Consider the following 68,144-nt stretch of genomic DNA (forward strand, 5'->3'; position numbering starts at 1 on the left):
AAAGGCCCCCCGCTGGCGTCAGCACCCCAGGTTTCCGAACCTTGAGAAGCCCGGATCGCCTCAACCGCAAGGCCATTCGCTAGCGTCAGCGCTCGAAGCCCCAGAACCTTGTGAACCCGGCCAGAGAAACGCAACGGCCACCCGCTGGCGTCAGCGCCCCATGCCCCCGAACTCTCTGAGCCCTGAGAAGCCCGGATCGTCTCAATCGCAAGGCCACCCGCTAGCGTCAGCGTTACAAGCCTGTAAACCCTGTGAGCCCCGCAGCCAACTTGCCCAGGTACCAGCACAGTGACGGACGGCCCGGTACACCAGCCCTTCAGAACGCCGCGACGGTCGGTGAGCGGCGGGCGGCACCAACACCGACTCTTATTATTGATAAACAGTAAATATCGTTTTCGCCTCATTTCTCCCCCCCCCTCCCCCCCCCCTCCCCCCCCCCCCCCCCCTCCCCATCGTGGGCCCACCACAGCGCGTCTGTGCGTCCCCTATGGGGGTCGTCACAGTCTCAAAGGTCAGGTGATCCTCTATGCGACCGCGGGCGAACGCAGAGCAAAGCGTCTGCTCCGGAATTTTCGCCAATGTAGTTTGCTACCGCATCGTGTGGACACTTGTGAAAGACAACTCCCGGGCTGGTCAACTGATAATTTGAGCAGGCCGCAACAGAACATCGTGAACCTATGGATCTTTCGAGATTCATCGCAGCTAGGCATCGGAAATGTGGCCCGCGCTCGTATCGTAAAAAAAACGTGCTTCTCAAGCTAGAGCAGCGGCGAGACGAAACAGACTGCTCCCAGCTTTCAGCGCCGGGAAGCGCGCAGGGCAGCGCAAACTAGCGCATCCTTGTTACGGTAACCACGTTAACGCCGGTGAGCCAACGCCGGGAGGAGAAACTCATGACGTCATCGTTCATTTTCGCTCTTAGAAATAAAAACAAACAAAACGTGAGAGTGACGTAGTCCTCCCTCTGACGTAGTGACTGAATGTTGGCTGCTCCAACTCCGTGTCGTTGACTGTGCTGATGAATGTGCCTCACGTCGCATGCTGGCGTTGGCAGATTTCGGCGACTTGGCTCATTTGGAAGTTTGCTGGCCAGTTTATTAAATGTACAGACGGAATTGGATCGTAATATTTGACATGTGGTCTTTTCATATGATACTGAAGAGGGCTGCATAGTTTTCTAAATATCAAAAAATGAAGCGGAGTTGCCCTTTACGTGGCGGAGGTGCGAAGCTACCGCCTCGCCTCTCTCGGAGGCAGGAAGTATGCAGCACGTTCATCGCGCGTTTCAGCCACAGGGCAGCAGAACCGCGGGTGATAGGGAACCCTAACCTAAAACCTGTCCAAATCAAGCCTTTTTTTTTTTTTTTTTGCAACGCCGTAAATGCTTTACAAGCTTAATATCTCTCTAGAATGGCTTGAGTTAGTGGTTTTCGAGCATGATCTACATTGTTGACAACACTAATCCGTGGAGAAGGGGAACAATGAGAACAAAGCAGAAACGCAAATCTCCGAACAAACTATAGGTGACTGGTGCGTGACCAAAGAAATCTGCCTGGTTCCGGTATCGAACCAGGGACCTCTTCATTTCCAGTGGAGCGCTCCACCAACTGAATTAACCAGGAGTAAGACGTCCGTAGAGCAAACGGGTTTCAACAGCTTTTACCGCAGAAAAAAAAAAGAAGAATGGCCTTGAGATATATATCACATGTTGCAAGGTCCTATACGTCAAGATACACGACGCAATAAACAGAACAATAATATGGTGGGTCTACAAGTGAGTTCCTTCTTTTTTTAGAAAACAATGCCTCTCTCGGAGAGCCTGACTGACCCCACTCGAAACCTTGGATATAAAAGTCGGTACGTTTCGTCCACGACTACGGTATACTTATCTTGTATACTTGGGAGTCGACTTGGCGCAAATACATCTCAATCAAAAGCTACCATGACCACTGGACTCTTCGCTTTTTGTTTTATCCTGGCGGGGGCGATCTTCAGTTCGCATGCTTCGGATGCACAAACGTCACCACTTAATGCAAGTTGGGTAAGACGACTACTATTTTATATTCAAACGGCTAGAGCGCTGGTTGCTAAAGCTGCTTTTTTATACCAGCTTGCTATGAATGTGCCACAGAAGCAAAAATTATTTATCCGTTTTGCCTGGCTAACAAAACATAAAAAACAAACAAATTGTTCTTCATATTTCTAGAATACTTTACTCATTGCCCATTGTACTTGAAACGAAAGCGGGTTTGTCGGATTTTCGGGAGAGATCGGACAACTTTCAGGTTTTCACAGAAAAAAAAGAAAATTTGGGGGATTAATTTTATTTATGTGGATATAAAAATAAGCGCGCCTTCGCAGTCAAGAAGATTTCGTATTGAAGTAGCAAAATTTTGTTTTCTGAATGCTATCAGCGAATATGAAATATGTTGATTGCGGGCAACACATCTTCATAGGCCCCTTTCGAAAGTCACGTACCGATTATTAGAAGGTCCAAACTACTGCACAAGGGCAGAAACATCCTCGTCGTGGAAAGTGAAAGACATTCCATAAGATAGAAAGCGTTGGAAAGCAGCCAATGCTAGGAGCCGAAAAGCCAATCAAACAACGTCGAAAGTGCAACGTCACTGCGCTGATCACCTTTTTCTGTGGCTGAGTTTCTGCCTTCTAATCCAAGCAAACGCACAAAGTGTGCCGTGACGTTAAGGTTTAGTGCCCCATCGTGCAGGGATTGCACAGCTGCCGACAGAGGGCAGTCTTTCGAATGTGCCAGTTAAAAGGGCGATGCAACGATTTTTGTACTTTGGATGAATACCGCTTAGAACGAATCGCTGGCTTTAACGACCTATGAAACACGCCTTCGTTTTAGAGCGCAGCTCTTAGGCGCCCGTTTCCGGCTTGAGTGGCGTCGGCGTTATTGCGCGGTGCATTCCAGGACGCGTGACGTTACTGATGACGTCATCAATGACGTCATCGGCATCGTCACTGATGACGTCATCGTCATCTTGATCATCACTGATGACGTCATCGGCATCCGCATCGCCATCGTCCCTGATGACGTCAATGATGACGTCATCGGCATCCACACCGTAATAGTCACCGATAACGTCATCGGCGTTGTCATCGTCACAGATGACGTCATTAGTGACGTCACTGATGGCGTCATCGGCACCCGCATCGTCAGTGTCACTGATAAAGTCATCACTGACGTCACTCGTGACGTCACTGATGGCGTCATCGCCCCATTGTCACGTGACCTCATAGGGGTCACGTAAACCCCGTGAGGTCACGTGACCCTCGTGAGGCGACGGCGACGCCACTCGAAGGGAGGAGTAGCAGGCAGGATGAGGAGGTGATTAGGAGGGAGGAAGGATATACCTTCCCCTCAGTACCCTTCCCCTCTTACTCCTCCTCAAAAGCTGCGCTCTAATTCGGCATTACAGGGAGTTGCAAACGGCTTTCATATTTTTACAACAGGCAACAGTAATCCCAGAAAACAAATAAAAAAAAAACGGGCAGCGTTTGCCCCCTCACCTTGTAACCAAAACAAGCGGCCACGTGATCTGAAGCCGATTATACATGCCGCCAATGTTGATCATAGAAACGCGCTGGTGCTAACGAAAAAGAGTACGCCCGCCGAGTTCCAGACATTGTTATGGTTCGGCTATGGTCGTCATTACAGCGATTGGACTCGGGCCACTACACGAATGATTGTTGAGCTATTGATTATCACGAGCCCAAATGAAGTGCTCACGTAAAACTTTGGTCAAATCTATGAACCCCGCCTTCAAATACCGTCACTTGGGAACTACTGCGACCCCCCCTCCCTCCCCCCTCCTTTATTTAAACCCCCCACTGCTTCTGAATATGATAACCATGCAGTAAACGTATAAAAAGACTGTCATGTAAATTATATGGCTTTTGGTAACGTTTTCGTGGCTTCTGAGTGTAAATATTCTAGATTTGCAAATACATAAACCGTTCTGATTGAATTAGTTTAACAAAAACTTGAAAAAAAGTGAAAGCCGCTTACTACTACCTGCAATATCGAATTGGAGTGCAGCTCTTGAGGAGGAGGAGGGAAGGGTACTTAGGGGAGGGTATACCCCTCCTCCTCCTTCACCTCCTCCTCCTTTCATTCTTCAATCTCCTCATGGGGGTCACATGACCTTGGGGGAGGGGGGTCACGTGACTTTGTAGGGGGGTCACGTGACTTTGTAGGGGGGTCACGTGACCTGGGGGTCACTTGACCCGGGGGTCATGTGACCCCCCTGCGGTCACGTGACCCCGGGGGGGGGGGGGGGCTCGCGCGGTGCAATAATGGAATTCTCCCATCATGCACCGCGCAATTACGCCGACGGCGACGTCGACCCCGACGCCGACGGCGACGCCGCTCAAGCCGGAAGCGGGCGCCTAAGAGCTTCGCTCTAAAAAAAAAGTGCTCGGTACAGAATGCTGTTAGAAGCCAGGTAAAAATGAACTAGTACTACATGTTAATTCGCGGAAGTCCTTTGATCAGCGTCACCAGAGTTGCTCCATAGCAGTTCTGCTATAGAGCAACTCTGCTATGGAGCACTGATGACGTCATAAGTGACGTCATTGATGACGTCAGCAGTGATGATGACAATGACGATGCGGATGCCGGTGACGTCATCAGTGACGTCACTGATGACGTCCTCAGTGATGATGACGATGACGATGCGGATGCCGGTGACTTCACAGTGACGTCACTGATGACGTCATCAGTGACGATGACGTCATCGGGGGGGAGTCACATCACCTCGGGGGGTGACCTCGGGGGGGAGTCACGTGACCCTCCCCCCCCCCCCCCCCCCGAGGTCACGGGACCCCGGGGGTGCTTGCGCGGTGCATTATGGGACATTTACCATGATGCACCGCGCGGTTACGCTGACGGCGACGCCGCTCAAGCCGGAAATGGGCCCCTAAGAGCTGCGCTCTAAAAATATTAGGTTGTAGTGTCGGGAAACACATCCGGTTTTTTTTAACACTATTCGTGCGCGTTAATGACATTACGTAAATATGTCTTATTTTCTTGTTAGCCGAAAGGATAGCCATAAAAAAAACTCAGAATTTTTTCCGATATTTTGTCAGTTCAGATGTTATGACGCGACTCTGGTCGATAGCTTGTTTAATTAGAAAACTGCAAAAAAATATAAATCGCGAAATATGTAAAATTGAAAACATTACATGTTTTCATGTAAATCTTTCAAAACTATGTATTTCCCCGTAAGCCAGTAATCGTTTCCTCACATTTCGTTCCTAGGCATTCCTGAACGGCGATTACTACATGAAGTATCGTGACTACGAGAATGATTGGGTTTTTTTCAACTTCAAGTGTGCGTCAAGGTGGGGAGGACGTGACAGACGCCCAGGTGATCCCATCAGAATCCAATACATGACCAAAAATTACGACGGAGACCCGTAAGCGTGCATTTGAAAATAACGACTTAATTTGCATATTTCGTTTACTTGGCAACACTTGATTGGTTTGCAATATGTAGTTGAACCATTGCTCATAACTAAATCTTAGTCTTCATAAAGTTCTAAAATTAATTATACATCTTTGTATTTATCTTTTAAAAAAAAAACGATAAATCGCACGTGAAATTTAAATGCGTTTCTAGCTCTCCTTATAATTTGGATTTCCATCGGGAATTCAAGCTGAAGACGCTTCTCGTTGACTCTCATGTGCCTGTATATAACTATAATGTGTGTCTGTTATTTTTGTCATGAAAGTTTAATTCATGACAAAAATATATATCCTCTGATATGGGGTTTATTTGAAAGATTAGTTGCCTTTTTTTAATTCTAGGAAGCCATTGTTGGCAGAATTGTGCGCAAAAATTTTGGAACCTGCCGGTTATGTTTTTTGTGCCGTAGAGCTATGATATTTCCCCCAGATTTTAAGCATTCCACACGATTCGGCAAAACTGAGCCCTGGATACTAAGCGTTTGCGGACCCATTCTACCGAAGAGAGGGCAATAATGGCGGAACGTCACTGCATGCTTCGTCATGTCAGAAAGTTGACAGCGGCGGGCGGAGTGCTGCCCTCGCTCAGAGCAATTCCATTCTTGTTCGAGGGGAGGGTACTTACTCGGTGCACAACCGGGTGTGAACACGCTTAACAGATGTCGGTTTCGGTTTAGGGGAAAAGCGCGCTTCATCGGCGTCATACTCAGAGACATGAAAAGGAAGGCTCGGGTCAAGCTAGTCATCGCTGTTATTTTATCACTTTTTTCTTGCGTATAAGGTCAGAGCAGGCACTACCAAATAAACAAATATTAATGTTACACCCGTATCCTATGTCTAATAGATAAAATTTGTCGAAGAGTACGTTCATTGGTTCTCGCACGAGTCTCGATCTTTAACAGGGTCAGAATAATCACCTTGGCTCAGGCCGGTTTCTCTCAGACAGCAATTGGGGCGCTAGTAGGGCATGGCCGTGGCATGACGCTGGCGAACTGCTCTCCACCACGAAACCGAAACTGATAACCGCGTGTTGCGCTTGAGCTGAGCCCTGTGTGAGTCCTCCCCTCCGGATATAATAGAATCGCCCGAAGCGCGCGCAGTGCCTCTCCCCCCTTTTCCCCTTCTCCCCAGCAACCGTCTCGGCCACGGGCTCTCAATAGGTTTTTCGTGTTGCAGGAGGATGTACACTACTTTAAGCGCTTCATATACGATCCGACTGGAAGTGCATGCAACGTTAATGATAGGTCGGGGTTTAAGAGCGATCTAGTTCGCGTGCACACTTATTAGAAAGTAATGGCTCAAGCTAATGTAGTTAACACAGAAAGTTTTTAAAGTTTTTGTTACGCATAATTCGTCACTGGAGTAAAAACTTGACAGTCGCTTTGAGACATATTTTGATAAGGCATAAAATATGTTCGTTTCACATTTATAACCACAGTAGAGTAAAATACAAACAAATCATCTAAGCTTAACGAGTTTAATGAATCAGAGTAAGAGAAAGTAAAATAAAATAAAATAGGAATAAAGTAAAAAGAGATCTGCAAATTGTACAGTAGAATGTAATACATGGATTATTAGGCTTTTTGTAAAGCAGCCGTTGTTTTTTACATTTTTATTGGTCAAAAGACGACATACTGGTCATTACGCTAAGATCAAAAATAGCAGCAAATGAAGGATAAGGAGGTGATGATTTCTGGACTTTCTTCTTATGTTATCGTGACGAAATTTTCTTAATTGCATTATTTGTTAGTGTATTCGAGGGTATTAGAAAAAAATCGTTCCAATCCAATCCAATCTTCAAATGTGCAAATCGCACAACTCTTCAAGGCCACTACTCGATTATGGGGATTGCTTCCGAAACAAGTTTTCTTGGAGGAGTAATGTTTAACCCATAAATTGTCTGTAAAAATGTTTGACGCTTTGTGAATAAATATTTATATAATATTTTTGTATTTTAAGAACGTGTGTATATTGAGGTCTTTTTTTGATGATAGATTCAAAGGGGTCAAAAGAGGTGTTAACTTTCCGAACTTCAAACTCTCAAGGCAGTGTGCAGGCAACTTATCAATCTCTGAAGGTTTGATAAAAATTGTCTTTTAGATATGGTCATCAGTACGAAATCAAGGTGCTGTTCTACGAACATCAGATGGACAAGTTTGCTTATGACAAGTGGAGAAAGGGCAAAGGCAAGTTGGCTCGTTTAAAGATATTTTTATCGGGTTTTCGTTCTGGAGATTCTGATAACCATACAAAATTGGACTACTACAAATACCAATTATTTTGCGGTTTGTTGGTGACTTAATGTTTTCGTTGCAGCTTCTCGAGGTGGAGTTTTTTTAAAAGTTTTTCAGGTAGACTAATTACACGCCATGCCCGTGCCTTGGCGTAAATATTGCTGGGTAATTATATGCATGTATTGCTCCTGCATTCGCCTTAAGCATGCCTGTAACAAGAATAGAAATGGAATTTGCAATATTACCTCAATTTAGCCACTTTGTGGTGGATCATGTAAGATGCAGCAGGGGAGTCAACTTCGTTATGAAAGTAAGAGATTATTTTCAAAGCTTTTTTTTCAATACAGTAAAATTGACACTAAACCAATATTAAAATTTACGAATTTGCCACAAATACTATACCCATTTACTAGGTAAATGTATAAAAAAGCGTAGTATGTAGTTTATTTTTTATTAATTAAGGTAAGTGAATTAATTTCTTACAGCTTATATTGCTCAAACGTTTTTATATCAAACTGGTATTAATTTTATAACTCTTTTTTACGTTGTTTTGCAATGCACACGAGAAAAAATGTTTTGAGCACGCGTGTGGGCATGACAATGCAATCTTAAAAATACAAAGTAAAATAGGCTAATTGGCTCCTACTAAAATACTGAGTGCAAAGCAGAACAAAAGCAATCCGTGTGAGATCTCGTATATTTTAAAATATATACAACTAGAAAGAAGGATATTTTAAAAGGCTATTAAAAGTTTCTTTAAGCTTTGATAAATATAAAAACATACATCCTGGCCAAACCCTAATAGTTGCATTCTACGTATACTAAAGTTATGTAAAATTTGATTGTGATAATGTAATGTTAGGAACATAAATTCTTGTGCGCAACAGCGATTATATCCCAAGATGACGAAAGTAGAAAAACACGTTCCAAATTTACCATAGATTTGTAACAATGCTTTTTCGAGGCGGAATTTTTTCGAATTTAATTTTCAGTGAGGCACTGCAACTACATAAATATGCGACGGCGAGGAGATGGCTTGGCCTACCTCTGTGTCGCCGGAAGCACTTCAACTGTGTATTTGACTAATTACGCGATCATATTCGATCCTCAAAAAGACACTGACATGTAAGAAAAAGTGTTAAGGGTTTAATTGGGAACGTAATATTTTCCTCAATTTGCATAAAAACAAAACATTTGTGTTTGCAGAATGTTTATTACGCTTGGCGCAATTTAGGTGATGCTCGCCACCTGCTCTAGGCCCCGTGCACAGAACGGTAACCCCGCACATTACTATTGGATTGGCTTAGCTGTTTGGCTGAACACGTTCGCAAGCCTGAAGTCTCCCTGTCGCGGCGCCTGGTGCGTCTAGTCATAGCCTCCTCTATACTGACAAAGCCTGACAGATCGCCACGAGAAGCAGCGGCCGAAAGGGAAAGGTGGAGCGGTAGACAACGGATGAGAGGAGAGCCATGTGACCGGCGCCCCGCTGCGGCGAGACGCCGAAACACACTTCTACTGAGCGAACAACAGGTGTGTTTGGGGTCCTCGCCGCTGCAAAAGCTGTGTGTTGACGTCTAGGTTCCCCGAGAAATGACACTTTGATGCTCTGTGCTATCAGATCCTCGCGCTCCAAATCTGCGACCGGGCACTCTATGGCTCCGTTGTCCAACTGTCAGGCTTTGTGAGTTATAAAGGAGTCTATGGTCTAGTCTGCCGCCTGACACCATCTGCTAGTCGTGCGGGCAGACACGCTCCCACGTGCGGCGTTGGCTGCTATTGGAACGCTACCTACGGCTCTACTGCCATTATGAAGGCGGGAAGAGGACGCTACAGAGCGGCTCAATGCAGCTAAACGAGAAAATTGCAAATGAAGCCGGAAGTTGAGGTCGCGGTCGATGGGAATGCCCATTTCTGTCCTTTCCGTCGAATATCGTCTTTTGGTTTTGTTCGTTTTTGATAATCGCTGTGGGCCTGTCTCTCCAAACCGGAAGTCTCAACCGGCTTCAAGGCTAGTGGTGTGATGTCGCTTTCACAAGCTTCCTACCTTCATGGCTGTACCGGGATCCGGACATTTCGGTGTAGGTTGTTTCGGTGTATGGGGTTTCGGTTCAGTCTTTTCGCTTCACTGTCTTTTCGCTGCAAGGACTTTTCGGTGCGCGGATATTTCGGTGCACGAACTTTTCGGTGCACAGACTTTACGTTGTGGGACATTTTAATGTACGGATGTTTCAGTGCATTTACCTTTTGGTGTTAATATGAATTCCGATTTGTTTTCCCAAATTTTAAGAAACACGACGTAAAGTAGCGTAGACATCAACGGGCTGCATTTGGGGAGCAAGAAAAGACGTCCGAAATATGTCGGCTTGCGATGCATTCAACGCTTATCACACTTTTGATATTGTCATATTCTTGCCGCGTATTATTTAAACGCTCTACAGGGTGCCGCGATTTCCCTCCAAAATAAATCGTGACTCAAAACATTGCAATGTTTTCCTTCTCGAGCCACCCAGGCGTAAATATCGAGTATGCCCATATAATTCGCACTGATTTTCCTTTCTTCAATAGTGGACCGCTCTGTGCAAGTGAAACAAACTGTGTGTTGTTAGCAAGCGTCTTGCGAGAATCTAAAAAATAACAGCGCAAGTTGGGAATCCACACAAACACACGTCACCACAGGCCATAAAAAATAATCACACTTATGGACTTAGTGACGTGTGTTCGCGTGGATTCCCTACTTGTGCTATTATTTTTGAGACATGCATAACCAACTCGCCCCAGCCGCCGTTTTGTCTTGCGAGAGTTGCAGTATTTTTAAGCCTAATTAATAAAATTTGAGGACTAGTTACATCATTTTTAAATGTTCTGTTAAAGCCGAAATGTCAGATTGAAAGTTGTAGAGCTCTTTGAGGAACACACAAAATAGCTTTTTGCAACGGGATACGGTTCTCGTGTGTTTTTGTTTTCTGACCAGTCAAAAAGTCTGACACATGACAAAATACCCTGTGATAACGCGCCCGCCCCATCATGAAGTCAATTTTAACTGTCGAACTTTTTAGTAGGCTGAAAAAAAGAAGCACGTCACGCTTCATTTATTTTCCGAGCAAAAGTCGTTTTCTTTTATACTTTTACGGCCAACAGGCATCGTTATGGCCCGAAAGGAGAAGTTGTCTCCAGATGATGCACAGCCACTGCTTTTTTCGCACGAGAATTAGTAAATATTTTATATCATGGAAAATAAATTGATTATTCAATCTATTCGGTTTGTTTTCTTGATTCTAATTGATATTTGATGTTATTACAATTATTCAGTACTCGCGCACCCCTCCATTATTATGTAATGAGCTACAAATGATCATTTTTATTTTCGTCGTGCGAGGTTATTCAACATAGAGAAAAGGGCTACCGAAAGAGGCGCCAGCCTGCCTAGGAGTTTGCAAAAATGGATTGTGTATTAAATTGTGGTTGGATATTTTCCTCTATGTAACCCCCAACCAGGCAGAGAGCTGCCAAAGCACCTCTTCCAGACATGACTGTCAGTGTGTTTCTTTTTCTCACTGAATTAGCTGGCCAGAGGGTTTTCTTTTCAAAGTGCTGAAAGAAACAGCAGAACGTGACAGCACTGTCATGCCCCAACTACCCCTTGTACACCATGCATGGCAGGGGTGTCCAAGCTGCGACTTGCGACCCGCATGCGGCGCTTTGCGTGTTGAAGTGCGGCTCGCGGCTCTTCACTAAGCCCCCCCCCCCTGTCCCCCCCCCCCCCCACACACAGTCACACAAGCCCACAAACACACTTTCCCCGCCTCCCTCCACAGTTGGATTGCTTTTGACTCGGATAGATCTAAAGTAAAAGTAGTTTCATTTTTTTGCAATCGGAAAAAGTTTGCTCATGGAAACAATTACCCCAGACTGTGGTCTCGGGTAATTTTCAGCATTCTTAAGCCTCTTGCTGTGGGTTTTATTCCAAGGTGTGATCAAAAAATGAAAGCCGCTTACAACTCCCTGTAACGCCGAATTAGAGCGCAGCTCTTGAGGAGGAGGAGGGAAGGGCACGGGGGGGGGGGGGTGGTAAACTAACCAGGGGGGGGGGGTCACGTGACCTTGGGGGTCACGTGACCCCCAATGCCGATGATGTCATCACTGACGTCACTGATGACGTCATCCGTGACGATGACGATGCGGGTACCGATGACGTCATTAGTGACGTCACTGATGGCTTCACCAGTGATGATGACGATGACGATGCGAATGTCGGTGACGTCATCAGTGACGTCGCTGATGACGTCATCAGTGATGATGACGATGACGATGCGGATGCCGGTGACGACATCAGTGACGTCACTGATGACGTCATCAGTGATGATGACGATGACGATGCGGATGCCGGTGACGTCGTCAGTGATGATGACGATGACGATGTGGATGCCGGTGACGTCATCAGTGATGATGACGATGACAATGTGGATGCCGGTGACGTCATCAGTGATGATGACGATGACGATGTGGATGCCGGTGACATCAGTGATGATGACGATGACGATGGGGATGCCGGTGACGTCATCAGTGATGATGACGATGACGATGCGGATGCCGGTGACGTCATCAGTGATGATGACGATGACGATGTGGATGCCGGTGAAGTCATCAGTGATGATGACGATGACGATGTGGATGCCGGTGACGTCATCAGTGATGATGACGATGACGATGGGGATGCCGGTGACGTCATCAGTGTTGATGACGATGACGATGTGGATGCCGGTGACGTCATCAGTAATGATGACGATGACGATGCGGATGCCGGTGACGTCATCAGTGATGATGACGATGACGATGTGGATGCCGGTGACGTCATCAGTGATGATGGCGATGACGATGTGGATGCTGGTGACGTCATCAGTGATGATGACGATGACGATGTGGATGCTGGTGACGTCATCAGTAACGATGACGTCATCGGGGGGTCACGCGACATCGGCGGGGGTCACGTGACCTCGAGGAGGGGGTCACGTGACCTTGAGGAGGGGGTCACGTGACCTCAGGGGAGTCACGTGACCTCGGGGGGGTCACGTGACCCCCCACGAGGTCACGTGACCCCGGTGGGGGGGCTCGCGCGGTGCATTATGGGACATTTCCCATGATGCACCGCGCGGTTACGCCGACGGCGACGCCGACGGCGACGGCGACGGCGACGCCGCTCAAGCCGGAAACGGGCCCCTAAGAGCTGCGCTCTAAAAGTCCCGGGACTGACTTTGTAGCATAAAAAGAGAGGGTAGCCTGGTGATGCGCGCGCAGCAGTCGAACGACTGGACCTTCGTGTCACGCTATACGAAAGTGCGTTTCTCTGTCAAAATTTGGAGCTGCGCTACAGGAGTTTTTGTTACCACGTGCACGGGCACAATAGCGATTTCACCATAGAACGCAAACCAGAGCAAGACCGAACATAAAGTCTGCGTCAAACTCGGCAAATAAAATGCAGATACCTTTAAGATGATTCTGTAGGCTTTTGTCCCATGCAGTAAATTTTGCGAAGCGTTTTAGGTGGCACTCGCGCTTCAGGAACGGCAGAAAATCGCTGGAAGACGAAGAGCGCTAGGGCGACCTTATCCGTTCTCTCTTTGACTTCAGTGACGTTCTGCCATTCTTGCGGCGCGAGTGTCACTTAAAATACCTCGCACACCTCTCTACTTGTTGGCATATAAGCGTTCTAAATCATCTAAGAGGACTCTGTTTCTGATTTGTCGAGTTTGGCGTAAAATAGATGTTCGTTCTCATTTTGGTTAGCTGTCTATGGAGAGATCGCCATTATGCTGGTGCATCTGATCAAACAAACTCTTATAGCGGAGCTCCAAGTGTTCACAGAGCGAGCGTTCTTTGGCATACTTATGCAAGAAGGTCCCCGCTTTCGACTACTGCCACTCTCTGTATGCTGCAAAATCAGTCCCGGAATTTTCCTGCCACGCCCTCGTACCCGGAATGCCAATAATAAACTCCGCACTCTGGCAGAAGACTCCAAGAACGCCTCTATCGAACCAACCTGTAAACGTGATGCGATGCGTCGAGCACCTACATTGAACTCGTAAAAGAGACAACAGTCAAACGAACCATAACGTCCAACGTCTCCAATTCTCACGCAGGATAATGCTGCGCCTTAAGTCGGAGTCACACTACTTAATACTACTCATACTTCGTACAAAAAAAGAAAACAGTCTGCAAACACGAGTCACCGTAATATTCGTTGTTCGAATGACTCGTGTCAAGTTTCTCCTCAAACTCCTTGCCATGCGGTAATGAGTTCACTGATGGAGCGGTTTCTCAGTCCAATTGCTCGATTGAAGCCACGTGGTTTACATGGGCCACGTTCGCAATATGAGTTGCGAAGACTTGCCGCCAGCGTATCGTCTGCCAGCGTCTCCGCGTTTCCGCCTGCTTTTTTCCACGCCACGCGCAAAACGAAGAGCATGCGCACTCACGAATAATCTCCTCAGGAGTCGTCCGCCATTAAATTTTAAAAGATACCATGACTTGAAATAGATTCACTCTCCGATCTAAGCTCTCTAGCTGTAGGCGTCGAAAAAAAGTGAAAGCTGCTTACAACTCCCTGTAACGCCGAAGTAGAGCGCAGCTCTTGAGGAGGAGGGAAGGGCACTGGGGGGGGGGGGGGGTTAAACTAACCAGGGGGGGGGGTCACGTGACCTTGGGGGTCACGTGACCCCCAATGCCGATGATGTCATCACTGACGTCACTGATGACGTCATCAGTGACGATGACGATGCGGGTGCCGATGACGTCATTAGTGACGTCATCGGCACCCGCATCAGTGACGTCACTGATGACGTCATCAGTGATGATGACGATGACGATGCGGATGTCGGTAACATCATCAGTGATGATGACGATGACGATGCGGATGCCGGTGACGTCATCAGTGATGATGACGATGACGATGTGGATGCCGGTGACGTCATCAGTGATGATGACGATGACGATGTGGATGCAGGTGACGTCATCAGTGATGATGACGTCATCAGTGATGATGACGATGACGATGTGGATGCCGGTGACGTCATCAGTGACGATGACGTCATTGGGGGTCACGCGACATCGGCGGGGGTCACGTGACCTCAGGGGAGTCACGTGACTTGGGGGGTCACGTGACCTCGGGGGGGGGTCACGTGCCCCCCACGAGGTCACGTGACCCCGGTGGGGGGCTCGCGCGGTGCATTATGGGACATTTCCCACGATGCACCGGGGTCACGTGACCTCGGGGGGGTCACGTGCCCCCCACGAGGTCACGTGACCCCGGTGGGGGGCTCGCGCGGTGCATTATGGGACATTTCCCATGATGCACCGCGCGGTTACGCCGACGCCGACGGCGACGCCGACGCCGCTCAAGCCGGAAACGGGCCCCTAAGAGCTGCGCTCTAAAATTGTGAGCAGCAGCAGAGGCTTTATTCGACGTTCCCCCCAAGCAGAGCCCTCTCAATTTCAAGTCAAGATATAATGCAAGTTGAAAGACGTTTCGGAGATCAAGAGAGAGAGAGAGAGAATTACGTCGACAACAAAAACAAATCCACACACGGTGGGCCACGTTTGTAACAATATATAAACATGCTAAAACAAAATTGGTGTTGCCGTGTTTATAGTCAGTGACAGGTCAAGAGAAGTTTTCTGGCCGGGGAGCAGGAAGCAGACAAAATACTGAAGAGAGGAGGAGGTTTCCTCCTCTGCTCGCCAGCGCTCCGCCTACACCCTCCTCCTCTACCCTCTTTTCCCTCGAAAACCCCTTTCCACTTGTAAGCGACTACAGGAAACGCAAACATATATAGTAAAAGGCGGCATTCCCTGTATCCCCCCGCTCACCCTAATAAACAAGTATATAGTCACACTGGTAGTTAAGAAACCCCATAAACATTAGTGAAGAGAACAGCGAGCACCGAGGTTTTTTCTAGCGATATTTAAGACTGCTTTCTAGCGTAAGCAGTCTTAACTGCACTCCTCTATTCTGTTCGCTTCACTTCATCATTGCCACAGCAGGAGGGTTATTGCCACTTCAGCTGCTACTGCGTCCTTCTCCCCAGCATAGGCCTTTGTGGAGGCTCGTCAGCGCCCGCTTTAGTGGCTCGGCAACTGGCTAAGACAGGGTCGGCAATGAAGGCTCAATCTGGCGAGTGTTTAAAACGTTCATAAAAGAATTAGAGTTGCTAAAGTTTTGTTATTCCTACAAATGTTTCCCATCGCATTTTGTGAAGTAATTTTGTTTTTCCGATCCTAGCTGTAACCGTAATCTACTGAGCAGAAAACAGAAGACGTATACTTAATACGTATAAACCCCCAGATAAGCCAAAGGAAAATAACTGGGTTAGATTAATAAGTAATAATCGCACAATATTCTGAATACATGTTTTATAAATGCTTTGGTTGTGGTCTCTTGTTTTAAACAGAACAACAAAGGCAACTGATTTACATGGACCTCAAGGAGCAGTGTCAAGTTACAAAAACCTTTTACAATGAAACCAACTCAGGTGAGTGACTAACTGTGATGTATAAGCACCTCAAACCTCAAATATAGGTGGATTCACATATTGAAGAACACAGAAGAGAGATTGGTGTGTTTCCACAGCGTAGCAACGACCATCTCTTCCTAGCAGTGCTATGCTCCTTTCACCCTTAAAGATTGCTTCACCTACTTGCGTCTGAGTGGGACCATTTGGTTTATGACTTCTTGCGTTCCAGTACAGCACGTTGCGTCGTCTTTGACGTTTTTATGTGTGAAGTTCTAGATACGTCAGCTAAAAGCCGACGCAGATGGGGCGCATTCTCAACATATTTGCGTGCGTTTTAGCGGATGTAATTACGGCACTTGGCGGGCGTTTTTTTTTTTTTTTTTTTTTTGCACAGAAGAGAGGAGAGGATTGTAGCTAAACAACACACGGCATTTTCGTCGACGACGACCTCTCCTCGGCGTTTGGTGGAGTGTGCCCCGACTCACGCTTTTCATAAAACGAGGCAAGATGTAGATAAATTGCTATATTAATGCTTTCCGCAGGGGACATAACTAAATGATAATCAACCACCCGAGCCTTATTTGCAAACGGATCTCTAAAAATGTTCCTTGCAATAGCCTGCTCAAAATCCTTCCTTTTATAATTCTTTTCTTCACATCGCCCTCCTCATAGAGCGTCCTTTCTTCTGTCTCAGTCGTACATCGCTCGTTCGAAAGAGATATAGTGATTTCATACAGTTCGCCGTTAAGGCGCTTTCACATACTTGCGCTTCACTATACCAATTGAAACAAGACCGGTTTTTAAAGGAGCGGTGCAACGATGTTCAATTGGAATGTTTTTCACTCGACACGAGCTTACTGGCACACCTGGAACTCAAGGATACTCACACGCAACGCCACTGACCAAGAAACTCCTTTGTTGCGGGGTGATTTCAAGGACAAAAGCGATAATTTTCATTCAATCTCTCCTTTGCAAAATTTGATGACAACGTGGGGATCGCAGTACACCCAAGTGACGATATTTCAATGCGGTTCATAGATTGTACCCGAGCATTGCGTGGGCACTCGACTTGGGCTCGTGATAATTGCTAGCTCGAGAAGCATTCGGGTAGTGACCCGTGTCCAATCGCTGTAACGACGACAACAGCCGAGCCCTAACAATGTCTGGAACTCAGCGCGTGTCCTGTGGTTTGCCAACCCCAGCGCGTGGCTATGATCAACACTGGCGGCATATAATCGGCTCCAGATCACGTGTTCGCTTGTTCTGGCTGCGAGTTGAGGGGGTGAACGCTGCTCGTTTTTCTTTAATTTTTTTCTGGGACTTCTATTGCGTGGGGTGAAAAACGAACGCGTGTTTCATATGTCATTAACGTTAGGGATCCGTTTTAAGCGGTATTTGCGCAAAGTACAAAAATTGTTGCATCGCTCCTTTAAGCATCTTGAACCGGTTCATGACCAGCTCTGCAGCAGCGCATTCTGTCGTAAGAGGCTTAATAACCGATCTTGTCTCATTCGGTCGTACTCGGTTGCGAGTGTGCGAATGCACCTTTAGCCGTTGAACTCGACAAATGAGCGCCGATTTCGGCGGTTGAGTCGAGCCAGCCAACCGGCCGCAAAGATAGGCAAGCCGACCCTCAAAGGAGCTGTGCAACGATATTCAGTTGGAATGTTTTTCACTTTGCACGAGCTTACTGGCACTAGTGGGGCTCAAGGATACTCGCACGCAACTCCGCTGGCCGAGAAACTCCTTTGTTGCGGTGTAACTTCAAGGACAAAAGCGATCATTTTCATTCAATCTCTCTTTTGCAAAATTTCTTGACGTAACTTGGGGACCGCAAAACACCCAAGTGACGATATTTGAATGCTGTTCATAGATTGGACCCGAGCATTGCGTGGGCACTCGATTTGGGCTCGTGATAAATACTAGCTCGAGAAGCGTTCGGGTAGTGGCCCGTGTGAAACCGCTCCAACGACGACAATAGCCGAGCCATAACAATATCTGGAACTCAGCGCGTGCCCTTTGCTTTGCCAACCCCAGCGCGTGGCTATGATCTACATTGGCGGCATATTGTCGGCTCCAGATCACGTGGCCGCTTGTTCTGGCTGCGAGTTGAGGGGGTGTGCGCTGCTCGTTTTTCTTTAGTTTTTTTCTGGGACTTCTATTGCGTGGGGTGAAAAACGAACGCGTGTTTTATAGGTCATTAATGTCAGGGATCCGTTCTAAGCGGTAATTGCGCAAAGTACAAAAATTGTTGCATCGCCCCTTTAAGTAACTTCCGGCTGTCAACTCAGGAGCTGATTGGCTGGCACTCCGCCGTACGCTTCCGGAAACGCGACACCGAAATACTCCGAAACGCCGAGATCTGTCTCGGTCAGATCCCCAAATAGGCGCGTATTTACGCTAAACTTGAGACGTCAAGGAAGCGCTCGTCCCGACAGCCGCTATATACGTCGGGATTACGTCGCTGAAACGCCAGTAAATACGTCCAAAATACGCCGTATCTTCGACATTCTTACAAACCTTTCAGCGTGGGTAATCTAGACGTGTAGCGGGTTTCAGGACGAGAGCGCTTCGTTGATCGGCACCTCAAAGTCGGCAGAAGAACGCGCGTTTTTTTGTGGTCCGACCAAGACAGGTCCAGGAGCTTCGGCGTATTTCGGTGTGGCGTATTCCGAAGCGTACGGCGTGGGGCCGGCCGCCAATCAGCTCCCGAGTTGACAGCCGTAAGTTGCTCGAGGATCGGCTCGCCTAGGGCCAGTGACAAATACGCCCTGTGCGCGTACACAATTGGCTCTCACTTCCCCCCCCCCCCCCCCCCCCGCCCCATTTCCATTTACAACGCCTACACTCTAAAAATGGTCACGCATAGCAAGCGTGACGCAAAGCGATTTTTTGCACGCTTGTTCTAAGCGTGGTGTTTTTCAACGCTTAGAATTCACGCTCCCTAAGCGTGAACTGCGCATATGTTTAACGCTTGCAGCCGTGACGCAAAACGATTTTTTACACGCTTGTTCTAAGCGTGCTGTTTCTCAACGCTTAGAATTAACGCTCCCTAAGCGTGAACTGTGCTATGGTTTAACGCTTGGCAGGCGTGAGGGGGCCCTTGCGTTTACACGCTTATTACAGCGTGCGTTTTCTCCACGCTTAGATAATGGCGCCTACTAGGCGTGTGATAAGCGCGTTGCGGTGGAGACCTCTGGCCGTGGGCATTCCGCTTTCTTGCATTTAATATATCATCCCAATAACTAAGATTATTGGGACGATATACTAAATGCGAGAAAGCCCAATGTCAGCTGCCAGAGGTTTCAACCACGACGCATATTTCACGCGCCTAGAAGGCGTCATTATTTGAGGGTGGAGAAAACACACGCCGTAATCAGCGTATGAACACACGGGCCCCCATGCATCATATTGTTATCGGATATCGCTATAGGAGCTCAAAAACGATCTTCTATATCTCTCTAAGTACTCCTTTAGGCGAATTGAGTAGTGCAAGAAAGGTAAACGTGCTGCTTTATGTATAATTACGCACATATACGAATGGCAGTTGTGAATCATGTTACGCCTGGAACATTGCGCTAAGTAGCTGTAAGCTGTTGACAGCTGTGCAACTTGTATAAAGATTTTAGGAAATTTATGTTTGGCGTCTAAAAACCCAAAGAAAGAGACAGACAGAGAGAGAGAGAGAGATCTCGTTAGGCTCTAGTTACAAGAAGGAACAGTCGAAAAGGAACTAAATAGAAAAAGGCAAACAAATGTCAGCTTCGGGGCTAAACTCTTTATTTGAAAATCTTTTTTTTTTGGTACAAATAAGCCATTAAAAAAGTATAATGCCCACTAAATGCTAAGAACTGCCACAACTATGAGTATAGTGAAACAAATATGAATGAATGTCAATATTTGTCAATATGAATGAATGTCATTTTTAGCGGGTTTGAATCAGTATATATTTTTTCAGTAAATGTTAGAAAAATATCAATATATAATTCATTGCCATATGTTTTGCAGCTACGCAGTGATAATTGTGTGGTGTCATACTTCTTTGCGGTTCGTTTTCTATAACATACAACAATTGGTATACTAGAAAAATTGTGCTTTGTGGCAAGTCTGTGATTTTCTAAAAGAAGTTAACCACAGAATAAGGAGGTTTTTCCTTCTAAAAATGGTTCGTAACAAAACACAACCAGTTTAAACAACGTCATCACTTCGCTAACAAAGGTCAAACTGGCATAAATATTAAATGAGTTCAAATGAGCAAAGTGTTACGAAAGTCAATATTTGCTAATAAAGATTGAATTGGCGTAATGACTAGATTTAGTTTTGGAGCATTCGACCGCGTGGCACTTGCCATTTTTTCTACATACCATAGATTTTTCATTATTAAGGGCGGCTCTTTATTTCACTTGCTAGAGAGATTATTATTTTGATGTACATAACTCCCCTCCACCCATTCCTCAAAAACCAGAACGAAAAAAAAAAACAAAAAAACTTTGTGTGAGCAAAAAGTGCAACTTTGAGAGAGGATCACGCAACCTTTTCTGGGCCCACGCTACCTGAGACCTGCTTGCTCGTTTCACTACTCTCTGTACAAAACCAAGCATCTGCCCAAATGCTGCTGGGTATGTTACGTTCTTTAAGTAGTAAACACAGAGGCATAGCACCAGCGCTTTCTCGAGAGACGTCTCCGGTTGCAGGTCGATTTCATTTCGTGGTTCGTGGACGCAGATTAGCCGTCTCGTTTCGCCCCACACAATGCAGGGTCCCAGAATATCCGTCGGTGCAACCTGTTGACAATCAATTAAGATATTATGGCCTAAAAAAACTTAGTATTACAAAGATGAGTATAAACACTTGAACGTTCACATTGTCCACGTTGCACTAACTGAAGCGCTCATAACAGACTGTTCTTAGTTCATAAAGCTGTGTAACATTAAGTGCGCTTTGAGCGTACTTGAAGTATCCTCTTTATTGCGAAAGTGCTCTACTCGCCGCTGAAATCAGTGCGTTCTTTTGCGAGCGTCACAAAAAAGCGTCATGCCGACGCGTTACGGTTACGTCGACGGCGACGCCGCTCAAGCTAACTCGATATTTCTGCAAAGCTTTATCTCAAAGAAACGATTGCGTTGAGGCTGATCAAAACGAAAATGAAACATGCCTGCAAGCACCGGAAATGCAAAGATTCACGCGGCTGCCTCTGATGTTACTTCGATTCTTTGCGTCTCCTTCACCGCTGCGATCCTTTTCCTCCTACAATGCAACGTTGTGCACCCTTTCCCGTCTTTCCTGCTGCCAACCTTTTTCCCTTGCCACATTGCCACGTACCCATTCTCTCCTTCACCCATATTCTGGGTGTTCGTCGATTCCGAACCGTAAACTTTCAACACGGGAGACCGACGCAGAGGCGGCACTTCAGGCAAAATATGCTTTTGAAGTTTTTGCGACAGCAACGGAACACTTGGAATAACAAGCTCACCTCTGTACTGCAGTGTCTACAGCCGAGAGCAAACTCGCGCGACTACCTCAACTACGCCCCAACATGCGCGGTTCATTCCTTCACCTTTCCGAATAAACAACATTTGTTTCAATTCCGCGCTCAATCACAAGCAGCAAAAACTGTTTCGTGGATGTGGCAGTTATGCTCAAAAGCACAACGCTTCAAGAAAAGCAACACAATAAAGATTGCGCTACTTGATACTTGTGCTTTCACAAAAAAAAAAAAAAAAAAAAAAAAAAAAAAACAGCGGATTAAGACAGTAATGGGGTACAAACGAAAACAGGGTTCTTACCCAGATATTGCAGTCTTCCATGAATAGCTGGCAAATGGTCGCAGTAAAGGCACCAGCCAAATGGGAAGCTCTTTCCTTGGCTGGCATTCAGGTCCGTCTCCCGCATGAATTCGGGGCACTCGCACTCGCTATGTTTGCAGCGACCCCGCGGCACTCCACGCACGTCAAGTGCGGTAAACATGGCACACTGCGCCCGAACTCACGCGCCGTCTCCCGCTAAATTTCACAAGTCGCAGTCAGTCAAGCTGATCCAGCCACCAGCCACAGCCACAAACAAGGCGTGTCGGGAACTGACTAAGCAAGCCAGGGAGCAACGGGAACAGCACAACGGCTTTCTCGCTTTTCCCGCCAAAAAGAGGACGCATGCGCCCTCTGTGCTTCAAGGAAAAGAGAAAAAAAGCTCACATCAACAAAAAATTAACAAAAAAGCACGCGCAAGTGGATCTTCAGGCGGGTCAACCCATTCGGATATATATTAGCGTGACGATGGACGGAGGCGCGCGCGTTTCTCCGAAAATCTAAGCGTGCGTTTTGCGGTCGTCACGCTAACGCTGTTGATCACGTCCGAAAAAAAGGCTGAGCGGGATTCCTCAGACTGCTTTAACGCTTGCACACAGAAAACAAACGCTTATTTTTGATCACGTGGTGCTTAAAACGTCATTCCCGTCGTATTGACGACGGTTCCACGCTTGAAACTCGCGGTTAGCGTGAGGTTCAGCGTGACAGTTTTTAGGGTGTACGTGCACACACCTACTTAGTGTATTCCGCCGGCTGGCTGTCCTGACTCAACCGCCGAAGTGAGCGCTCGCTCGTTGCGTTCGACGACTTATTGGCCAACTGCACGAAATTGCTTTAAATCTTTCGTCCTTATGACCCTGGATCCTGGGGAAGTCGTGCCAAGCTTCCCGTATGGTCGCCATTATGGTTCATGGAATGAGCAGTTTCTCCTTGGCCTCCCTGTTTTTCGTGAGCCGGTGAAGCTCGTGGCACGAAGTTTTAAAGTGAAGTTTCTCGAATACCGAGCTTTTTTAATCCACAAACCGGCGAAACAAGCGCACATCTTTGAAACAAATGAAAAATAAATTTCTTTTCTTGAAATACGCAAGAACAACGATAAGAGATCTGCAAAGATCTGCATGATTGATGGTTGGATTGCATGCACAGCGCCAAAGACGCTTGTTTTAGCGAGGAACGCGTGCAGTACGACGATGCTCCGTAGTGATGTTGGTGGAACGAGTTGAGAAGGGCCCTCTCGAAGCTTCCAAAATTTTGGGTGGACGGAAATAGCAATTGCCATGGCAACTCAATCAGCCAGTTAGCTTACGAGGTTGTTCCGTGTGTATATTGGTGTCTGTTTGTGCCCGGTTAATAGACAGCTAAGACAACGGCGCTACTTTCTGAGGATCCATTGACTATATTTCGAACGAACGATAAACGACCGAAAAAGAATAATCGAAGGACGACTTTGCGACGAGGTCAGCGCCTTTTCTCGTTATCAAGAGCGTATCCACGCAGTGAGCTTGCGTCGGAATAATCGACAACGCGTCTTCGTAGAGTTCTCATAATGTATGCTAGAGGTCCAACTGGCGTTAATGTGAGATGTCAAATTGAAGCAGGCAGCAACAAGTTTTAAATTGGCTTCCGACAAAATGCATTCTCATGGGAAAAGTGGGTGCATTTTCTTCCTGCCCTTAATTATGAGAGCAAATATCATAAACAATGCGTACGTACAGGATAGCTTGGAACATTTATCAGTCACGCAGACGATAATATTGCTCAGTCATAGGTTTTTTTTTTGTTTTTTTTTCAAATTCCCGGAATTAAAAACTGTTCTAAAATGGGTTCGTACCCGTATACGATGACTTCCTCAAATATTGAGTGTTTTTTTCTTCATGCAAAAATTAACTCTGCCACCCCTGAACGCTCATTCTTCGCCAAAATGTAGCGCTAGAGGTCCGAACCAGATGCCAAAGCTTCAGCACGAACCGGTGTCTTTTTCAAGAGTTACAACAGATTTTCTGAAATTTGCAATGGGAAAATGAGGTGCAGTTTTGCCCGTTTTTGGTCACGCCATAGAGCTCCATGTATTCAAAAGCTCTGTCGGCTCCGAATTCCCCATTAAAAATGTCAGAAACTCACTTATAACTTATTAAGAAAACGGTTACTACTGAAGTTTTGTCCTCTACTGGCCTCTAATTCGGACCTCTAGCGCTATATTTGAACCGAGAATCAGCGTTCGGCGATGCGTAGTTTATAATTTCCATAAAAAAAAAAAAAAACAAGAAAAGAACACTATTTCTTTTTTAGGAGAAAACGAGCATAGCAACGCTCGTTCTCATCTTTACATTGAATCTGCAGATAGAAACTGAGAGATATGATGAAAGTAGGGCGCCCGGGGATGTCAGAGCTCGGAACTCTGGTTGGAATAATCATACACTGTAATAGAATTCAGGGTAGTGTTTGGGATGAAAGCTTGTGTGGCTGCGCCTGCAGACAACGATCGCGGCGCTGCAGTCGGCAGGGCAGCAGAAGGTCGCTGCAGCCTGCACGTGCCATCACCCGTGCGCGTGCACCTGGCGCACACGCACAACCATGCACCACCACACTGACCCTCTACTTCCGATGCGCTTGTGTGGACACCCATCGCGATCTACACCATATGCCTCACGCGTGTAGCCGCTCCGGCCCAACACTACCCCGTATTCTGTAGTAGTACACTGTAATAATCAGTCGGTAGACGCCAAGCAAGCTGCCTTTTTCTCTACTACGGTATTAGAATTTACACCATGGTCTCTACTCACTGGATGCTCTGACATGTTTGAACAGTGAGCTTGGCATCTAGTCGCTACTCACTGCAACAAAAACTCGGTGCTGTGAATGCACCCGCGCGCTCGAATCTACTTTTCTTCCTGATTTTCCAGGGTGTTTTCACGTCAGATAATTCACTGATGGTCTGGGTTGTATTTTTCTTATACTTATCTCAAAATATTTATGAGAATCATGTTCTTGGAAGGAGGACTCAGCTAGACGTGAATGTTGTAGTGTGAGTTTTTCCGTAGATACAAAAAATTTCCAAACCCCAGTTGTGGATATTGCCAAGGTTCTACTACGGTGCCTCGTTCAACCATAAATTAGAGTACATAAAAGTGAAAGCCGTTTACAACTCCCTGTAACGCCGAATTGGAGCGCAGCTCTTGAAGAGGAGGAGGGAAGGGTACTGAGGGGAGGGTAGATCCCTCCTCGTCCTCCTCCTTCTCCTCCTCCTCCCCTCATTCTTTAATATGTTCCGGGGGGGGGGGTCACTTGACCTCGGGGGGAGGGGAGGTCACGTGACCTTGGGGAGGGGGGCCACGTGATCTCGGGGTGTCACGTGACCTCGGGGGGTCACGAGACCTTGGGGGTCACGTGACCTTGGGAGGGATCACGTGACCTGGGGGTCACGTGACCTTGGGGTGACCTTGGTTAGGCCGACGGCGACGGCGACGCCGACGCCGCTCAACCCGGAAACGGGCACCTAAGAGCTGCGCTCTAAAACATACAAGTAGTAATTAGTTTGTACATTTATATTACGAAGGGTGTATGACATGTATACAGAATAATAAACAATACAATAAATATTTCTACCCAGAATAAAAAAGCCGTTTACTTTTTCGCTTAAAAGCCCGGTAACAGCGAATTAGAGCGCAGCTCTTGAGGAGGAGGAGGGAAGGGTACTGGGGGGGAATAAAGTGACATGGGGGGTCACGTGACGATGCCGATGATGTCATCAGTGACGTCACTGATGACTTCATCAGTGACGGTGACGACGCGGACTCCGGTGACGTCATAAGCGATGATGACGATGACGATGCAGATGTCGGTGACGCCATCAGTGACGTCACTGATGACGTCATCCGTGATGATGACGACGATGCGGATGCCGGTGACGTCATCAGTGACGTCACTGATGACGTCATCAGTGACGATGACGTCATCGGGGAGGTCACGTGACCTCGGCGGGGGGGTCATGTGACCCTGGGGGTGGTCACGTGAGCTCGGGGGGTGTCACGTGACTTCGGGGGGGTCACGTGACCTCGGGCGTCACGCGACTTTGGGTGTCAGGTGACCTTGGGGGTCACGTGGCCTGGGGATGATTTTGGGGCCGCGTGACCTTGGGGTGACTTTGGTTACGCCGACGCCGACGCCGCTCAAGCCGGGAACGGGCCCCTAAGAGCTGCGCTCTAAAACTATAAAACACGCCAAGGGAGCAGGGTGTATAGGCACATTCACAAACTGTTTTACCAAAAACTAATTTCCATTAAACGTTGCAAACTATAGAGAAATTCTTTCCGTCGTCTTTGTCCAAAAACCAACACCCTTCCAAGTTTATATATATGTGCACACCATTCTAATATTTCCAAAGTGACATCCCCGTGTGCGATCTTTACATCCCAGCACGCTCTTGTGCAACGCTTTTGAAAGCGAGTAAAACACTCACCATACATTCAAACGCTGAAATCCGCATCACCCGTTTTTGTAATAGTGCATAAAACGGATTTCATGTAGCAATAGTTGTAGCAAATACGTTTATTGACACGAAAGGTGGTTATGACGTTGCCTCTTGGTTGATATTATTTGGCAAGACAGGGGGCGATGAGGAGACGAAGTGCGAAATGCACAGCGTCATCTAGTGCGGCGCCGAAGAACATTCTCCGTATCACCAGTTGGCTTCGGAGCTGGCAAAGGCCAGGTCGCAAAAGCGTAGTTCTGAAAAATAATTCGCTCGCAGAAGCACTCTCGCAGATAAAGTGCTTTCGATAACCAGGGGACCGTGCCCGTGCCATTGCCCGCACTTAAATAATGAAAAAAAAATGTTTAATTGAAGCGTACGTCCGTCATGCTGGTTACGGCGAGAAACCAGCGACCGGCGGGGCGACGAGCACGTACGTGCGCAAGAAGATCGTAAAACAATACTAACCCTTAGCTCGCCGGTGTGGGTGAGGATCGATGACGGTGAGCAGTAGGCCTCCATTGTTACCGACAACGATACGATCTCAAAGAATGGCAGAGGAAACTCCTCGAAACAAAGATGGCAGCGCAAAGAGTGTTGCCAGACATCCGAAGAAATTCGCCTATGGTCTATTACACGTAGAAGACAAGACCTATGCCTTTCCCTCTGAAACGTCATCATTAGTGGATCCCCGCAGCGCCACCTGCCTTGCGTAAGCAGTGTTGCCAGCCAAACTTAGAAACAAAAAGAAATGCCACGTTAGGGATAACCTTTGTGAGGGTAACCCTCGTGGCCCTCGTGCGAGTAATCCTGGTGACCCTCGTCAGGGTAACCCTCGTAATCCTAGTGAAGGTAACCCTCGTAACTCTCACGAGGGTAACTCATGTGACGTCACACGTGACGTCACGTGTGACGTTATTATGAAAAACGTCCCATAATGCAACGCACGGTTACGCCGACGCCACCGATGCCGACGATGCCGCTCAAGCGGAAGCAGGCAAATAATTGCTGCGCTCTAAAAAAAAAAAAAAACTTTAATGGGCTGTTGAAAATAAAAATAAATGTTTTTAAACAGTCTGGTTAATATGCACGTGCCAAAAAAATTACGCGAAAAAAATTATTAGGGCAATATTGACGGCAAGAGAGTTATTTGAAATTCTTCGCGCGAAGTCCATGACGTCACGGGTCATTACGCAATGACCATCTCGGTCCTGAAGGCGAATGAGCCGATTCAGCTCTCCTCCACGCGCCCGAAATTCCGAGAGAAAAAAAAGTGGAAAGGAGGTGACTGGCGACTAAATCGCGTCTTGCGCCGTCAGTATTGCTCTAAATGTTGTTTGTTTTTTCGTAAAAATTAATTTTTTGACGCGCGGTACCCAACCAAACTGCTAAAAAACATTCTCGGTTTTTTTCACGGGCCTTTTAAGTATGGTCTACGACTTTTAATTTTGTCCCAGTCTCAGAAATATCAACTCGCAACGCGAGTAATCAAAGAAATAAAGCGTGTAAAATATGTTATGAAGTTTCTGAATTAGATTTCAAAATGTTTGTACTTCTCTTATTTATAAAAGAAAACTGCCGAAACACCATTTTCGAAACCCAGTGAAATGCAAAAACTTACTTCTTGCCTTAGATACTCCTGCTGTGTATCCTTTACAGCAACGGAAGTACGCTTGTGAGTTGTACCACCGGGTAGTGCAGTGTTCTTGGTGACACCCCGGTCTCGAATGTTTGCACGTTGTATGCTGTACCCATTCTTCACTTCCTAGACACTGCTTATGCCTCACGATTTGCCAAGTTGTGTATATCGGGACCACTCCTTGTGGCTCTTTGCATCCATGCGTTTCTCTGCTTTTTCAGGCTGTACGCTGTGGATGGGCTATTATAAAGTAGACGGGGAGCCTCCAACTGAGTGCGAAAAAGTCTACAAGAGCTGCGGGGGTTCAACGAAGGTCCAGTACCACGATAAATGTAAATACAAACCTCCAAAATGAGGCAGACAATAAAAATTCCTTCACAATTGCCGACAAGGAATTGACACCACTCATGTATTTCTGTAGGTTTTGTAAAACGGAGAGTATGCGTGCTTTCTTTTCTTTTTCTTTTTTTTTGTAGTACGCTTCCATGCTGTAGGTAATGTTGTTTCAGTGTTACAGAATCTCTCCCCGGAATGCTTGGCACCGGAAGGCTGTCCGCCTTACCCTTGTTTTGGCTGCAGATATGCCTTTTAACCGTGGAAGAGTCCTTTTGCCTTCGCCTTGGGAAGCGGTGCCGTCAAATTCGCCAGCTTCGACCGCGGATTTTCCTTGCGAAAGGAATTGCGATCTACCTGATTCCCATCGCCAACGCTTTCGGTAGCTCGGCATCTGGCAAACAGGGACATCGGACGCAACTGAATGGCTACAAAAGAAGCAATCGACTTCATACCACTCGGGTTTGGCACCGGAAGGATATCCACCTTACTTTTTTTTTTTCAGTTACCTATTGCATTTTAAATCTTGATACGAGAACGTTTTACTGTTTGAGGCGCCATGTTCACTTGTCCTGCAATTTGTTATTGGTTTTGCGCTTGATTCTTCATCGAGCGTTCTTGCTTCCACTCAGTCACTCAGCGGGTGATATTGAAACAAATCCCGGCACTCTTCACGCTAAACACTTATGAGCGGAAAATTTGAGCAGTGTATCGGGAAGGGACAATAAAACTATCGCGTTTCTAACTAGATTAGAAGCCAGTCAGAACAAGCTTCTGCAGGTCGCTCACGACGTTCAACTAAAACAAGAGGAAGCTGACGACGCGCTCGCTGGGATTGACACAAGGATGTCTAAGATGGAGCAAGAACGGACTACAGTCAATGAGCTGAAAAATGGCGTGAACCAAGTTAAAGTCACTGCTAGTAAAAATGGTAGGCTTACCTATCAAATTTACGTGATGCATGATCACCTTGAGGGCTGGCGGTGAAGATACAATCTGCTTTTTTGGGTTACCCGACAACCCATATGAAACTTGGCAGAAATCGGAAGTTAGGGTTCTCAATTTTGTTTCCGAGTTATTGCAAGTGGCACTGGAGCCTAGCTTGATTGACAAGGTGCATACAATAGGTCAATTTGCAAGTGCTAAACAAGGGCTAATTGTGGTACCTTTCCATAAATTGAAAATCAAAGAAGCGACTTGTTTTAGGCGCTCCTAAGCTTAAGGGACTGAAGGTTCCAATCAGCGAAACTTCTTCGCATAAAGTAGTTTACACTCGCAGGCTTCGATAGTCGGAAGCATATTGTCTTAAGCCCCGTGTGTGTTAAAGTTTTGTAGTAATTGCGGTTACTAGTATATTTCTGCTTAAACAAGTGTTATAATCCTGTACAGCCTGTTTTAAGTTTGCTGTTTAAACTTGTTTTTGTTGCCAATGTACTCTGCGCTTTTGACTTTGATTTTTTTCTTTCCCCCTCCCTCTTTTTCGTGTAATAGTTCGAACGAACGTCCTTGAGGATAATAAACTTGAACTTAATCTTGAAAAGTTTGGTGGAGCGACGACCACTGAGACGGATTCGCGCATGAAGGCATATCTTTGTGGGTCCTTACTTTTGATACATCTCTTGTGTGTTGTCATAGCACTAATTTATGTGACGTTTAGTTTGGCTAATATAATATAAACCACAATTGAAGGGAATATTTTATACAAACCATGATATACATTTCAGTCTCCACGACAGTGGAGACTGAAAAGTTGTTTGTGGGCACAGGAAACAAAGAATTATAATAATTATTATATCATATCTGACAGGGTGGCGCCGCTCCTCCTTGCCACGGTCGGAGGCGAGCTACTCCGCACTGCGAAAATTTTAGTCCAGCGGCTCACTTTGCGGCCGATTTAGTGCATCTCAAGGAAAGGGAAATGCCCCCATTTCTGCAAACTGTAGTGAAACTAATGCTCGCGCTTCTGGCTTGGGCAAATGCGGCGCACCAAGTGAGGCGCTTTGCTGCAGCCATCACTTTTTATAGACTTTCTTTATTTTCTAAGGTAGGTAGAGAACCGTTCCACGACGCCCTTTTTAAGATCTCTGTTTTCTTCTCCTGCTTTTATCTTCTTATTTATTTGCCGATTGGAACGCGGTAGAGTACAAGGCGATCATTCCTAAATAAATGGTGACATTGGCAGATTTTGGCTCGGCCTATGCCGTGCCGGATAATGCGCCAGAGGAAGAGTACGACAACAGGTAGGTTCTTTACTTTCGATCGTAGTGCTCTGCATATATTTTCTAGTATTGAGTTATTTCTTATGCTGGTGAATTGACTGAAGAGCTAATTATCGTAATATGTACACGTGTTTAATAAGTAACAAGTAATAATAATGAAGTTCGTGACAAAAATATTGCAATTAAATTAATATACAAATTGCTGCTTTAGAAATCTAACGTGGTCGACGATTACAAAATTATTTGAATAAGTAGTGGACTACCTCCCAATTTGTATTCAAGCTGATATATCTTGCGGCGGAGTTCATTGTCATGTCAACGTGGCTTGTATAAGGGTTTCGTGAATAATAAACACAACAGCCTACGCACGACATTAGAAACGTTTTATGAATGTCACAAAATGCCGAACTTTCTCTTATGACACCATACCATAAGAACAATCAACGACATTCAAATGAAGTTATACGCGCTTTGCAAGATCTTATATATCAGGATACACGAAACGATAAACGCTGCAAAAATACCACGTGTCTACAAGTGAGTGGTTGATATTTCTAGACAACAATGCCTTGCTCTAATAACCTGGTGGGCAGCGCCTAAAACCTGGACTATAAATGTTTGTATTCTCAATTCCCGTCTACGACCTGATTCCCTGGTATGCTGGGAAATCAAGTGCCTGGGCGACAGTTCAATTTAAAGCTACCATGTGCACTGGACTCTTCGTCTTTTTTATTATGGCGGCTGTCTTGCACAGTTGGCACGAGGTGAATGCCAAAAAGCCATCATATAATGCAACTGAGGTAAGGCGGCAGAAATCTTTTGTCAAAATAACTCTAATCAAACGTTGAATAGCGATTAGATTGTACTTTGGGAGCAAGCTTCATCTAAGCTCTGGTAAAAGGCGAATCAAAAGGTGGCAAGTTGCGGGTAACCAAATTTGTAAGGTTGTAGAAAATAAATACAAGCGAGATGGTTGCATATGTTTATATTGCATAATCGATCCCAAATTTTGTTCGAAGTAAAAGCTTGTAAGGAAGGGGAACCATCGTGTAGAGTAATTTATGCTTGCTAACGCAACCCTAATAATTAATAAGCACATGATGGAACTTTAATTTTGTCTGGGAAGGGTGTTACAATAAAAATAAAAAAGAAGTGTGTTAGTATATTTTCGGTGTTTTTATATGACATGAGACAGTTTAAAGGCTTCGACTCAAAGGAATATTTTAGGGTGTGTTAACGAATGCATTCAAATAAAGATCTCTCGAGCTATCCTACAAGAATCGGAAGGGTAAGGCACTCGGAAATGCTGCAATCATGTGTTCGAATGTTAAAGTATAAAACAATTATTAGCATGCACAATTTCGAACGCCATCTTATGGTTCATAATCAGACTGACCGAATGCAACCCCCGATTTGAGATGGAGACTGCGACACCAGTCGGCTTCTGCTAGTATAAAAATAGATATGGCCTCGTCAATCAGTAATATTCTCGTGCATTTTCGTTATTAGGCTTTTTATACCAAAGGCACGTACTATATGAAGTATCGCAACTACATGGATGATTGGGCGTTTCGAAGCTACAATTGTGTGTCAAGGTGGGGAGGACTTGACAAGCGCCCAGGTGATCCCATCACAATCCGATACGAGACTAAAGGTTACGATGGAGACCCGTAAGTGTGCATTTGAAAATCGCTTGCCTTTAATTGTTTTATGTGACTTTTTTGAGACATAGGTTGGTTTTGAATGCAAAGTTGAACTATAGCTCGGAACAAAATTTGTCTTCAAAAGGTTTTCGACTACTGCAGGTCATTTTTTTTAAACCGGTAGTTCGCACCTGTAACATAAACGACCTTCTAGCTCGCCTTATTATTCGGACATCTATCAGAAACCCAAGCTGAAGAATTGTTTCTTGAAGTATCGCGTGCCTAAATATATTTGAAATATTGTGTCTAATGTTTCTCACAAGTGCGCGCTGGTAAGTGTAGAAGATATTCGTATTTAAATTGGGGCCTATCAGAAACATCCTTCGTAATATTTTATAATTTTAGTAAGTTATTTTTTTGGTAAAATTGTGAGCATTAAGTTATATAAAGACCTTGTTTTGTATATTCTGCCTTGGAGCTATAGTTTTATCAAAATATAAAACATCTCTCACGATGGGGCCAAATTGAGCCAAAGCCCAGGATGACGAGCGTTCTCGAAATCGTTACCTAGAACGCGCGCAAGTTTGTTCGAAGATGTTGTTCAAACAGTTGTATTCCAACACAGAAAGTAGGTGCATTAAAGATTGTTCTGCGAATAATATCCAGGTAAAATAAAGAATGAAGAGTTACTTAGAAGCTAATAGCGGTAATGCATAAAATGCATTCGCTTGACATTCACAACCCCCGAAGAGTAAAACAAGAAAAAATCTTACATGATTAGAGAGTTCAAAAAAAAATTGTAAGATAAAATCATATAAGAGTAAAGTAAAAAGAGATCTACAAACTCTATATGACCAGCAACTGTTCCAAAATGTGTCTTTGGCGCATCAGGACGCAAGGAGCGGCATACTAAAGGCCAACATAGATAACGTGTAGGCACCGACCGATGACGACGCAGCCACGAGCACGCCGTCATTGGTTGTGGTCGGGGGAAACAAAGGTACGTGGACGGATTTGGCGGTAAACAAAAGTACACGTTGCGCAAAGAGCAGATGAACTTGCACGGCGTATAGAGTGCTTCATGCATTATCAAGCTTTTTTTAAGCAACCGTAATTTTTTTGCCATGTCTGTCAAAGGAAAACATGCTCCAAGCGCTGAGCTTAGAACATGAAAGAGCATCAAATTAATGATACGACGATAGTAATTTCTAGATTTCCTTCCTATATTAGTGTGGCACCGTTTTTTTTAGCTTCAGTATTTGTTGGTTTTATAGAGGGTATCAAGAATCATGTCTTTCTTAATATATGCAAGTCACCCCACTCTTCAGTCAAAGAAGCGATGCTGGGGATTGTTTGTTTTTTGCGAAAGAAGCAAGTTTTCTAAGAAGGCAATTTTAGACCAATAAGTTGTCTCTCTAAAAACGTTCGCCACTATACAAATGAATACCTATAGAGCATTCAGGTATCTGAAGAACAAATGCATATTAAAAACTCATTTGTGATAACAAATAAAAAGGTATTAGACAAAGTGTTGGAGACTTTTCGAACCTTAAACTCTCAGAGTATAAATAGGCATTGTCCAGCAGATTCATCAATCAATTAAGTTTTGATTAAAACTGTCTTTTAGATACGGCCACCAGTACGAGATGATAGTACTGTTCGACAAAACACGCAGTGATATGTTTTACTATGACGCTTGGAGACATCACAAAAGTAAGTTGGATCGTCGAAGGGCCTTCCTTAGTGGGTTTTCACTCTCCACAAGCTGATAACAACAGAAAATGCGAAGTGCGACAAATATTAATTATATCCCAGTTTCTTGGTGACTAGATTAATTTTCTTGGTTCAGGCGGATTATTATTTTAAAGTTTCTTTTTAAGGTAGACTATCCGCACGACATGCTGAACCCTGGCGTAACTATTTTTGAGTAATTATATGAATGTGCAAGTGCCGCACTTGCTTCAAACATGCTTGTAACAAAAATAGAAAAGGAAGCGGTATTACTAATGTCAGCCACCTCGTGGTTGTTTTTACACAATACAGCCGTAGAATTCACTTTAATATGGAAGTAAAAGGATATTGTCAATGTGGTTACTTTTAAGGTAAAACCGACACTAAACAAGATAATTAAGATTCAAATCTTTGCCAGAAACCCTATACATCTTTACAGAGTAGGCGTATTTTATGAGACAACTGCGTAGTCTATATAGTCCCCGACATCCTAATAAACGCAAGGCGTCTAGAGCCCGGAGGTCATTCAAGACCTTGGACGTTTTGCTTTCATATCACATGTCTTGAACTGAGCATATAAACCATACAAGTTTAACACTTGCTGGTATAATTCGTTTGCTACATAAACATCGTTAGATTCTCCTATCATGCAAGTCACTCTTGTACAACACGCCATTTATATACCAGCTGAACTATAGCCGCCTGGTCTGGTGTACCACAACAAAAACAAATCTACGTAAAATATTCCTCCTGCAAAAGAAAAGAAAGCGCTCAGGTTTTTGTTGTATGTTTTCTGCACATACCAACTTTCTGCTTGGGGGTATTATAAATTACGGCACACTACAGACACAGGCTTAGCGTTAAATACAGACAGGAATATCTAGATCTAGATAATAATGGTTCTTTGTTAACTCTGACATCACTCCGGAAAGAAAAAGCCTGCCACATTTCACTCGTCAATCAGACTTCTTTATTGTAGAGGCATCTCGCAAAGATTATGGAATTCAAGTAGTTAGAAAAAATCTTACCAAAAGACCATTAAACACTTCCATAGATTTAAATATCAATATACTTTATTCAAGTTTGCGTAAAGTTGTATATGTTTTTCCAAATAGGACTTCATATTCATTGCAGAGTTTTCCTCAAGGCGAACTTACGCTAAAATATCTAAATTTCTTGAGAGCTTTTTGCAACTATTATAAACAAATAAGTGGCTGTAATGCCGATTTATAAAAGCGTTTTCACTTTATTGTTTGTTGACATTTTCTGGTTTTGTAGTACGTGTGTGAAATAGTATCCATATACAAACTCTAGTGTAGTTTTCTGAGCCGCTGTATACCTTTATGGAGGTTTGGGACACGTCAAGCTGCTTGGACAGCTTTTTCCCCATCCCCCACAATACGTATGTTGTTCCGGATGCAAAAGGATCAACAAGCGTAAGATTTAAAATGAAGGTTTAATCAGCGAACTTGTTCCAGAAACAAAAGAAAGAAGGACTAGAGGGAAAGCAGCAGTGAGCTTTGGGGTGTCGGCGTGGCAGCTGCTTAGAGCGAGAGTGCGACGGCAAGGCCACGCTGGGTTCCTTATCTGATATGCTTGGTATCTCGAAAATTCGCTCTAGAATGTTCGAGTGTCGCATATTTCGAAGTATGAAGTAGCGTTAATTCTGAGCCATGCACGCGGCAAGATATATATATATATATATATATATATATATATATATATATATATAGGTAAAGTAAGGTATATATAAAAAGAATGGACCGGGAAAAGTTAATAAGTGAAAGATGCGTACTGTCGGAGTTACTAATTCGAAGTTTATTACGACGTTTCGAGCGGGGACCGCTCTTCATCAGGTAGCGAGGGTACAGCCCGTGAATGTTTATATACCCCTAAGAAGAAATTAGAGGGAGTAAAGTGCAGTAGGAAATAGAAACAGCGTTGACAAAACAGATAGTTTACACAGAAAGGAGAGGGCACCAAAAATTGACAATCATTAAAAAAAAAATCGGTTTGCAAGAAAAGATTATTTACGCTCGCGCGCGCAAAAAAAAAAAAAAGAAAGTTGTTGGTGGAGAGATTATTTCCTCTCACACAAAAAAATAAAAAAAATATAAAAATAAAAAGTGTTTGAAAGTCTTGGGTTGGGAAGGGGTGGCTCGTGTTCAAACCAGAAATAGGATACATGTGACCACCGACGCCCCCAAATCCCGTGGCATTCCTTTGTGCTAGAGGTCGAAGTTAAACACTTTGGGGGATTTTTCCTTGGATAAGGAGTGGTAGGATGTGACAGTCTATGCCTGCCTGAGATTAACCGCTTGAGATTAACCGCTGAGATTAACCGCTTGAGTGAGCTCGTCAAATGTTAGTGTTTTATCAGGTGTTCCGCAAGGATCGGTGTTGGGCCCCCTTCTTTTTTTAGTGTTCATAAATGATCTTGCTGGTCATCTTTCTAGCCACGTCCGACTGTATGCTGATGATTGTTGTATATACCGTGATATCACGTGTGAGGATGACTCCCAGATTCTGCAAGACGATCTCGATTCTGTGATGTCATGGTGTCAAACATGGAATATGGCCTTGAATCTAAACAAATGTAACGTAGTCAGATTTTCTAACAAAAGACAAATTCTGGCCACAGAATATTTCCTTGGTGTCACACGTTTAACGGTTGTACCTGAATATAAATATCTGGGAGTTTTATTTTCTAGTAACTTGTCATGGAATGCTCATGTTGATTATTTGTCATCTAAGGCCAGCCGCACATTAAACTTTCTGAGACGCAATTTTAGTCAGGCACCTACTAACCTTAAAGAAACATTGTACATATCGAATGTACGTCCCATTTTGGAATATGCATGTGCGGCATGGGATTTGCATACCCGTCACACCATTGAACAACTCGAACGTATTCAGAAACGGGCAGCTCGGTTTGTCTCCGGCAATTATAATTTCTCTATAAGATCATCTGAAATACGCCGCAACCTGGGATGGCCTCTGTTGGAAGACAGACGAAGGTTCCTTAGGCTCACTTTATTTTTTAACATAGTAAACGGTAGGACCGGCATCGAGAAAGAACGTTATATTAAGGAGCCCAGTTATGTGTCGCCGCGTACAGATCATCACTTAAAAGTACGAGAATATAGATGCAGAATTAACGTTTTTAAGCACTCGTTTTTTCCACGAACAATACACGAATGGAACAATTTACCAACTGAGGTTATCTCTGCGGCTCCTTCATCCTTTCCTACTGCCCTAAAAAACTTGCTGTTGGAATAATTTTTCACTTTGCCCCTCTAATAGTGCCATCCACTATACTTTGTTTTCATATATTGTACAAAGTGTTGTATGTTGTATTTTTCTCCTAATTAAGATGTCATATCCACTATTTCTGCATCACAATAGTTCTTGTGTATCTCTATATGTATCGTTTGCTATTGTTTTGTATTGCCTTACCCCCCTACAATAATGCCCAGATCTGGGCGATGTAGGTATTCGAATAAATAAATAAATAAATAAATAGTGTGCGAGGATCTAGTAGCGTGATAGAAATATAATCACAAAAAATGTAATCAGCTTGGACGTAATAGGTGAAAAAAGTACAGAGCTTCAAGCAGCTTCTTTTGTCGATTATACATTTTGGTATAGACCATCAAAGTACCGAGACGACCAAGACGCGCAGCACAAGCTAGAGATTTTTTTATTGTTTGAACTCGCACCAGTTACGGAAATCTGGATGACCCGCACATTTAGAATGTTCCAGGCAAAAGATATAGATGGAGATCAGGCTGGAAAGCATCACAAGTTGTCACAGGCACTTATTTAGCCAGTCTGCCTGTGAACGTCGATTTCGCCATTCGTCACTCTTCTTGCCCTGGACTAGCACCGTAATCACAAAGTCACTAAACACTTGTGCTTGATTGAGAGACACTGCATTCGGTGCAGAACACAGTTTTCTTCCTGCTCTGGACCGTGACAATAAAATTGAGGGATATATTTTAGCCCACAAATTGTTTTTAATTACAATTGTATTTGAAATACCCTCGTTTTAGTATTGAAATGCACACGTCAAATACATTACCCAATTTGTAATTAAATACAAAAGCAAAATACACAAAATATTTTAAATACGTATTTCAAATACTTGTATTTGAAATACTGCTATTCCCTGCACTGAGATAATAAAAATAAAAAGAACGGGTGTAGATTAACATGTTTTTATACCAGTTAGTCCGCGTACTTGCTCGTCTTGCGAGTAATACTTGTATAAATAACCTGAAGACAAGTTATAAACGTGTTTTTGTTTCTTGTGTCAAACAGAACAAAATAGGAAACTTATTTACTTGAACGCCACGGAGAAGTGCCAAGTTATAAAAACCTTCTATAATAAAACCAGCCAAGGTGAGTGACGAACTTCGATGTCTAAGTATACCTTAAACCTCAGTTAGAAGCAGAGTAACATACTTAAGAACACCGAAAAGTAGGGCTGGGCAGGGATAAAAACTTTTAACCCGGATAATCTTCATTCTTTAATTGATGAATTATTGAGTAGTCGGTCTCGTTCATCTCCATGCATCATACTTTTAAGTCAAAACTTTATATATATATTGCGGAATATGTGATAAACAGCGCAATATAAAATATCGATTATCAATCATAACCTGGGGAGTGTCTTTTAACTATTAGTTAAAGGACACTCTCGCCACGTTCTTACTTCAGCTGCGTGAGGCAAGGAGGTTCGGTGATATTCTCCGACAAGAACGACCTGCTCTGATTGTACACATTAGTCTGCTGAACTAAACGGACACCTGCACGGCATTGAAGTTGCCGGGACACGAGTAAACCTCTGTAGTGGCCTGAAGTTACACATCTCACCTCTACAGTAGTTTACTTTAGGTTAACATTTTACCTATACGTTTCTTCTTCATACAGGTCTACTCGTCCACGCCTGGGAGGCGAATGCGTTTAATTTTGCACTTTTTTTGGTTCGTCAATATTTTGCCCATGAACCGGTTAGAAATATTAACTGCCAATGAAGCATTAAATAATAAATCGGCAGGCTAACCGAATAATGCTTTAATAGGTTCTCGGTAATTGTTTGATGAACCCCAAAAAAGTAAAAATGGGCTGACACCAGAACGGTAAAATCCACTGTTCTGGTTTCAGGGCAGTTCAGGTGCGAGTTGATCGAAATTGCTATTAGAGGCGTTGCACGGTCACGCTTAAGACTGGCGTCGCCTTGCGGGAGGGGAAAGAGGGAGAGAAGGATATTCTTTCATGTAGAGGGGAACCTGCGTGCGGGGGGAGGTTCACGTCACATTTCTGTTTGGGGGGGCCTTATTTAAAAGATATAATCACTTCTTCGTAGAAAAGGGATTTAGATACTTGTGCGCAGCGATTGCACAATTACTTTCCGAAAGTAGTAAAATTACATTAAGCATTACTTTGCTCAGAAATCCGCAAATGTGACTAAATTAAAATACAGATTACTGCAGACTAAAGTAATTACATTACATTGCAAATATTTTTTGAAAGTAATGAAATGACTTCGAAATTGCTTTTAAATTCTTGCAGGTAGTAATTCGTGCCAGTGACGACGGAAGTGCTAAACACAAGGTGGAGATTTTTTAAGATATGACTAAAACAGACAGTTCACTGATTTCGCTGTTCATTTTGATCAATATATGGCTGATGTGATTGCGTCCTCTAGATTTTAAAGAAGTCGTGCAATTCGGTTAGTCGGGTTTTTACGTGAAGTCGCAACAGCTTTTGTGAGATGTGATACACAGCCCATTATGTTGCCTTTGGCGAAGGGGATCCATATCCTTCCTGAGTCCATCTTACACAAGGTTCAGGAAATTCCTAAAACTTCTTCCTTCTCACTCGGACGCAGTCGAACCGTTTCTCTCAGAAGCACTGGTCAAAGCATTCCGGGACATTCTTCTTGATGAGTATTGCTCTATAAAACCAGAAGAACGCGAAATATCGCGCCTTGCCACACAAGGGAGCTGCAGTGCTTTCTGGGGTGAAACGCCACCAGAGAAGGAAACTGGTTGCGGGCACCTCCAGAAATCTGTCCCTCCTCCACGAACCAGCGCCTATATCTGCGCGTTTGCTTTTCCCTAATTTAACTTCTCAATGTGAGTCTTCTTGTCTCTTTTCGCCTTTTCCGAATATATTCCGCTCACCCCTAAGCTGATTGTGCGGTGGTAGCTACGTGATCGTCGAACCAATCAACCGCCTCCTCATCACCTGACTTTGACTTTGCTCTCTGCGCGTGGGTATTGGCGGGAGCGTGATTAAGCGACGAAAGAATCACGCACGACAGCTTCAGCGAGCTCGCAGCTTCCACCACACTGCCAGCTTAGTGGTGAATGCAGCATACAAAAACATATTTATCTACGAAGGAAAAGAAAACTCGCGAGAAGTTGTGGATTCTTGGCAAACGATTTAAGGTTAACACCTGAATTGTCACAGGTTTTAAAATGTGTTAATCTTCTTAGTAACGTGCCCTCCACATCGCAGCCTGGAACGGTCCCCGAATCCTTTTCGCCGTGAATCCGTCTTGATTGGAATTTCGATCACTGCGGCCTTCTAGATATGTCTCCACTCGAAAGCTTCATCGCCTTCGCCTTTCGACCCCGTTTTTGTCTGTTTGTTTCGCTCTCGACTCCCGCGTCTCAGGTTTTGTTTTCAGATGGGCTGTGGAAAAAGAGTAGTTACGAAAGTAACGAGTAATTTGCTCAAAATTACTGTCTGAATGTAATTCATTACATTACTAAATTACCAGCATATGAATGTAATTCATCGTATTACACATTACAGCAAAAGGTAATTGAATTACAGTAATTTCATTATAATAATGCAATTACTGCCATGTCTACTTGTGCATCTCCCCGGCCTCTTGTCTTCGCTTTTAAGAATTTAGTTATTACACTCAATGGTTAGGTATACATGTAAAACATTATTTTATAAAACGCTTTATGCGACAAGCGACCATATATGGTAGGATGATTGTAATACATATTAGCATAACATGTGATTTTTCAGCTAAAAACACTCAGTATGATCTTCCCCCTTTTTTTTTGTCCTGAGATTATCAACTTGTAACACGAGTAATTAAAGGGGAAAAAAAGGCTTTCCAAAAACAGGGGGACTGAAGTCACCAGCTCGATCTAAAATGGGACATAAAAATCGGCGCCTGCAAATCGAAATCTAACCTTTTCATAAAAGGCGTATTACATGGGTCGGTTCTTTCCTGCAAAATTGGAAAGCGTAGCTCCCTTTCTGTAAAAAAATAGGGCAAAAAAACTTGCCAGTGTCAACGGCCGGCGTCGACGCGGACAACCGAGTCGAGTGGCGGGGTGCGTTTGGCGCAAGTATTGATAGACGGCGCTACCTCCTTATCGAGACAGCTTGCGGCGACTGTGATCGACTAAAACAATTCACTAAAATGAACATAACTTTTTTATAATGTACCAAAACTTGAAGTAAAAACGAAATACGCGGTTACATAACGATGGCGCTTTTGCTGCCGACGGATTTCGTCTGCGTGTCGTCTGCTTTCTTTCGCTGGCCGGTTACACCCTCCGGCGTAAAGTCCCTAGATAAGACCTTCCTACAAGTAGCGACATTCTTTGAAGCGCCGACTGCGTGACGGTGCAGGTTTTAGGAAGCGAATGGCGGCGCACAGCAGAGGTTTGAACTGAATGCCGCCATTCGCTTCCAGTGGAATCTGCTTTGTCATTTGTATGGGTTGTCGTTACTTGTATAAGAAGTATCAAGGGACTTTACTCCGGCGCTGCTCACAACGCCATCTATCAATACATGCGCAACACGCACTCCGCCACTCAACTCGGACGTGCGCGTCGCCGCCCGCCGTTGACCCTGGCAAGTTTTTTGGCCCTATTGCTTACAGAAAGGGAGCTACGCTTTGTAATTTTACATGAAAACACCGACTTGTGAAATACACCTTTGACGAAAAGTTTAGATTGCTGCATGCAGGTGTCGATTTTTACGGTCCATTTTAGATCGAGCCTGGCGACTAATTCAGACACCCCGTATCTTAAAAAAGTGTCCAATTGATTTTTAAATATTTATACTTCACTCGAAGTATTCTATGAAATACCCTAAATACGATTTTGAAAACTTCATAAAGTATAAATGCTGAGAGTCTTCCCTTAAATACTTTTGTGCTGTATGCCATGTACGTCAAAGTAAGTACGTTTGTGAAATGTGCGACCGAGACGCGTAGTGTTCTTATGCCTTCCCGTTCTTGAATACTCCTACGTTGTATGCTACCTATAGTTGTTGTACACTTCCCAGACACCAGTTCTATTATATTTTGTCAACTTGTGCATACCATGAGTACTACATGTGGCTATTTACATCAATGCCTCTCTCTGCTCTTTCAGGCTGCACGCTGTGGATGGATTATTATACAGTAGACGAGAATCCTCCAACTCGGTGCGAAAATGTCTACAATAAGTGCGTGGGCTTTGAATCAACGAAGATAAAGTACCACGACAAATGTAAATACAAACAACCACGCAGACAATAAAATTAAATTTACAATTTCCGTCAAGGTATTAATGCCTCCCATGTATTTCTGTACGTTTTGTAATGCGAAATGATGCGTTCTTTTTTTAACAATAACAATTGAAAACGAGCGTCGTGGTTAAGAGATACAAAACTTGGAAGTATAAAAACAGCGAGTGCGAGTGCGAGGACGGGAACAGGACATCTTGTGAAAGATGTCCGGTTTCCGTCCTCGTCCTTGCTGTTTTTATACTTTCAAGTTTTGTACATTTTTTAAAGAGTCAGCTTTATAGGCCAGCAACGCTCAAGGTCGCGTAATTAAGGTTACGAAACGCCCCTGGCTGAAGCGTTGGTGGCTGAAGCGCCCCTTGCTGAAGAGCCGGTCATGTAAGCTATTGAGCATCGGTCGCGTAAGCCAATGTCGCGTAAGTGCCGGTCATGCAAGCGCCGGTCGCGTAAGCTCGTGATGGTGTATTCGCACGAAAGATCTTTACCTCAGGAGAAAACCGAGTATGTCATGGAGCTGCGAGAAGAAAAATACACATGATGGAGGAGGTGTGCAGAAAATCCAAGCGCCAACCTGCTGGAGACCGGGCTTTTCAAATAAAAGGCAGGGAAGATATAAAAAAAATGTTCGACGATCATTGGGTATCATCCGATGGAAATGCCTGAGCATTACCATCGGATTCAATTTAGCGAACGCGTGCCCTCAGTTGTCTTCCGTCGTTGCTCTTAGATACGGGCAGCCATATCATGATCCCTACCCCTTGCCTTTTTTAATCTGAACGACTTTCGTCCAGATCAAGTGATTGAAGAGTTATTGAAAAGCTTACTTGGCTGTAACCAGAAGAGATCGCGAAGCGTGAAAGAAGGTTAAATCGGTTGCCACCAGATGACAGGGTCAAGTAGAGTAATAATAATTGGAAGTAGCAATGTTAGGTGGCGCTTGTGCTACAAAGCATAATTTATTCGCTCACACTACCATTAGGCTTCGGACCCTTCGGACACCTTTATGATACACACGTAGATGTATCGCGCATACTACAAGCATCAGTTGAACATATACATTGAACGCATACACATACACGGCACACACAATACATCAATACTACCTAGATTACTACGTCGAAGCTCTGCGTTTCAGCCTTTTATACTCGTTGTATTGAATGTACGGGTTTCCTCGGTGACCACGTAAGTCATTAATAATACTGGCAGCATGTTGATTTCTTTTTTCTAGTAATATCATACTTCTAAAAACATTTTGAACGGGTCCAGGGATGTATCTTTTAGTAAAAAGTAAACGCTGATTCCGTAATTATTTAAAGAGTAAAGCTATAAGCACTACGTCGTGCATCTCGACCGGAAATAGCTATACGCAGGACGCGTAGAGTTGGGGCCATTTGAAGCACACTTTTCGGACGGCACGTGTATCAGGGGGTCGCGTTAACCCCCCAGCGTTCACAACGCTTCGCGGCGACAGTCTGTGGCTGCAAGTCACGAACCTGTTAACCCACTTGGCCCTCCGCACACGCCGCTTCGCGGCGTCCAGTTGACAACCCAAGCCCGCCATCCCCCATTGCACCTCCGGAAAGGAAGTCTCGTATGATTCTTCGAAAGTATCATCGTCATGTGGAAGCGATAATATTAACTCAAAATTTCTAAGACAAATTAAAATGTACTCATTCTATTTTTTGGCCAAAATTTTCCAGCAATCTCTTGAGTGCGGAACGCTCCCGATAGAATGGAAAACTGCGAAGGTGGTTCCACTGCATAAGTCTGGTAACAAGCATTCTCCATTAAATTATCGACCCATTTCATTAACAAGTATTTTCTGTAAAATAATTTAGCACATCCTGTACTCTCATATTTTTAATTACCTAGAATCCAATTCATTTTTCGCCCCTGTTCAACATGGTTTCCGTCGCTCATTTTCTTGTGAAACGGAGCTGCTTCATTTCACCCATTGTTCGCATGCTATACTGGACAAAAACCATCAGGCTAACTGTATTTTTCTCGATTTTTCTAAAGCATTCGACAAGGTTAATCATAAGTTACTAATGCTTAAACTTTCTTCATTAAACCTAGATCCTAACTTGTTAACCTGGCTGGAATGCTTTCTTACCAACCGCTCACAATATGCAACTCTAAATGGCATTAATTCATCCCTGAATGATGTTGTATCGGGCGTGTCCCAAGGTTCAGTCTTAGGCCCGCTTCTTTTTCTAAAATTCATTAATGATTTGCCAAGTTGTGTTTCTTCCTCCATGCATTTATAAGCAGATGACTGTATAATATATCGGGAAGTTCATGATGATGATGATGTACGCATTTTGCAATTCGATTTAAATAATATTACTCTTTGGTGCAAAAAATGGCATATGGAACTAAACCCTAACAAATGCAAACTAATGCGCGTTTCCCGGCAAGGGGCACGCCCTTCACAATATACACTAACCGACATTCAACTTGAATCTGTAAACTCATATCGTTATCTGGGTGTTACTATATCGTCGACATTAACCTGGAAGCCTCAAATTGATATAATAATCGCCAACGCTAATCGCCTGTTAGGATACCTACGACGAAACTTCAGAACGGCCCCAGTTAACTTAAGACTTCTTTATAACACTCTCGTACGGCCAAAATTGGAATACGCAGCCTCTATTTGGGATCCTAACCACGCCTTTCTGCATAAAGCTCTCGAACTAATTCAAAATAACGCCGTTCGTTTCATTCTGTCTAATTATAATCGAACAGCTAGCATATCATCAATGAAGTCCAGTTTGTTGTTACCCTCTTTGTCATTGCGCAGAAACTTTTTTCGACTTTGCCTGTTTCATAAAGTGTACCATCATCAGTCACTGCGAGACCATTTCTTTACATTGCCTAACTATTACTCTTCCCGTCTGGACCATCCGAATAAAGTTGAATTAACACGTTGCCGAACAAACACTTTTTTTATTCATTTATCCCGCATACATCAAACGACTGGAACCACCTTCCAGCAGATATCGCAACTATACCTGATTATTTTCTTTTTCGCCAATCTTTGTCTACATTTCGGTTTGGTGAGCCAACATGAGTCATTTTATTTTGTTTATTTCGTCTGTAACAGATATTGCTTACAGCTTTTGCCAATGGAAGTGTGTTTTTAATATTTAAATTTCTTGCTGAATGTTTTTTTTTTGTTTTGTCAGTTTGTTTTATTTTTGTTTGCTTTGCCCCTCCCCTCTACAATGCTTCGGCGCTTGAGGGTATGAACAATAAATAAATAAATAAATTTAGTGCAGCAAAGTTTGTTCGACAATATGTGCTTCTTTTACAGTGATAAATGCAAAAAGAAATGTAACTATCACCAAATGTTCCTAAAAAAATTATCGAAAAACAAAAACAAAAAACTAAGCTCACGCTGCGGATTGAACCCGGGTCCGCTGCGTATAATGAGTATGAAACAGACGCCATTCCACTCTGCTGCGCCACCGCTTCAGAAACTAGTTTTGACCATTCATTTTATACGAGACCCAACAAGTTTCGCGTAGTGCGTATAGCTATTTCCGGTTGAGATGCACGACCTATTGCGTAAAGCTTTACTCCTATTCAAAAACCAAAAAAACAAGGCGCTCCACTGCGGTTCCAAGCCATGTGTTTGCTCCCCCACGGCACGTAGTAGCCAGTTTTTGTATTCAAGTATTTCTTTTTCTATATGTGTTGTTCGCGTGCGGCCGTTATGGTTGTTTTAATTAATCTCTGTAGAGCGGGTATTCACTCAGAAGTGATGCTTCACGGGCAGAGAAATCGCTTTTTCATCAACTTGAATACAATCAAAGCCAAGACTTGCGGCAGGTGTCAAGAGTAAGGAGCTACCCGTGGCGAGCTCCAAATCTTCTAGCACTCATTGCAGCGCCACTAGGAGGGCAGTTTCTCCTGAACCGTAGCATATTAAAAAGGCAAATTAACGGATAGCTTTGCTTTGTGGATTTCACCTGTTATCGTTTTTAGTACTAAAGTTCCAAACTGTAAATATACGTACTTTCTGACATATTTCCATACTGTTCAGTCTGTACCCCAGAGCGCAATCGCCCTCAGGATGGAGACAACAGGACATCGCAGACGACAGTCACTATGGCCACTGCACAATAGGAGCTACGGTTCAGACCAGCCTTCCAACATGACTATCCGCAGGTCGATCGACTGCACCGTAATCTCTCAAGCGGTGTTAATACTCTTTAACGTAAAGCGGAATGTCAGGCTGCGACACAACACCCTCTCCGATCACGGCCTGACCAGTAGCATCAATGCCCGACAGTTCACGTCATCTCATCTTGTTGTTTCACCACTGTTACGCGAACACACGGTCACATCGGCGATAACTCCAGTCTTCTGTTCACAACGCACAGCACTGCCACAGCGATGTGGCTTCTATGTTACTGACACGCAGAAATACAGAACCATGTCGATTCCCGGTTGGTGCTCGACATCGGAAAACAGAACCGGACTCAGCCCAGCAGGCACCGAGTCACCCGGCAGGAAAACCTGCCTGTCTTGGAAGCAGTTTCCGCGGTTTCCATAACGTCGTTAACATCCACTCCTTGGTCCGCAATCCAAAGACGGCCATCTTAGCCCAGTGTACGTAGCGCTGCTGGCAGTGCTCCGGAACTTCGCTGTTTCTAGCGGCTTCGTTTCCTCGTTTGACAAAGTTAGAGGGTAAAAACGGCCATGCAGCCAAAATGTTCCGCACCTTTGTACTGGGGAGCCGGAATCACAGGCGGCCTTCGCTGCCACTTAAGCTTAATCAACTCAACAACATTTATTAAGCAAAGTGCGCGACGTGCTTGAAAAGCGAAACCGAAAGAAGGCGAGGCAGGAGCGTGGAACCTTTCTCCCGTCTTCCTGGAAAAGGAAAAAAGCGTCTCATTCTTCCCTTCTCGTGTCTGCTTGGGGGCGCGTCAGTAGAAGGGAGGAAGACGCGCCGGTACTACCTTTTTCCTTATTTTTTCTTAGAGTGCACGGATCATTTCCGGTCACCGCAAGCTAGCGAGACACCGGATGTGGTTGCAGCTTTCGCTGCCTCGTGAACTTACAGGTGAACGGAGTGCACCTACACTCTTTCTCTTAAATGCAATACTTTATTTTTACAAGGACTGCCGTAATGCTGGCGTATGAGAAATAGAAAGCAGTGATGCAGAAACGTATTGAGAACATCAAAATTGTTTCTTTGACTTCCTTGATAGGTGTATGCGAAAAGTAACGTGAAAGGAATTTGTAACGTAATGAGTAAACTCGGTAATTATGCATTACTTTTTCCAAGTAACGGGGACTAGTCTGCCTGTACCGCTCGGCATAGTCGTATTTCTGCAGCAGTAAGGCACATCTCGCTAACCATCTGGACACGAACGTGGTCCCGTCGACACAAATGTCGAAGCGAATTAAGGCAAAAACAATGGCCAGGCACACTTGCTCACATGTGTTGAACTTCATCTCTGACGGTACTAGCGAGCAGCTAGCTAAAGCCACCGGTCCTTGCACACCTTTGTGCTCTTGGAAAGAAACCGCTTCCAAGCCCAGTTTGCTCGCGTTCGTTTTTATCACGATAGGCTTGTTCAAGCTTTAGATTTCCGCGAGTGCAGCAAAAAGCTGCCTCCTGCTCAATTTCTCAACTCCACCTGACGACTTTCCTGACTAGCCGCGTGAGTGACGCTTGGAGCGACGCGCAGTTGGGGATAAATTCGCGGTAAAAGTTTACTATCACCAAATCACGACGGAGCGTGCTTACGTCCGTAGGTGTTGGAAACTCCCGTTTAGCCTCTGGCTTCCAAAGAAGTCGGTTTATTAGCTTCTCGCCACCACACTTTGCTCGTCGGCCAAATAAATTAAAGACTGAAAAGGTCGGCGCTGTTATATCAAACAGATTCACCTCAAAAGGCCCAGGCTACCCTACTAGGCAGATTTGTAGAAAGGGAAGCTGCAAAAAGAAAGAGGCTCCGGTGACCAGATCCGCCCCCAACGAAAGAGTGCCCCCCACTTTTTCGGGGCCGACGTATCTAGCCCGCAGAAAATGGATGCGCCCGGTGTAGGCGGTTCGGCCTAGCCCGCCGGTGGGTAGCGTCCGCGACCAGAGGGTGCGCCAGAGGGACATTCACCTAATAGGGCGAGGGAGGCACCGCCCTCTTCGAGGAATGCGGCCTCCCCTACTGAAAAAAACCATTTGAAATTCAAACGGGTGGCAAACTGGTCGCCCGTTTGAAATCAAACCTGTCGATCCGTTTGGATCAAACGTGATTATGGGATACGGGTACCCGTTTGGAAACGGTACCCGTTCGAAACGGTACCCGTTTGATACAGGTGCCCGTTTGATACGGGTGCCGTATGGTACGAGTACCCGTTCGACATGGCACGTGACCACACGTTTGAACGTGCCCTTCGAAATGGCAAATTATGCGCTAGCCCTAAATGGGTATCGTCTGGGAGGTTGGTTATCTTAAACATATTTAAGACGTCCCGAAACTCATAACCGTATTTATAACATGGAGAAAACACGTAGAACAAATGCACTCGCGTAGGTGCTTGTAAGTGGACAGGAAAACCGACACGAAAGATTGTTTTCAATTCTCCTCGAAGTTTATTACCTCTTCTGTAGACAAGTACAAACGTGCAAGCGATCTGTGAACACTATACAGGTAGACTTTCGGGGAAATTATTCTCCTGGCTGCCGCGCGAATAGGCGCTGCATAATTCTTTAGATAATTTAGAAGAGTACGCGTAGAAGAACGGTCAATCGTTGCCAACACGTAGGTTGCAGTGCACTTACCATAACAATAGCGGACTTGAAAGAGGTAATCCGTGATATTTGTCGACACGGTCAAAGCAGGACAACCACACAAACACAAACGAGAGGGAACGGCTCCTTGGAAGTTTCAACACGATGCGGCGCACAAGCTGTCATTTGCCGAACCCAACCAAACCGCGAGAATTTGCGACTTCTTTGAAGAATCGTTCGTTGCCGACATACACGTGGGTCTTTTCGAACACTGATAGCTTTGGTTCACATCCAATACGTTGTCGAGAGACATCCCAATAAGACCGCAGGGTTAGGCGACAGATTGATGCAGGTAGGACGAGCGAACTTCGAACAGCAACTGACAACAAGCAGACAAAGAAAAAAGCGGCTGCAAGGCGCGCCCTTCCGGATCTCTATGCTTATCAGCGTGTAGCTCGCGCGCTGCTGTGGGTCACGTGACAGGGGTGACAAGAGAGGAGGGAGGGGGCGAGGTCAAGGCGCTGGGACCACCGGGACAGCCCCTCTCCCTCTCCCCAGGCATTCCAGGGAGATGCGTTTTTGTAGTCCCGAAGAACAAACGCGCGCGCGCGCGCGCGCTCGAACTTTGGAAATGGCGGCGGGGCTGCCAGAAGCTCGGCTTGCGCCCGAGCGAAGAAAGAACTCAGCGCAAGCTCGTAGTTTGAGTGCTGCAACGGCGGGCGTGCTCTCGCAATGCTCGATGTTCTTGCAGCCGCGTGTACGCGTGCTACCTTCGCTGCGTCTTGAATTAAAGTGAAACGGAGTCTAGACGTACATTCTTTCACGCGGTCGCGTCTTCTGCGAGAGAGATTCGAGCTGAATAAGTAAATTGAGGCAACAAAGATGGACAAAGTATTAAAGGTCTGTCAAAAATATCGCCTCACCAACGTCGCGCGTTTACGTAAAACAAAAAAAAAAGGTGTTAGTTTTAGTTGCAGTATAATCGAAAATCAGCGCAATTGAAATATAAATATAATTACTTGCATTATGCGGACGATCTGAAATCGATGAACCGGCGCTCCCAGCCTTCCGGAAAACATTGGCTGCCACGGCTGAAACGCTAGGCGTGCCCACGCCGCCGATCTGTACGTTCAATATCAAACGGGCTCCGGAGAGCCGTTTGATCAAACCGGTGCAGTTTGCAACATGGTCGCCGGTTTGAGCAAACGTGCGACAACTATGCCCAAACGAGTCGCCCATTTGCCCAGACGAGCGACCCGTTTGCCAAATAGGTGACCGTTATGGCTCATACGGGGGACCCCTTTGAGCCATACGGGCGACCCCTTTGACAAACTGGTGACCAGTATGGTTAAACGGTTACCGGTATGGACCCGTTTATTTTCATATGGGCGCCAAATGGTTTTTTTCAGTAGGGTCACCTCGAATCTGGGAAGCCGCCGCGATCACAGTCCCCACGACATGCATGTGCTAGGCCTAGATGGGAAAACGGGGAACACGTGGTTCCCGCAAGACCTACCGCGCCAGTCAAGGCTGTAGATTTTGTGGCGACTGCCGGTGAATTGTTACAACAATCACCCATTTGATAGTGAGAGATTGACAGTGGCTCCAAAATGGGGCAAGAACTAAAGTCCCCTGATGCTTCTTTTAACAAGTAGCGATAACTAATACGAATGGCAAAGCACATTCAGTAGGAACAAAATGGCATCATTCAGCTCACTTTTCTGCTTTACGCCACCATTCCCTTTCCAAAATCTGATCCGTCACGCAGTCGGCACTTCAGAGATTGTCGCTACTTGTAGGAACCTTTTTTCTATGAACTTTAGTGAGAATAAATCTAGAATCGGTTGGTGGAAAAACACCGGACCGGCGTGACCTCACATTTCTTTCTGCCCTATTTCACACTGACATTCATTTGACATCTTTTTCTTACATTTTGTGACTTGACATTTTCACATATCTGTGTAAACAACTTCCATTGCACTGTCAATCGACGGATTGTTTAAGACAGCCTTGTTTCTACGGGAATTCGACCTCTGACCTTACTTTCACGGAATATCCTAAAGTGTAAGGCGCCCTGTTTGCTTGCAGAAAAGCTGTGAAGTTGTGCGAAAAGAAATACGGAAATCGAAAACTAAAGCAAGAAAAAGAAAAGGGTAGGCTGTGTGTTAGAGACGGCTACGAGTTTCAGGCGCGATATCGTTACGAATCTGATGAAATGAAACCCGTGTTTCGAATGTAAAAACATTAATGAAATAAAACAAAAATGTGATATGGATCACATTTATTTGTTATTCACATAAAAATATAAACGCAACAAAATATGTAAACATGACGTAAGCGTGTACTACTGAACGTCACACAGGAAACCGAACGAAACAAATGTAAAAAAATACACAACACAAGCATATTTATTCAGAAGTCGCACAGGCAATCGAAGGAATTCCAGATAAAAACGCTTGTTACATTTGATCTTCGCAGACGCAACTCATCGATGGGCATAACTATAGGACGGTAGCAGTAGAAATACGAAATATATCTTAGCACTGCAGCGACGATGTGGCCTCGCGCCTCCCCGATCGCCGTCCGACGGGCATCGCATTTGCCTCCGGGATCGGCTATAAAGTTCACGGTTACGCGACGGAAGACCGGAACTGCGAGCGCTGACAATACCTTTTTTTCCTTATTGGTTTTGCAGGCCGAGGCCGGCAGGGCGGTGGAAGAAAAAAGCATTCCTGCCTGACGAGTCCTTTCCCTTCATTACAGTTTAACAGCGCCAAAATAAATGCATCCAGATGGATATGATAATGATAAAGAAAGGAATACATAGAATACATAAACAATCACCAAGACCATTTTTATACGTATATCGATTATTATCATAAAAAATAAAATAAAAATCACTAAGAGTGCATAGCAACTAACATACCAGTAGGTACAATAGGACGCATTGAAAGGCACTATCAATTTCGAAACCAATAAAAACATATGACGCATCTACAGACAGAAACCGGAATGTTATCAAGCGATAACACATCTCGGGTGACTTATTTCTAACATAGCTAAATAAAAGGTTTGTCACCGATACAGGTATGAATGATTAGATACGTGAAGAGTAAGCATAAAGACATTACATATGAAACGTAATGTTGTGATTGATAAGAAAACGTTTTACAACTATTTAATACCTGAGAAAAGAATTCAGATTACTGCATTCGTCGTCCAAATATTTAAAAATGACTGTTAGTTGATATTCCAGTTTATGTTTACCATAATTAGAATTTCGGGCGACTGCCATTCAGTTTTTTCGGAGGCAGTAATGATAAAGAAAATAATCCCAGGAGACGGGTTCTAAGGGACATCTTGTAATGTATTGAATTGCATTATAAGTAGTAATGTTTCGAAATTTTCTGTAGAGCGGATTTTGTGTACGTATTGTGCCAGTGTAAAATAATATATTTGGTTTCCTTTTAGCATGTTATTTATAGTGCAAAGTGGTTCGCAAAGGAAGTCCTGCACATTTCCTTGGTAGTCCGCGCACATACGGAACAATTTATTTCGCCGCACCAAGAGTTAATTAGAATTTCCAATTGTCGTGGTGCTCCAGATCATACCGTATGAAAGATGTGCTTAAGATAGAGGATGATAAACGTATTTTTTGACGAAAGCTGTATTATATTTGTAATTTGGTACATGCACCTAATTGCTCCTGATGGAAGTGTTTTCAGGTGTGTAATATACGTGTTCCACGCGAGCTCTTTGTGGAACGGAACAGTGAGACATCTTTGTTGTGTTACTTGTTCTAATGTGTCATAGTTGATTTTAATCAAAGTCATGTTATTGTCTCAATTGTTCACTGGCCTGAATATAACGTGATTGGTTTTAGAAGAATTGCGTTTTGATTGCATTTGTTTCTAGCCAATCGAACAATTTCACAATATCCTCGAGAAGTTGTTAACTTATTCTACTGAAAAATACATTCGTATCAAAGTCAAACATCACTATGTCTGTTGAATTTAGAATATTCACTATATCATTATTTTTTATTAGGAATTATAACGGGCCCATAATAGAGCCTTGTGGACGCCAGATTTGATTAGTAGTTAGCTTGACGATACTGTTTTAACAGTAACACCATTGACAGCAATTTTCTAGATAGTTTAATATTAAGTACAAAGTGGCCTCACATATACCATAGCGCCCGGGATTTCCCAAGAAATTACCATGTTGTACTGCATCAAATGCTTTGTTTAGGTCGAAGAAGTATAAGTGTATATAACTTGTTTTCTATGTTGTCTATACTTTTATCCTTTGTATAAAGAAGTGCTTGGTCAGTGGACCTATCGTTTTTTTAAACCAACCTGTGCTTTCCGCCATTATTACATGCTTTGGGAAACAGCTTTCTAACCTCTTGACGATTGCACGCTAAAATAATTCAGACAAAATTGGTAAAACTGATTTTGGCCTGTAGTTTAGCAGAATAGTCATCCGTCATTATGAATCGGACTTACTCTGGCAATTATGAATGGGTCAGGAAATACTTTCATAATAAATATCTGGTTCATTAAATGCGCAATATTGTGGCTTAGCGTGGACGACGCATACTTGATCTGTATAGACTTTCGTCCAATCGCAACAGGCTGCAGCGTTATTTTTTTAGGTTTTTTACATTTATATCAATTTCGTACGGAGTCGTTGGAAATAACACAATGGAAGTTAACGGCGATGTTTGTCAATCCGTAGCCCTGGATTCCGCCACCGTTTTTGGTACTGTTATGCCCATACCGTTATAAAGTAGGTCTTCATTCCCTTTACACGCTCTTGGACAGTCAGCGCTTTGTTACCTAGATTGATGGCCTCCAGACTGCTGTGCATATTTGCTCTTCCAGTTCGATTGTTAACTGTTTCCCGCACCATCCATAGATCAATATATATATTTGGAAACTTGTGGAGATGGTATTTTCGTTTTGACTTTTTCAGACGTGCATTCGGGTTATTTATTATTGTCTTGAACTCGGCTAGAGCATTCGGGTCGTTACTTTTAATCAGAGTATGATGCCTCCGATTTCTTTCTTAATTAATTTTAATATGGTAGCATTTATCCACGTTTTTCTTGCTTTTCTTTGTTTCTGACATTAGATGTAAATAACGGAAATGCAGCCTCGTAGCACAGTTGAAGCATAAACGAAAAGGCATCGTAAGCTAAATTCAAGTTTTCCTCTTTAAAAACGTCGTTCCAGTCGGTTTGTGCACAATTTTCGCTAAACGTGATGAATTACTTCTCATTTCTTGTTCTTTACACCTGTCTTTCTTTATTGCGGCTTTATGAAGCATATTTTGGTTTCTTTTCACTGTGAAGATGGGCGTGCGACCACCGATGTCATGTGTTATTACTCCTGGCCTACTATCTGAGTTTATATTTGTTACAGTTACATGTTTGTGTTGCACGTGTCCTGGTTACTCTAGTTAAAGGTGTTCTCGTGTTGATATAGTTGCAAGAAAGTAGCAGGTGGTGAAACCGCCTCGCCGCTGACTCTCCAGAAATAGTATCAATGTTCACATCGCCCATGATAAGAAATGCCAAATGGGAATCACCACTGGAAGCTAGCATGTCATAAAAAAGTCAAGAAATGAAAGCACGCTTCCCCGCTGGTGGTGGGTATACAGCAGCAACACTTACCTTTCCTGTGTTTACTAGCAGTGTCCGCATTCCTAACTGAATATCTGTCTAATTCAATGTTCAGATGACATTCTTTTACATGAATCGCTATTCCATCCCTTCATTTTAAGCTCCTAATCTTATATACACGTGCCTTAGTAATCCAAAATAGCCGGTAACTCGTTGAGAGTTAGCCATGTTTCCGTTAAAATAAGAGCATCAAAGCTTATATCCTAAACAAAGTGAAACACACCTCAAACAAATCTTTCATACCCTTCATGCTGCGCATCTTCATGTGAAGTGCAGAGAAACTGGTTTTGTAATTTTTTGAAAGGTGTTGAAAAGTAGGTATTTTGTAGTATTTGAACTGATTCGGTGTACTTCCAGCCATTGCAAAACAAGCGATGCGACGCGATTACCTGTTTACTATCATTTTAAGCGATCATTTTTTCTACATCCTCTAGGCAGTCAACTTTAATAAAATCAGTGTTGTTATTTCGCCGCGTACCCCCCCTTTCCCCCTCCCAGTTGATAACGCGTGTTTCCAACCAGAAACTCGTTTGCAAGCAATATTTTTTTTTTTTGCCGAGTCAGATGTTTGTTTAGGTACACTGGGCGTTTTCCACCTCGAAACCTTAGCAGTGTGGTACCAAATATAACTTTCTTTGCCTTTGCCAGAGCCGCATTTCGTGTTGTTTAACGAACAAAGCGTACAATTACGTTTTGTTTTTCAGCGGCTCTGGAAGTGAGGATTCGGTGGCAGACATCGATGTCGTTGTCTAGGATGGGTCCTTCCAAAATTTCGCATAGCGTCTTAACGATCTCGTAGGATTCACCTCCCTGGGAAACTTATTTTACATCCAGCATGTTAGTTCTTTAAAACTTCTCAAGTACCTGAATCTTGATTATCAGTAACTTGTTCTTTCCTTGGAGCTCATGGTTAGCGTCTGTAAGTTGCTTCACTTCTTTTATCAGTTCTCTTAGTTCGGCTGTGGTCGTTTTGACATCACCATACGTGTCACTGGTGAATTTCACGCTCTCTTTCAAGCTTCGCATTTCAGGTCTTATTTCGCAACGTAGGTCTTCTATCGCCTTCATTTACTCTTTCTGCGCTTTTCCGTCCTTGGTCATGACAGGCAATCAAACAAACACACACAAAACTGTCAATCTTCAACAAAATGACAGGTGAATGTTGTATTCGGCAGCGAGGCACAATTATAACGGCAGGAAAAGTTAGCACAGTCCAAAGTTCTCACTTGTAAACAAGTCAAATATTGAAGTCAGACGCCGTTGGCCGTGCCTCTACTGCATCCCCTTGTGGTGGGGCAGAGAAGCAGTCATAGACTGTCCCAGTCTATGGCCCCAGAAAGAAGTAGAAACACGACGCCTGTAAGGTCTGTACCTAGTTCATTTCAAGCTTACCTGGCAGGAAAACATCAGCATTGCGGGTTGTATAAAAAGTAATGACATTGACAAGCGCTTGAGCAATTTCAACTCGTCGCGGCAAAACGAACACCCCTAACCGTTTGTCCGCTTTCTTGTTTCGTTCTTCTGGCGCTCTTTCTCGTTCTTCCTCTTGGGACCTCCGATGCCAGTGGCCAGAATTTACCCCGTTCTGCTGCCGCCTTTCCCCCTCTGGCGCCGACCGACAGGTATTGCGTTGCCTCCAGAGTATTGCAGTGTGACGGCATTCGGGCTCGTCAAAAATTTGGATCCTGCTTCTTCCGAGTGTCCGTGTCACGCCTCAAGTCCATAGTATTCTTGGATGGGGAAGAGTGCCTTGTGGTAAATGAAGTAATCGCGAGGGGAGGAGGTATATCGCCTCCACTAATCTATTTGTTGGCTGCTGTAGCTCGCTGCTAGCATGGCCCCGAGGAAACAGGCCTGGAAGGGGGGGGGGGGGGGTAGTGAAGCAGAACTTTTATGTACAGTGAATATACAAAGAGCATGGTCGACTGGTTAATGGGCAATCGGCGACTTCGGGCTCCCCGAGCCCATGTTATATAGCCCTCTGAGGGCGAGAAGGCCCTCTTAGAGAGAAGAGCCTTCCTCGGTGTTCGAGTGTTCACGAGGTGCCCGAAGTGCGGGGCCGGCTGATGCGATTTCCGGGTGTTCTTTCAGCGAGTGGCAGATGATCTAATACCTCGACGTTCTTGCCGCACTCGCTCTGCTGGCTGATGTAAGGAGTCGACGTTCTTTCTGAAAGCCAACAACGACAGACCCACACACACACACACACAGGCACGCACTCCCACGCCGGTGTTTCTCCTTGCAAGGGCCGGCAATCTCCGATGGTCTCGAGGCCTCAGGAAGACCTTCTTTCTTGTGTTTGGAGCCCTCCTCGAAGGCCACCACCGGCCCAATGAATCAAGGGCCGATCTCGGGATTCTGAACATGTCTGTCTAGCGCCGTTGGTGATAGGTGAAGGCGAACTCCAGGACGGAGTCAAGGAAGCCAGTCGTAACACACGGCACCGAGGCCGGCGCGCCTTTTCTGGCACGCCATCGAGGCCGGCGCGCCACGAGCTCTTTAACTCTATCGCGTTAATACAGGGGTGTATTAATGGCTGAGAGATTTGTTTTGTGCAATGAACAGTCAAAAAGTTTAATTCTCTTGTGAAGGTTGTGCATATTTGAGAAATCGACCTTTAATTTATTTGTCAAACCTATGCATGAAGATATAAACGTACAAAAGATTGAGTTTCACGAAATGTCAGCTGTGATATTACCACACAAAAAGAACGAATGTCTCTAAAATAAGGAAGTCTCGTTTTAATTCGATCACTTGGAAAAAGAAAAGAAAAAAAAGAGTGAGTTGGACGAGTGTTGTCTCTCGCTGTATTCACGAGGTTCGCGGACATTAGATGAGGGTATAATCGTAACGGTAAGTTGACTAATTAACTAGTATTATTTAAGTAACCTTTTAGTTATTGGTGTTACTGCTCAAGTTGGAAGTGCAGTGTTGGCAGCATTTCCTATTCAAGGCAAGGCGGATATAAAAATATTTGCCAGAAGGGAATGGATTTAAAGATATTGATCGATGAAACTTGCCGATTTTTCGCCCGATTTAAAAATTGCGTGCAAAGAGAGCACATGAAGCCCACAAGGACACCTGGGGGAGTGAAAGTCGCTTAGGCCACGTCGTCACTAGTGTCGTAGGTGCACCCACCAAGGATAAGCTGCCGAAATACTGACGACATGATTGATACGACGACGTCGCGTATCCAAGCGCCATCGTGGGCAGGCAAGAGATGCTGTTTTTGAGCGCAATTTTTTTTAAGTTTAGCGAAAAAATGCGCACGTTGAGTGATTAATATGTTAAGAACCATTACCTTTTCGCCGATATTTTAATTGGCTTCTAATAGTCGTTGCCTTCAATACTGCCTTTTCAACATGACTCTAAATCCAACTTAAAAAAAAGTCAATTAAGATGTCTTAGTTAATTAGTCAACTTACCGTGACAATTGTTTGCACTCCTAAAGTCCGCCGAGCCTAAATAATGAATAGTGAGGAGAGAACTCGTCTGTCACTCCTTATTTAAAAAGAAAATGGCTTCGAATTAAAATCGAACACCCTGATTTTCCTACACTCTGAAAGATGTTATACGACAACCTATAAGAACCACAAGCAAACAATAACATGGCATGTCGACAAGTGAGTTGTTTATCTTTCTAGAAAACAATGCCTCACTCTGAGAGCCATGATTGACACGACTCAAAACTAGGGATATACAAGTCGGTATACGTTTTATCCAGGTCTATTCGGTTTGCCCTGGCAGACTCGGAAGCCGACTTGACAGACGACAGCTCAATCGAAAGCTACCATGGATACTGCAATCTTCGCTTTTTGTCTTACTCTGGCGGCGCCCATCTTCAGTTCGCAAGAAGCAGAGGTACCACGGAAACAATACGATGCTTTTGAGGTAAGGCTAATCGTTTATGTCAAACGGCTAGTGCACTTATCGCTAAAGCTGGTTGATTTTTTTTATTCCAGTTTGCTGATGAACCAGCTTTAGAATGTACCTCATAAGCGAGCTTACAGCAAGCTCGGGGGAAGCGCACCTAAAACAAAGCTACGTGGCTAATAAGACGTAAAAACAAACGAGCTTTTTATTTACAGTCGAATAATACTTTATTAATTGCCAATTACTCTTGAACAGAAGACGTGTTTTTTGAATTGTCGGCAGATATCGGACAACTTTAAAGTTTTCACTGGAGGAGACAACTCTGGGACATTGTTTATCAATGAATTAAAAGGAGCGCTCCCAGGCAACGCTCCCTGCAGAGAAGGCCTCCGCACGCGTCATCACAGTCAGATTGATGGAGGCGTGAGATTGGGCACGAGGGCTGTGTCAGTGTTCGGCTGGGGCTCGTGTCCAATCAGGTGCGTCGACGGTCGGGCTCGGGCCTAATAGCCGAGTTAGCGCAATCTGACTCTGATGACGCTTCATAGAGGGAGAGGAGACCATGCGGAGGCCTTCTGTCTAGGTGGTGTTCGCCCACGCCGCTCAAAGTGACTCGGTATTCTCGTAGCAAAATTTTGTATTCTGAATTCTATCAACAGCTGTGGCATATTTGGACGACGGGTAGCACATCTCTAGATGGGATGTGCCAGTTAAGGTGAAATTTTTAAAAGTTAATTAGTGAGTTTTAGATAATAATCCGTTTTCACCGGTAACTTGTCATCCGCCTCGGTTGATAATGTTACCCCGAAATAACAAATTATTTTATTTCAAGCTCATTTTTTTTTTTAAATATGCTCGGTTCGTGATGCACCCCGGATATATGTTGGAAGGCTAATAATAGCGGTAGTGTTACACCGAGCTAAAGGTAATTGGGAGCATCAAATACACAACATAAACACCATTTTCGTATCTTGGCACTGTTTTGACAGAGTACAAAGTAGTGTCAACCTGGTTATCACTTAAATTAGAGGCGGAATTATAAATAAGGCTTGGGGGATCGGGTTTCCAAAAAGATATGTTATGAGTGAATAGGTTCTGTTTTGATATGATCATGCATACATGTAGAGACGTATTTTTTTACATGTTACTCCTCAACATGTGTACCAATAAAAATATACTTTGAAAAAAAATATTTGAAGGGAAAAAATTGAGTGCGTCAGACGACATATTTGATTTTCGAAATGTTGATTTTTGTTATTGTTACTGACACCTAGTGCGGAAAATACAACTATCAGAAACCCCACATATTTTGTGCTTACAATGCATTACAGGCACTATTGATATAAATATTTACAGTACTTCAAAGGTCATGCATCTTGCGTGAAAAAGGCGCAAACTTGGGTCCTTTGATGTTTTGTCACTAGATTTTTGAGCCATTGTCTAAAGAAACTGAAATGCTACAACGCTCAACTTTATGTCACTTATTTGCATGAAAACGTTCTTTTGAATTATATATAAATCATTGCTTTATCCCAAAAATTGAATTGTTTTATAGCGCTCCAAACTTGTCCCAAAGTACAAAGTTATGAAAATTCAATGCGCAATTAAAAAATTGCGGTGGCTGAGCTCGGCTATGCCAGGATATACGTAGCGTGAGCTTATGCGCACAAAATGAGAGGCGCTATCAAGCGGCTCCGGTGCAGCATCAGACTTGGCTACTGCGTAACGAGGCGCACAGATGGGCACGCGGCGGCGCCAGTGCGTCTGCTGCGGCTATGACGTCACTCCTCTAGAATGCGCAGGCCTGGGAGGCGGGCGAGGCGGTCGAGGCGGGCGCGGCGGCGGCGGAGCGCGCAGCGGCGGCTTCGCGTGGCTCTCATAATGAGCCGTGCTCATTATGCGAGCGGCGCCATTATGCGGAGCGCGCGGTGCCGTGCGCCGTGCTCATTATGCGCAGCTCCACCGCCGCCGCCACGTGCTCCCCATAATGAGCATGGCACGCATTATGAGCACGGCTCATTAGGAGGGCCACGCGAAACTGCTCAACCTCGGCCAGTGTAGGTAACGCTACAAAAATGAAAGCCGTTTACAACTCCCTGTAACGCCGAATTAGAGCGCAGCCTTTGAGGAGTAGGATGGAGGGATACTGAGGGGAGGGAATACCCCTCGTCCCTCCTCCTCACCTCATCATCCTGCCTCCTACTCCGCCAAGGGGGACACATGGCCTCACGGGGGCCAGTGGCCCCCGTGAGGTCACATGACCCCCGTGAGGACGCGTGACCGCCCTGAGGTCACGTTACCCACCCCCCTGAGGCCACGTGACCTCGGGGGGGGGGGGGGGTCACGTGACCTCACGGTTACGCCCCGACGGCGCTCAAGCCGGAAACGGGCGCCTAAGAGCTGCGCTCTAAAAACAACAAAGCCACCTTCGATTTTTTTTTTAAATTCAGTGATAAGTTTTTACTATACTCTTGTTTTATCAATAAAAAAGAACGTGTTGCATAATTTTGTTTCCTTCAAAGTTAGAGCGCTGCAAATGGTACCTACCACGACAGCATGTCTGCCCAAAGCCAAAGACGAGAGGATGTTTTTATTCCGTGTATTTTACGACTTGATATATTTGTCTCGCAAATGGGTATTGGGCTGAAGTATAATATTTTACTAATTAAAACGATACCTGCGTTACTCATGATTTTATTCATTTAACCAAGAAGCCTCTTTTGACCTCTAAAATACAAGTTTTAGGAGCTTCAGCTGAATATTTTCCACTTGTAATCGCTACCTACTGTTCACAGACAGAATAAGAAAATAAAAAAAAACAGCGGTGCAAATTATATGCAAATATTTTTGTCTACATTCGTGATGAACTGAGACCATTATAGCCGCAAGTTTGTTACACTGCTATTCATGGCGGTTGTACGTCCGGCTGACCAAGATAAAACTGCGACTTTACTAGCAGACATTGACCACGGCGTCCGTTAAGAGTAAGACAATATTTGTGATTATTCATGGGAGATAATTAAAAAAAAAATAAAAAAACTGAAAAAGTAAACAAATATTGAGTGAAGATGTTGAGGGCGCTGGTTGCCCGCGGGGCAAGAAAGGTGTGTTCCTCGGAGCACTTATTCCCCGGAGCACTTACATGTACTGCAATAATTCCAACCAGTGCAAGAAAATCGGTCGACTCCGAATAGAAAATGCATGAACTGAGTGAGGCTGTCTCACGGCCGCAGCGTTCCGGCAGGAGAATTCGAAAGCCCTTGTGGAGTAAGTCCAACATCGACTCCCTTATTGTCCTATAGCCCCTTCCACTGGCAAATGCCGAGCGCTCCGCGCTAGCAGTCGTCGAGCAGTCGGCTTCCGTGAGCGATCGGTCACGTGATCCACCCCAGTGGCACGCGCTGCGGAGCAAATCGAGCTGAACGCTCCCAGCTCCACCGCTTTCAGAGCGTCTCCTCTCGAAAGAAACAAAAAAAAATTGGGTTGTGTGTATGTTTATATAGCCTAGAGCTTGGTCTGCCTCAACGGGCAACGAGTCTCCTAGCTTTAGATGAGAAATTTAGCAAGTGCAGTATACAGCCCCTAAAGCGGGGTCTTTAACGTGCAACACGACCGCACGCCGGTACGATGCTCGTCCAGATAGAAAGGGCAGGGGTGGGCATTGAACCCAGGGTCGTGGGTTCTGCACGTCTGCTCTAGCTTTTTAGCAGTTTCGGTTCCCACTGCCATCTTGCTGAAGGTATAAACTTCGGATCGGAAGCACCCAGATTGTTTACTACTTGATTAACGGTGACCCCGACGTTAAGACACACTTTATTTTTTCTTGCAGTCATATAAACCCGATGAAAACAATCAGAAGTATTTGTACGAGCCCTATGACGAAATTAAGCAATACCAAACACGTATTCAGTGAATCGATCGTCATCTCCGAAGGCGACTTCCCTCTGCGGAGTATATCATATATGGCGTATTTAACTTCTAATTATTCCCATTACTTGATTAAGACCACTTAACGAGCAAACGACATACCTAGCTCTTCATCTTAATAGGCGCGCACAACGTCTTGGACTTAACGCGATATCTTCGGCATAATTATAATGCAATTAAATGCAAAGGTGCAAGCGAGCTGGGCAAGAATGTCGAAAATAATCCCTGGAGAAGGGGAACAAGAGGGACAAAGGACAAACGCAAACACTGCGCTGAGAACGGCTGCCTCGTCGTCACTCGAGCTGGAGCTATGCTGTTATCTTCGTCGCTGTCACTGCGTTTTATTTGACGTCTTGAAATGAACTGCAACAATGTCATCGCCGCAGTCTGCTCGGACGAGTCGATCATAACAAGAGGAACGCAAGCAAGCACAGCAAGAAACCCCGTGCACCCAAAAATCAAAAACAAGAAAAAAAAAAAAAAACAACAACCGCGAAACTCCTTTACTTTTCTGCGGAAACGTTGATCACGAATCTGAAATGCTAGGAGTAACTACAGATCGTACTCCTCCGAAAATGGCTGCGCGGAGAAGTACTCCGGACCGCTCGACGCGCTCCGCGCGGCACACGGAGAGATTTCTCGCACCTCGCCAGGGGAACAAGAATCCGCTCGGCGATTGCGCGCCGTGCGCTCGCTATGTGCCAGGGGAAGGGGTTATTAGTTTCAGTACATGGCAGTGTGCTTTTCTTGAAACAGCAGACAAAACTAGAACTGAATTTATCTCGGCAAAACAGTCGATAATCAGGATGTCGGTGTAATTAAAGGATGACGTTGCACCGGTGCGGAAGGTATTTTCTCGCCTTGCATCGCACGACGAGACAACTCGGAAAGCAAAGCAAAGCCGCTAAGCCTAAAAACCCACACGATCACCCATGAAAGCAATTTTAGAGTCACGAGGTTTAAAGGGCATCGGTCGTTACCCTGTTTGTTCACGTGCACTCGTTATGCGAAGGCCCCGCCACCGCTTTGACTCGCTGGCGGCACCGGTACTAAGCTGCACCTTTGTCAATATACTATCGTCACCTGGAGCTAACGCCGGCGTCGAAAGCGAAATACTGAGAGCCCAACATGTGGCAACATGTTTTTTTATGAATAAACACAAGAGTGTGGTGGGAAAATATCACGACGACTTTTAGGAAATTCGATGATGCATTCTGTTTTTATTGGCCCTTGAAGTTTCATAACTTTGTACTTTAGGACAAGTTTTGAACGATATTAAAATTAAACGTTTTAGATACAGCAATGATTTATATATCATTCCAAAGAGCGCCTTAATAAAATATAATTGACATAAGTTTTATAGTTGTAGCTACTTAATTTTGTTTAGGTTACGGGGCAGAAATCTAGTGCCAAAACGTCAAACGAGCCACGTTTGCGAATATCGGACGCAAACAGTATAACCTCCACAATACTGTACACATTGAAATCAATAGTTCCTATAATCTAATATAAGTGAAAACATATTTGAGATTTATGATATTTGTATTTTGCGGAGTAGATATCACCAAACATGACAAAAACGAAAACTTCAAAAATCGAATATGGCGTTCTGGAGCACAGAAGTTTTTTTGTTTTTTTTTTCTCTTGAAATATTTACTTTTTTTTGCAAAATATTTTTGATTAGGTTTTCGAAGCATACTGAGGAGTAACATAAAAAAAAAAACTAAGGACACAAAAAACGCCCGTACACGCATGAATGATCTTATGTGAACAGAGCCTAAAGACCTTTCCGCATTCCGTCGCATGGGCGCTGCCATCTTGGAATCACGTCACGCGGCCACCATAATGTGGCTTCAACTTGTCGCTCCGCTCTCCACCCCGCTCCTTGGCGAATGCCTTGTATACGTGTTTTTCGTCACGTTTCACTGCGACTTTTCGCCTTGCTTCGGAAGTTGTCCGATGGCTACCTTTACCTAATTCCAGGTTATCATAAGGCGCACACTACTTCTGCTGATTTTACAACTCATTTTGACTATTGTCATTGTCAACATACCGGATATTTCTGTAAAGGCTAGATTAGACAGAAGTCAGCCTTGGCACTGGCGCACATTAAGTATGTAGATAACTGTAATAAAGAACGCGCATGGCGTATTTAAAGCTGTTTTAGAGCGTATTTTTGCATGTTCTTGGAAGTGCAAGCACGTGCTAGCATGTGCCCTACTAAAGGTGGGAGCATGTAGTGCTTTTAGATCGCTCCAAATCTACTTAGAATATTCCCACTCGGCAGTACGAGGGTTAAGAGGCCAATCACTTCTGATGGAACAGGCTTTCTTAGTGATAGTGGTTGAACATTCGGAATGAGAAGCGCAAGGTATATTTAGGATGGCGCATTTAGGACCTTCATAAGCAAAAAAATATAGCCAACGCAAATATATATGTCTGCTTCTCGAAAGCATCATGTTTTGCCTCAAAACAAAACAAAAACAATTGCTTTTGAATGTACTGGGGAATCGGCAAATTTAATGACATTTTACTTTGTGCTTGGTCCCAGCTTGCATTTACTCAACCTCTTTGACTATTTTCGTAATAAATCTAATATTAATTTATTTAAACACAAAGAATATGGCTTTTCTATGAAAAACTGTGTCCCGGACAGCTTTCAAGCGCCTGAAGTATGCGGAAATGCTAAAAATTGGCGATTGTTCTTAAGTGTTTATTTATTCTTAAAATTCCGGTGTGATTCGGTAAATGTTCTCGTGCAGGCACTTAAAATGGCTTTTATCTACGAAAAAAAGGAATCGCCAAGGCGAGGTTGCTCGTGTTGTGGTTGACGCTTCGCTGACATGTACTCCGTGATTCAAGTGACACCTTTTTTATCCTTCGTGCTGACCATAATTCGGCAGCACTTATACAGAACGGACGAAGCGTCTGTACACATATCGAAATCGGTGAACTCCTTTGCGTAACCGTCCGGAGCTTTAAAGGGACACTAACACCTACCAAATGTTTGCATTTTTGGCCAGCGATTTAATATGGTGTCAGAAGGCTATCTAATTAATATTTTGTTGCACAGTCACGTATATTTTTAATAAAGCCAAGAAACGCGATTGCTCGAAACCGAAACCGATAGCTGCGCGCGGAGGTCGGAGAAATAGAGGAGAGTAAGTGCCGGAAATCATGTCACTACACCCGACCGCGCTTTTTTTTTTTTTTTTTTTTTTTGCGCCTTGCGCAGCACACGACGTTGTCGGCAGCGTTATGGGTACCATTTGCCGCGCGATTGCTTTGCACTTGTTTCATCCGCTCGCTATTCTGCACCTCAAGATGAGTTGTTTCGTACATTTAAGAGTTGGAAATGAGTAGTGAGTGCCCGTGGTAAATGCCCGTGATCAGCTCCGAAAAGAATGCCCCCTAGATGTTGCGTGAATAGCTACCTCACAGGTTCAAAATCCGTAACTGGCATTGTGCGGCAGAGTCTGCACAATCTCCCAAAGATCAACGGGATCGGGACCAATGGCTTGATGCAATTCCTGCAGAACACTTGCGGGCATATCGAAAAGCCGACACTACCCAATTTATATGCTCCTTGCATTTTGCGGAGAGTGACTACATTGAGCTTGCAGGTGTCAAAAAGGTGCTCCTATACCATTCAGTTCAGCGAGGTTTAGTCAACATTTGTTTGTTTCAGTGATAATTTAAAAAAAAAAAAGTGTAAATATCGCAAAATGCTTGACAAAAAAAAGTAAAAGCCGTTTAAAACTCCCTGTAACGCCGAATTCGAGCGCAGCTCTTGAGGAGGAGGAGGGAAGGGTACTGAAGGTCACGTGCTCTCGGGAAGGAGGGGTCACGTGCCCTCCCCCCCCTTGAGGTCACGTGACCTTGGTGGTGTCTCGCCGCCTCCTTTCGTTCTTTTAAGTCTACCCCTGGATTTGAATCTTATCACAACCTATGTCGGTGAGACGTGAAGAGTTAAAGGGAAATTCCTCCTACCTCTTTCCCCTTTAGCTAAGCGGACGCTAAAAGGAGGGCGCCTCCTCTCCAGCGCCCGCTCTGCTAAAGTGAAAAGAGTTGGGAGGAATTTCTCCTGAATTCTCCTGTCGTCGCCTATTAGCCTAGAGAACATGGAGGGGCGCCACCTGACGGCTTATCGTCCTGACGTAGTAACAAGTTTTACGTGACCGTTTCTGTGCTTCACTCATAGCACGGAGGTTAAGGTATATCGTTCACAATTCATGTTTAATTCACAATTTTGAACGAAAGTTTGGGCTCGCTTACGACTTAACCTTTTCGTTGTACTTGTCTTCAAAATTAAACTCAAGCAGCGCGACAACAGAGGCGTCAAGGCCTACGGAAGAGGACCCATTGGTCCAGCTTGGTTTTAACGCACTGACCATGACCACGTCGGTGGTGCTCGCGGCTTCGGAGGCATGTCAAGTGACAAAACATTTATTTTGAGACCGTAATGTTCCCGAGGAGAGTTTTCTCCTTTTTTTTCTTTCTCAACGTATACGAAACCGGCAGAGCAAAAAAGTGAAAGCCGTTTTTCAACTCCCTCTAACGCCGAAGTGAGCGCAGCTCTTGAAGAGGAGGAGGGAAGGGTTGGGGGGGGTGGGTCACGTGACCTTGGGGTCACGTGACGATCCCGATGACGTCATCAGTGACGTCACTGATGACGTCATCAGTGACGATAACGATGCGGATACCGATGACGTCATCAGTGATGATGACGATGACGATGCGGATGCCGGTGACGTCAAAAGTGACGTCACTGATGACGTCATCAGCGATGATGACAATGCGGATGCCGGTGACGTCATCAGTGACGTCACTGATGACGTCATAGGTGACGGTGACGTCATCGCATCGTCATCAGTGATGATGACGATGACGATGCGGATGACGGTGACGTCATCAGTGATGTCACTGACGTCGTCATCAGTGACGATGACGTCATCGGAGGGTCACGTGACTCGGGGAAGGGGATCACGTGACCTCGGGGGAGGGGTTCAGGTGACTCGGGGGAGGGGGTCACGTGACCGCGGGGGAGGGGTTCACGTGACCCTGAGGGGGTCACGTGACCTCAGAGTGGTCACGTGCCCTCGGAGTGGTCACGTGACCTCGGGGTGGTCACGTGACCTCGGGGGTCGCGTGACTTGGGGAGTCACGTGACTTTGAGTGTCACGTGATCTCTGGGGGTCACGTGACCTTGGGATGACCTTGGGGTCACGTGACCGTGCGATGACCTTGGGGGTCACGTGACCTTGGGATGACCTTGGGGGTCGCGTGACCTT

General features: G+C 44.7%; 2 protein-coding genes across 2 annotated transcripts; both read left to right on the forward strand.

Annotated features, from left to right (window-relative positions):
• The first annotated feature begins 1,942 nt into the window (after window positions 1-1,942).
• Window positions 1,943-28,501, forward strand: LOC120843298. Its single transcript, XM_040214618.1, has 5 exons — window positions 1,943-2,041; window positions 5,285-5,442; window positions 7,592-7,677; window positions 16,170-16,250; window positions 28,368-28,501. The coding sequence occupies exons 1-5, from the start codon at window positions 1,943-1,945 to the stop codon at window positions 28,499-28,501; spliced, it is 558 nt and encodes a 185-aa protein (XP_040070552.1).
• A 2,901-nt stretch (window positions 28,502-31,402) lies between these two features.
• On the forward strand, window positions 31,403-42,632 carry LOC120843288. Its single transcript, XM_040214606.1, has 5 exons — window positions 31,403-31,498; window positions 32,208-32,368; window positions 33,969-34,054; window positions 38,393-38,473; window positions 42,487-42,632. The coding sequence occupies exons 1-5, from the start codon at window positions 31,403-31,405 to the stop codon at window positions 42,630-42,632; spliced, it is 570 nt and encodes a 189-aa protein (XP_040070540.1).
• Window positions 42,633-68,144: the final 25,512 nt, after the last annotated feature.

Source organism: Ixodes scapularis, unplaced genomic scaffold (assembly GCF_016920785.2).
Source record: "Ixodes scapularis isolate PalLabHiFi unplaced genomic scaffold, ASM1692078v2 PGA_scaffold5__190_contigs__length_132052651, whole genome shotgun sequence".
Taxonomy (NCBI): Eukaryota; Metazoa; Arthropoda; class Arachnida; order Ixodida; family Ixodidae; genus Ixodes; species Ixodes scapularis.

Coding starts and splice junctions, on each gene's coding strand:
- LOC120843298 (XM_040214618.1), top strand. CDS start 1,943: ATGACCACTGGACTCTTCGCTTTTTGTTTTATCCTGGCGGGGGCGATC. Junction 5,443..7,591: donor AAAAATTACGACGGAGACCC/GTAAGCGTGCAT, acceptor ATTGTCTTTTAG/ATATGGTCATCAGTACGAAA. Junction 7,678..16,169: donor CAAGTGGAGAAAGGGCAAAG/GCAAGTTGGCTC, acceptor TGTTTTAAACAG/AACAACAAAGGCAACTGATT.
- LOC120843288 (XM_040214606.1), top strand. CDS start 31,403: ATGTGCACTGGACTCTTCGTCTTTTTTATTATGGCGGCTGTCTTGCAC. Junction 34,055..38,392: donor CGCTTGGAGACATCACAAAA/GTAAGTTGGATC, acceptor TGTGTCAAACAG/AACAAAATAGGAAACTTATT. Junction 38,474..42,486: donor CTATAATAAAACCAGCCAAG/GTGAGTGACGAA, acceptor CTGCTCTTTCAG/GCTGCACGCTGTGGATGGAT.